Source organism: Bos javanicus, chromosome 19, assembly GCF_032452875.1.
Source record: "Bos javanicus breed banteng chromosome 19, ARS-OSU_banteng_1.0, whole genome shotgun sequence".
In the NCBI taxonomy this organism is placed as follows: domain Eukaryota; kingdom Metazoa; phylum Chordata; class Mammalia; order Artiodactyla; family Bovidae; genus Bos; species Bos javanicus.
In genome coordinates this window covers 42602379-42658496 of record NC_083886.1, presented here as the reverse complement: position 1 = coordinate 42658496, position 56118 = coordinate 42602379, and the positions used below count along the sequence as shown (strand labels likewise).

The window sequence follows — 56118 nt, the reverse complement described above, 5'->3', positions numbered from 1 at the left end:
TATTTCAATTTAGAACCTTGAGGCTGAATGTTTCCTTCTTTTTTTCTGTTTCACAACATCAATCTTTTTTCAGATTTATTTATTTTTAATTGGAGGATAATTTCTTTGCAATATTGTGTTGGTTTCTGCCATACATCAACATGAATCAGCCATAGGCCCATGTATGTCCTCTCCCTCTTTAACCTCCTTCTCACTTCCCACCCCATCCCTCCTCTCTAGACAGTCCCAGAGCACCAAGTTTGAGCTCCCTGTGACATACAGCATATTCCCACTGGCTATCTGTTTTACATATGGTAATATATATGTTTCAATGCTACTCTCTCTATTTGTCCAAACCTCTCCTTTGCCCACTGGGTCCACAAGTCTGTTCTCTGGTCTGCATCTCCATAGGAACATCCTGTTCCTATGTTCAACTCTGGCTTATTGGTACTATGCCAATTTGTGCACTAGAATAAGATATGAGGCAGCAGATTGGGTCTTCCCTTCTACATAATCCTTCAGTGCCCCAGGCATAATAGTATTCAATAAACATGTGCTATTTATAAAAAGAATGATGTCAGTTTCCAAACCTATAAAATTAAATGGTTGGACAAAATGATATATTAAGTTTTTGATCTCTAACATTCAGTGATTCCCCTAACCATCCTTTAACATCACACCTGCAGTCATGGTTACCATGATGAGGACATCTTTATTGACGCTGCCATGAATCACTCTTTACTGTAATTCTATCGCTGTACAAACCAAACCTCCACCTCATAAAAGCTAACTATGTGCTTCTACTCAGGGTTGGAAGGCAAGAACAAACCTACCACAAGTAGCAATAACGTATGCTTTTGACCACCACTTTTTTCATTTTCTCCTGTATAACTCCAAAATTCTAATGGAAAATCACGTACTTTTGGAAACCACCAAGAATTGTTTTGACCTTTGTTTTGCTGAAATTTATCTTGATCTCTTTGCACTTGTATCTACTGAATGACACTTGATCATCCATTCCCTTCGTTGTAGTTGTTCAGTCATTAAGTAGTGTCCAACTCTAATCTGCCTTATAAGACTGTGATCCAAAAAAAGTGTTCCCTAGCTTCTGTTTCTTATTTTATTGGTTCTCTTTCCTAAATTCAATTCTCATGCTCTTTGGTCTAATATCATCCTTTCATAGGAAACAAGTTGTAGTTACATAAAAAATGACATAAATTGAAAATGAATCCCACTTTTGAGAAATAAATACTGCTCAGATAATCCATAGAGAAGTGATTCTTATCCTTCAGAGAGAAATGTCAGTTACACATAAAATTTTTGTGACTTTTTTTCCTAATTAGTGGGTATGAATTTTAGTCCTTCTTTTAAATTTGTGTTATTAATATTAACAACAAAATACAGTAAATTGGGATGGAGATTTCATAATCTCCTCAGTGATAAGTGTTTCATCAAGTCTGAATGTGTGAAGTTCAAGAGAGATCATAGAAATTGGAGAGATCCAGTTTCTGGAAAGATCTATGAATTCCTATGAATGTGGAGTTTATCAGTTTCTATCTGAGTGCTTGTAGAAACTATAATTTCAATTACCTAAAAAAAGTAGGAAGACTTAGACACAGGACAATCAATGGTTAAGAATTTTATTCTGGAGACTGAAGGTTTGGAAAATATGATCCCATAGTCACATTGTCTTATGAGTGACAGTGATGTAATCATAAGCATAAAACAAAGGCTGAGACTTGAAGAGAAATTACAGCATTATTTGAAAACAAAACATCAGTATTTTTACCAAAGACAAACACGTTTGGTGAGTATTAGCTGAGCAATAAGGAAAATCCATTTTGGAGATATATTTAAAATAACTCATTATTTCAACAATCAGAGGGCCCTGGAAAAGATTGTTTGAAAGAGTAATAAGATAAAAATGCTGTCCATCACAAAAACAGGAAGTGGCAAAACTCTATAAAAGGCCTGAGTGGAACAAGCAGACCAAACTCAGAAACTTCTCCAAGCATCCCAGCTCTCAGCCTAACCCCTGACACCATGGCCTGCTGTTCTACTAGCTTCTGTGGCTTTCCCATCTGTTCCACTGCTGGGACCTGTGGCTCCAGCTGCTGCCAATCAACCTGCAGTCAGACCAGCTGCTGCCAGCCAGCCTGCCTCCAGACCAGTGGCTGTGAGACCGGCTGTGGCATTGGTGGCAGCATTGGCTACGGCCAGGTGGGTAGCAGTGGAGCTGTGAGCAGCCGCACCAGGTGGTGCCGCCCTGACTGCCGTGTGGAGGGCACCAGCCTGCCTCCCTGCTGTGTGGTGAGCTGCACACCCCCCTCCTGCTGCCAGCTGTACTATGCCCAGGCCTCCTGCTGCCGCCCATCCTACTGTGGACAGTCCTGCTGCCGCCCAGCCTGCTGCTGCCAGCCCACCTGCATTGAGCCCATCTGTGAGCCCACCTGCTGCCAACCCACCTGTTAAAAACCTTCTGATGGAAATCCTAAGACAATGGCACTTCAAAGTTAGCCAGTGTAGAGTCCCAACAAACTTCTAACCACTAGCACCCATAACCCAGTCTACCACCTCATGTCAAAGGCTACATAATTTCCCTAACATGGAAATTGATTTATAATAAAAAACCAAAAATATTTCATAGATCTGGATATGAACAGAAGTCCTACAGTGTGAAAAGAAATGTGTAATACTTTACTATAAATATCTTCTGAAATGTTTCAACAACTCATCGGCCTTTGGATTTAATAAAATTTTTCATTCTTCAGTGATGAAGTCATTGTTGCAGCTTTCTTTTCTTTGGTGTCTGTTATTGATATTGGGGTACTGGGATTTCTCAAAATGTCAATAAATGTAGTGTAGCGCTGTGGTTTTTCTTTATTATTGTGCTTTTAGCAGTGGCCTTTAAAAGGTGGTTTTCCTTGTCTATCTACAGTCAAAATATATGATTAAAAGAATACATCAGTATTTAGACACTATTCCCTTAAGTCCTCAAGTATGCCAATTAATGGGTTAGGTATCCCAGAATACCAATTTTATGTCATTTGGCTTCTTGAGGTGTCACCAAAAATATTCAGTTCATTCGTATATGATTCTGTGGACAATTCTTTAAATCATCAAGGATATAAAAGCAATACATAATTGGAAAGACAGTTATTAGCATAAGGTGTGGGCTTCCCTGGTAGCTCAGCTGGTATAGAATCTGCTTGCAATGCAGAAGACCCCTGGGTCTGATTCCTGGGTCAGGAGGATCCCCTGGAGAAGGGACAGGTTATCCTCTCCAGTATTATTAAGCTTTTGTGGTGGCTCTGACAATAAAAAATCTGCCTGCATTGTGAAAGACCTGGGTTTGATCCCTGGGTTGGGAAGATCCCCTGGAGGAGGGCATGGCAACCACTCCAGTATTCTTGCCTGGAGAATCCCCATGGACACAGGAGCCTGGTGGGCTAGAGTCCACGGGGTTGCAAAGAGTTGGACATGACAGAGCAACTAAGCACAGCACAGCACAGCACAGCATAAGGTGTAAGGCATCCTGAACTCTAGTCCCCACTTTGTAACCCACAATCCATGAGCTCTTGAACAAGTCCAAGGCCCTGTTTCTAACCTGGAGAATGATATAATTGAATTTTATTTCTTGCAATGTCCCTTACTGGCATAGGATATTAGATCATTTCCTAAATATGTGACACATTGATAATTAGTCCCTTCAGATGCCCAAAGGGGAAAAAACATTCAATGGTCAAATAGTGTTGCATGTGTTATCAACATATGGAAGGTATATACAGCACCTTAGAAAATTAAAAGGACTGAGATGTCCTATAATAAAGGAATCTCTATAACCATCACTCTGTGGTTCCCGGAGAATCCTTGAGTCATTTATTACCAACTGTTGAAGCTGAAGTTCCAATACTTTGGCCACCTGATGCGAAGAACTGACTCACTGGAAAAGACCCTGATGCAGGGAAAGATTGAAGGCAGGAGAAGAAGGGGATAACAGAGGATGAGATGGTTGGATGGAATCACCGACTTGATAGACATGAGTTTAGGCAAGCTCCAGGAGTTGATTATGGACAGGAAAGCCTGGTGTGCTGCCATCCATGGGGTCGAAAAGAGTTGGACACAACTGGGCGACTGAACTGACTGACTCTGAACATCCTGTTATCAGTTAATTCTAGTACTCCTCAAAATATTCTTTGGAAAGTGAGGAAAGGGAATTACAACTGATGTGTTTTATAATACCTACACAATTCCCTCCTGTATTGTGAAGCAGAAAATAAATGTCCATTGCAGGGCTGGGTTTATATGAACACGAAGTTGGTATCCACCATCCTCATGCTAACCTCCAAGGAGCGTTCCAGAATGAAGCAAAGATGAAATAAAAGACACTTAATGGAACTTCTGTGCTAAAGGATGAAATCTTTGGTCATAAAATCAAAGTGGTGAGTCAATAGCTGGAGGCAGAGGAGAATGGGAATGATTTGTTGCTGTTGTTGTTCAGTCACTAAGTCGTGTCTGACTCTTTGTGACCCATAAACTGAAGCAGGCCAGGCTTCTCTGTCCTTCACTATCTTCCTGAGTTTGTTCAAATTCACGTCCATTGAGTCAGTGATGCCATCCAACATTTCATCCTCTGTTGCCCCCTTCTCCTCTTGCCCTCAATCTTTCCCAGCATCAGGGTCTTTTCTAACGAGTCAGTTCTTTGCATCAGGTGGCCAAAGTACTGGGGCTTCAGCTTCAGCATCTGTCCTTCCAATGAATATTCAGGGTTGATTTCCTTTAGGATTGACTGGTTTGATATCCTTGTAGTCCATGGAACTCTCAAGAGTCTTCCCCAGCACCAAACTTTAGGAATGTTTACCTAAGGGTTATTAGATGTTCTTCTGGGGGATGAAGAAGTTTTGAAACTGGAGAGAGATGTGGTGGTTACACAACATTATGAATGCACTAAATACCACTCATTTGTACACTTTAAAACACTTCATTGTATATTATGTGAATTTCACCTCAATTAATCAAAGAGATGGGGTCTCCATTAGTGCATATTTCAAGAATTAGAAAAAGGCACCACCTTGAGGTAGACACAATGAGGAATACACATGTTGTTGAGACACAGTTCTGTGTAAAGTATCTACTTCCTCTGAGTAGGCAAAGTCCTTCATCTGGACACAACCTACACACTCAGACACAGTGGCTTCAAAATGTGGTCATCACTCTACCCACTCAAATACCACTCTCTTGTCTCCCATCAGGTTGGTAAGATTTAGGTTGGATTCACCTTTCATTTAGAAGGACCTCAGCTTCCCTGGTGGCTCAGATGGTAAAGCATCTGCCTGTGATGCAGGAGACCCGGGCTAGATTTCTGGGTCGGGAAGATCCCCTGGAGAAGGAAATGGCAATCCATTCCAGCACTCTTGCCTGGAAAATCCCATGGACGGAGGAGCATGATAGGCTACAATCCATGGGATCGCAAAGAGTTGGATACGACTGAGCGACTTCACTTTCACTTTCAGCTTCAAAGCACAAAAAAGAGCTCGTTGGCACTGAGGAGAGAAGAGAAGGGTCTTGTTTGTGTGTGTTAGTCACTTGGTCTTGTCCTACTCTTTGTGACATCATGGACTATAGTCCATCATGCTCCTCTGTCCATGGAATTCTCCAGGGAAGAATACTGGCTTGGGTAGCCATTCTGTTCTCCAGGGGATTTTCTTAACACAGGGGTCAAACCCAGGTCTACCACATTGCAAGCAGATTCTTTACTGGCTGAGCCACAAGTTGGGGATGAGACAAGGTCCTTGAAGTTTATGTGTTATCTAGTCTTGGTCACTGGAATGGGAGGCTAGAAACCCAGAATCCCAGGCAGGACTGACTGTTCATTTGGCTGGTACTTCAACCATGTCTTATGTCTGAGGAGTCTAAGAAAGGTAGATGCAACTGAATTTAAAAACTGAGTTTAAGAAATTGGAAAGAACCCCTTAAACTTTAACTAGAAAACTGGAACCCTAACATCTTAAAGAATAACAACTCAAAACTTTAATATCTGTGAACAAAGGCCAACATTGAAGCATAACAGACAAACACATTTTATGCGTAATGATCACACATTTATGATTCTGGTATTGTCTGGGCCCCATAGCTTCAGTGAAGTAATCAGAACCAAAGAGAATAAGCACAGCAATAAAAAAAGTGTTAATGATAAAGGACCTGGGATTTTTTTTCCCAAAGAAGACTACAGATAGGGGTACCTAGGATAGAAAATTTACATAGGGAAGCATCACAAATGATTACAACTTCTTAGTCTATTTCTATGAAATCTAATCAGGAAGAAATGGGTTTAAGTGGTAGGAAGAAAGATTCTGATTAAACTTTATTTTCTTGATTTATTTAGAGGGGGTGAAGAAATGGTCAGATTAGTTTTCATTCTGTAGCAGAACAGTAGAATTCTCAAATTTAAGTGCCATATCTTGCAATGGTTAATCTTATGTAGCAACTTTGACAGCTAAGGAATCCCTAAATAGCTGATAAAACATTTCTGGGTATGTCTATATGGTGGGTATTTCTGAAGAGATTGGCATTTGAATTGATGGATTGAGTAAAGATTGCCTATCACCAATATCAGTAGGCACTGTCCCATTTGTTGAAGGCCTGAATAGACCAAGAAGGGTACTCTCTCTTGCCTGCACACACCCATCTTCTCCAGCCCTTGGGCATGGGGCCCTGACTCTGCAGGCTTTGGACTTGAACTGGAACTTATACCATTGGCTCCCCTGGTTCTCAGGCCTTCAAGTTTGAACTGAAATTATAATACTGACTTTCCTGGGTCTTCAGCTTGTAGACAGCAGATCATAAGACTTCTCAGCTCCCAAAATTGCCTAATAAATCCCTTTCTACATATTTATATCTATCTAACCACTTTTGTTTCTCTAGTAAACACTGACTAATACATCTTACTCTTAATTCTATAAAGGTAACTAAAGACAGAAACATGAAAATTGAGCTAAATTTTGCACTGAGAGAGATGTTGCAAATAGTGCCACAGTAGAAAAGTACAGAAATGGAAAGCTGATATGCAATGCTACTGTCTCTAGCGCCCTGCATTTCAGCTCTTCAAACATCTAAACTTTTTGCAAGGGGAGAGAAATACTTTTAGTATCAAAGATTCTGCTGAGTTAAATAGCTGGTGAGATCATAATAATGACAATTATTACAATTAGCATATTACAAACATCCAAGGTAAAAAAAACAGCTAATCAAAGAGTCTATGTTATATAGATTTGCTTAAGGAGAAAACTCCAGTACTCTTTTGCCTGGAAAATCCCATGGACGGAGGAGCCTGGCAGGCTTCAGTCCATGGGGTCTCGAAGAGTCCAACACAACTGAGCGACTTCACTTTCACTTTTCACTTTCGTGCTTTGGAGAAGGAAATGGCAACCCACTCCAGTGTTCTTGCTTAGAGAATCCCAGGGACGGGGGTGCCTGGTGGGCTGCCGTCTCTGGGGTCACACAGAGTCGGACACAACTGAAGCGACTTAGCAGCAGCAGTTAGCAGCAGCAAGGAAAAAAGGCAAAATAGTCACAAAGAAATATATCAAATTCAATGTGGGATTTGAAAATACTTAATTCAGACTAAGGAAGAGTTAAGGCATAAACTCAAAGCCGTCATTCCTGGAGAGGCACAACAAACATTTATTGTTCTGGTTTAAGCCTCATAAGTCCAGATTACCTTTCACTGTCCCTAAACAAAACCTTTATCTTTACCTTATCAATTGCCTCATTCAAATTGTACAGTTATACAAACTTTATAGCTAACTGGATTACTCTCTAACATCTGAAATAAACTACACACTGAAGCTCTAATGCATTATAGTATGCTACATACTCCAGGATTAATGTATTGAGTGTGGTTTTTCTTATGGTTACCAAAGGGGAAAGGTGGGGGAGATGTATAAATTAGGAGTTTGGGATTAACATATATACACATTACAAAATAATCAACAAGGACCTGCTGTATAGCACAGAGAACTGCTCGATGTTTTGTAGAAGCCTGGATGGGAAGGAGTTTGTGGGAGAATGGATACATGTATATGTATGGTTGAGTCCCTTTACTGTCCGTCTGAAACTATCACACCATTGTTAAATGGCTATACTCCAATACAAAATAAAAGGTTTACTTAAAAAAAACAAGGACCTGCTGTATAGCACAGGGAACTCTGCTCAATACTCAATAATAACCTAAATGGGAAAAGAATCTTTATATATATATATATATATATATATATATATATAGTAAGTCAACTATACTCTGATACAAAATTTAAATTAAAAAAAATTTTTAAGAGTGTGATTTTATGCAGTTAAGAACATTGAAATCTATAGAAAATCCTAAAATCAAAGATTAAAGTCACAAATCAAGTAAGTTAACTTTTTAGCAGTTGTTATTTCCTTGAAGTGTGCTTTTGTATAGTTAAAAAATAAAATCTCCAGAAAAGTCTCTACTGAAGAGCATTACTACTTACCCTACGGTTTCTCTTTCTTCCCTTCACCCTAAAAAATGCCTAAGAAAGTGGTCAAACTGTCACATCTTGTCACTCACTCTTTGATGTTCCCTAGGACAATGGCTTAGCTAGGAAAGAACAAATTGACTATAGTGGTAAAAAGAGTTTAGTGTGGGGACTTCCCTGGCAGTCCACTGGTTAAGACTGTGCTTCCATTACAGAAAGAATGGGTTTTATCCCTGGTTGGGGAACTAAGATCCCACTTGCTGCATGGTATGGCCAAAATATTTTTAAAAATTAGTTTAGTCTGGAAGCCCATGGTGTGGATTCAAATTTCAGATTAAGCACTTCTTAGTGTGAACTTGGACAAATTACTTACTCTGTGACTTGGTTTTATCACATGGATGATGGAAATAGCAACGGTACCTCCATTATAGAATTGCTATTAAGAATGAATGAACTGATACATGCACAGTTTCAGAACCACTTGGGCATATAATAAATGCTCCAAAAATATTATCAGTGGTAAATCATCCACATTTCCTAGTCTTAAAAACAGAATCTTTTTCTTTCTGATCAACTTCACTGCCAAGATGAAGATTGGAGGCCACTTGGCTGGGAATTAAACTGTCATATGAGACCCAAGAGCTCAATTATAAGGATCAACACTGAGTAATATTGACACTTCCTTTAAAGGTGAAGCATCACTCAATTATTCTTTGAGCAATGAGCATATTTTAACAAATATGTGGAATTATGGGTTATGTACTCAGTGAATGCTAATGACTACTTGACCATGGTGAAAAATTCTAATTGAAGACCAAATAAAACTAACTTTCAAAGCTTTCAGAGAAGAACAAATAACTCAGGGACAGGCCAATTACCATTCAGAGACAAGTTGTTTTAAAACAAACAAGGAAGGGACATTAAGAATTATGCAAATAGCAGCTGGCCGAGGCTTATAAAAGGCCCACTGTGGGAGTGTCCATCAAAACTCAAAACTTCTCTTAACAACCCTCCTCTCAACCTAACCTCTGACACCATGGCTTGCTGTTCCACCAGTTTCTGTGGATTTCCCATCTGTTCCACTGCTGGGACCTGTGGCTCCAGCTGCAGCCAGCCAACCTGCTGCCAGACCAGCTGCTGCCAGCCAACTTCCATCCAAACCAGCTGCTGCCAACCAATCTCCATCCAGACCAGCTGCTGCCAGCCAACCTGCCTCCAGACCAGCGGCTGTGAGACCGGCTGTGGCATTGGTGGCAGCATTGGCGGCAGCATTGGCTACGGCCAGGTGGGTAGCAGCGGAGCTGTGAGCAGCCGCACCAGGTGGTGCCGCCCTGACTGCCGTGTGGAGGGCACCAGCCTGCCTCCCTGCTGTGTGGTGAGCTGCACACCCCCCTCCTGCTGCCAGCTGTACTATGCCCAGGCCTCCTGCTGCCGCCCATCCTACTGTGGACAGTCCTGCTGCCGCCCAGCCTGCTGCTGCCAGCCCACCTGCATTGAGCCCATCTGTGAGCCCATCTGCTGTGAGCCCACCTGCTAAAAGCCAGGTTGCTGATTTTCAACTTGAAAGTTCAACTTCCAACTCAGTCCATGAAGTAATTATCTCTTCCACCATTCTTGAATCATTAACAAGTTCTTGAACTTTAATCAAAATTTTATGAGGGGTTACCAAATATTTGGGCTTCATAGACTTATCTGATTCCATTCAATACTAGAAAGATGTTGATTTCTCCTCTAAGCTGACCAAAATACAAATATGACCCAATAAATGGGAAAACCAGTTTGAGTCAGGATAGACCTTCAGCAAGCCTCCTCTTCACAGCTCATTGCTGCCAAGGCTGAGGAAGAACCATCTCTCCTTCTCAGATACATTCACCTCCTAAACTCCACCATTTTGCAAATTGCACTTCTTATGAAAAGGGAATAATATACCAAGATCTAATAAAATATATACATTTGATACAGCAAACTTATCTCTTTTTCTTCATTGAGTGTTGCACAAAAGATTCTAATCTGACTGTGATATTCCATGCTATTCTTCTTATACCATGTTAGGAAATATGATCAAATCCAGGAGAGGTTAATCCCCATAAAAAGCACAAACTAAAAAAAATTGAGGGTTTAGCAATAGGGGGGTGATTGAATAAAGTGTTGTATGATCGTACTCTGGAATATTACATGCTACTTAAATGAATAATATGTACAATCAAGATGAAATGGATAAATTTCTAGAAGCACACAACCCACTGAAACTTAATCATGAATAAATAGAAAATCTGAACAGATGTATAATTAATAAGGAGATGGAATCAATAATAAAATTTTTCAACAAAGAAAATTCTGGTACCAGAAGTTTTCACTGGTGAATTTTATAAAACATTTAAGGAAAAATTAAGCACTTGTCCTCCTAAGATTCTTCCAAAAACTTGAAGATAAAGGAACTCTTCTGAATTCATTCTGCAAGACCAGCATTATTCTAATACCAAAGCCAGACAAAGAAAATACAAGAAAGGAAAGTTACAGACCAATATCCCTGATGAATACTGACACAAAACATCTCAATGAAATACTATCAAACAGGATTCAACAGCACATTTAAAAAGACTATACACAATGGTGAATGGAATTGTTTCCTTAATTTCTCTTTCTGTTTTCTCATTATTAGTGTATAGGAATGCAAGGGATTTCTGTGTGTTGATTTTATATCCTGCAACTTTACTATAGTCATTGATTATTTCTAGTAATTTTCTGGTGGACTCTTTAGGGTTTTCTATGTAGAGGATCATGTCATCTGCAAATAGTGAGAGTTTTACTTCTTCTTTTCCAATTTGGATTCCTTTTATTTCTTTTTCTGCTCTGATTGCTGTGGCCAAAACTTCCAAAACTATGTTGAATAGTAATGGTGAAAGTGGGCACCCTTGTCTTGTTCCTGACTTTAGAGGAAATGCTTTCAATTTTTCACCATTGAGGATAATGTTTGCTGTGGGTTTGTCATATATAGCTTTTATTATGTTGAGGTATGTTCCTTCTATTCCTGCTTTCTGGAGAGTTTTTATCATAAACGGATGTTGAATTTTGTCAAAGGCTTTCTCTGCATCTATTGAGATAATCATATGGTTTTTATTTTTCAATTTGTTAATGTGGTGTATTACATTGATTGATTTGCGGATATTGAAGAATCCTTGCATCCCTGGGATAAAGCCCACTTGATCATGGTGTATGATCTTTTTAATGTGTTGTTGGATTCTGATTGCTAGAATTTTGTTAAGGATTTTTGCATCTATGTTCATCAGTGATATTGGCCTGTAGTTTTCTTTTTTTGTGGGATCTTTGTCAGGTTTTGGTATTAGGGTGATGGTGGCCTCATAGAATGAGTTTGGAAGTTTACCTTCCTCTGCAATTTTCTGGAAGAGTTTGAGCAGGATAGGTGTTAGCTCTTCTCTAAATTTTTGGTAGAATTCAGCTGTGAAGCCGTCTGGACCGGGGCTTTTGTTTGCTGGAAGATTTTTGATTACAGTTTCAATTTCCATGCTTGTGATGGGTCTGTTAAGATTTTCTATTTCTTCCTGGTCCAGTTTTGGAAAGTTGTACTTAAGACAATCTCTTTAACAAGTGGTGCTGGGAAATCTGGTCAACCACTTGTAAAAGAATGAAACTGGACCACTTTCTAACACCATACACAAAAATAAACTCAAAATGGATTAAAGATCTAAACGTAAGACCAGAAACTATAAAACTCCTAGAGGAGAACATAGGCAAAACACTCTCCGACATACATCACAGCAGGATCCTCTATGACCCACCTCCCAGAATATTGGAAATAAAAGCAAAAATAAACAAATGGGACCTAATTAACCTTAAAAGCTTCTGCACATCAAAGGAAACTATTAGCAAGGTGAAAAGACAGCCTTCAGATTGGGAGAAAATAATAGCAAATGAAGCAACCGACAAACAACTAATCTCAAAAACATACAAGCAACTCCTACAGCTCAACTCCAGAAAAATAAACGACCCAATCAAAAAATGGGCCAAAGAACTAAATAGACATTTCTCCAAAGAAGACATACAGATGGCTAACAAACACATGAAAAGATGCTCAACATCACTCATTATCAGAGAAATGCAAATCAAAACCACTATGAGGTACCATTTCACGCCAGTCAGAATGGCTGCGATCCAAAAGTCTACAAGCAATAAATGCTGGAGAGGGTGTGGAGAAAAGGGAACCCTCTCACACTGTTGGTGGGAATGCAAACTAGTACAGCCACTATGGAGAACAGTGTGGAGATTCCTTAAAAAACTGGAAATAGAACTGCCTTATGATCCAGCAATCCCACTGCTGGGCATACACACTGAGGAAACCAGAAGGGAAAGAGACACGTGTACCCCAATGTTCATCGCAGCACTGTTTATAATAGCCAGGACATGGAAGCAACCTAGATGTCCATCAGCAGATGAATGGATAAAGAAAGCTGTGGTACATATACACAATGGAGTATTACTCAGCCATTAAAAAGAATACATTTGAATCAGTTCTAATGAGGTGGATGAAACTGGAGCCTATTATACAGAGTGAAGTAAGCCAGAAGGAAAAACATAAATACAGTATACTAACACATATATATGGAATTTAGAAAGATGGTAACAATAACCCTGTGTACGAGACAGCAAAAGAGACACTGATGTATAAAACAGTCTTATGGACTCTGTGGGAGAGGGAGAGGATGGGAAGATTTGGGAGAATGGCAATGAAACATGTAAAATATCATGTAGGAAACGAGTTGCCAGTCCAGGTTCGATGCATGATGCTGGATGCTTGGGGCTGGTGCACTGGGACGGCCCAGAGGGATGGTATGGGGAGGGAGGAGGGAGGAGGGTTCGGGATGGGGAACACATGTATACCTGTGGCGGATTCATTTTGATATTTGGCAAAACTAATACAATTATGTAAAGTTTAAAAATAAAATAAAATTAGAAAAAAAAAAAAAGACTATACACAATGACCAAATGAGATTTTGTCCTAGGATACAAATATGGTTTAATATATGAAAATCAATCAATGTAATACATCACATAACAGAATTAAGTGAGGGAACATTTGGTTATCTCAATAGATGCAGAAAAAGTATTTGAGGTAATTCAATACCCTTTTGTAATAATAATAAAAAAACACTCAACAAACTAGAACTAGAAGGAAACTGCCTCAGCACAACAAAAGCCATGCATGAGAATCCTACACGAATATCATACTTAACAGTGAAAAACTGAAACCTTTCTTCTAGATCAGGGGCAAGAGAAGGATGTCCACTTTCACTTATTCTATTTAATCATAGTACTAGAAGGCATAACCAGAGCAACTAGGCAAGAAAAAGAAATAAAAGTCATAAGATTTACAATTGTCTCTATTTGCAAATGATGTGATATTATAAACAGAAAATCTTAGATTCTACCAAAAAAAATATGTTACAAATTTAGTTAAGTTTTTGGATATGAAATCAATACATAAAGTTTCTTGCACTTCTATACACTAACAACATTCTGTCAGAAAGAAAAATTCAAGAAACAATCCCATTTACAATACCATCAAAGAGAATAAAATACTTATGAATAAACTTATCCAGGAGGTGAAAGGTTTGTACACTGAAAAGTGTAAGACGTGAATGAAAGGAACTAAAGAAGATACAAATAAATTAAAGGTAGTCCATGCTCATGGCTGGAAGAATTCATATTGCTTAAATGTCCATACTACCCAAAGCAATCTATAGATCAATGCAATCCTTATTAGAACGTCAATGGCATTTTCCTCAGAGATAGAACAAACTATCCTAAAATCCGTGTGGAACCACAAAAGGCCCTGAATATCCAAAGCAATCTTGAGAAAGAAGAACAAAGCTGGAGGCATCTTACTCCCTGATTTCAAACTACACTACAAAGCTAGAGTAGTCAAAACAGCATGGTACTGACACAAAAGCAGGCATAGAGACAAACATGAAACAGAACAGAGAGCCCAGAAATAACCCTCATCTATATTGTCAAAAGATTTGCAAGAGAGGTGCCAAGAACATTCAGTAGGAAAGGACAATCTTTTCCACAAATGGTGTTGGGAAAACTGGATGTCAACATGCAAAAGAATGAAGTTGGACCTTTATCTTAGAACTTCTACAAAAATTAACTCAAAATGGATCAAAGACTTAAATAAGAGTTAAAACTATAAAATTATCTAAAGAAAACACAGAGGAAAAACTTCATGATACTGCATTTGATGATTTCTTGCATATGACATCAAAAGAATAGGCAACAAAAGTTAAAAATAAACTGAACTACATCAAAATTAAAAACTTCTCTGCATCAAAGGACATGCAAAGAGTCAGACACAACTTAAGTGACTGAACAACAATAGCAATTAACAAAATGAAAGGGCAATCTACAGAATGGGAGAAGATATTTGCAAATCATAGATTGCAGAATATAGAAAGAATCCCTACAACTCAACAAAAGGAACATCAACTCTAAAACAACAACAACAAAATTTGGGCAAAGGACATGAATCCACGTAACTCCAAAGAAGATATACAAATAGCAAAAAAAAAAAAAAAAAACACATGAAAAGATGCCCAGTATTATTGATAATCAGGAAAATGCAAACCAAAACCACAATGACATACCACCTCACATCTATTTGAATGGCTATTCTTAAAACACTCAAAAAGTATTGGTAAGACATGGAAAAATTGGAACCCTTGTACACTGCTGGTGGGAATGTAAATGATATACCCACTATGGGAAGCAAATGGCAGTTACTGGAAAAATCAAAAATAGAATTACCATATGATCTAGCAATTGTACTCCTAAGTATACACCCAAAAAAACTGAGAGCATGGTCTTGAAGAGATATTTGTACACTCATGTTCCTGCATGATTAATTATAATAATTAAAAGATGGAAGCAGCCCAAGTGTCATTGATGGATGAATGGATAAACAAATTGTGGAATATGCATATAATGGAATCTTATTCAGCCTTAAAAAAGAAGGAAATTCTGTCACACTTTAAGGTGGCTCAATCTTGAGGACATTATGCTTAGTGAAATAAGCCAGCCACAAAAGGACAAATACTGTATGATTCAACGTAAATGAGGTACAAAGAGTGGTTAAATTCATCAAGACACAGAGTAGGATAATGACTGCCAAGAGTTTGGGGAGGGGAGAATGGGGAAGGGGTATTTAATGGATACAGAGTTTCCGTTTTGTAAGACAAAAAGAGTTCTGGAGATGGACTGCACAACAATGTGAACATGCTGAACACTAACAGAATGAACTACTAAAATTTGTTAAGATGGTAAATTTTATGTTATGTATATTTTATTTAAAAATTTTAATAATAAATAGGTATAGTGTGTTAGTTGTTCAGCCGTATCAACTCTTTGCAACCCCATGGACTGTAGCCTGCCAGGCTCCTCTGTCCTTGGAGTTCTCCAGGCAAGATTACTGGAGTTGGTATCTTCCCAGCCCAGGGATCAAAAGCAGGTCTCTTGCATTGCACAAATAGATATAAGAGACTCCAACCCTACTAAGTTAAATGATATATATGTGCATACTCTGGTTTATGTTTGCAGAAGCAGGGAGAAATGTGACAGAGTGTGCCCTAAAACTGTTAATATTGATTATCTCTGAAGTACTAGTTTTGGGAGGGATGTGTTATGTTTTGGGAAAAGGGAGAATAACATTAACTTTTCTTTATATGTCTGCATACTGTTTGACTTATTAAAATGTGTATTCATTACTATCTTATTATTTTTAAATTAGCAGAGTCAGAAAACAATCTACAGGAAAAGTCACGAAGGGTTTCAGTTGAGAATATGTACATTAATAACAAAAATACTAGAGAGCTGAGGATCCTGTAGCTTACACAAATGGAGCATAGATCCTGTATTCTAATTCACTAATATGGAGGAAAGAATTGAAGCTGTATTTATGTCCAATTTTTAATTTTTATATCTAAAAAAAAAAAACAAATGGAGCATAGAAAGGCATACTTCTTTCAATGTTGATGACTCAGGTGATAGTTTGTGTTTTGATGACACTAAAGGTAGCCATTCCAAGTCTAGACAAATTGTTTACAAAATCACGATCCTTAATTGAATGACCACTTAGGAAGGAGATGTTCAGTTTAGACAAACTCTGCCTAAAGGTTATCGAAGGACATTTATGACAAAGCAAGCCAGGGCAACGGTTAGCCAAAGTCTAATCTATCACACAACTTCCATAATGAGCCTTGGCTTGACCCAAAGGGCAAAGAAGAAACATAATGAGATTTAATTGAACAATGACAAAAGCAGGCTATTCAAAATGCTATTTATAACCTTCTTAACAACTCAAATGTTAGCCAATCAGAGACTGACTCTGCAATGGTATCCAGGAAAAATGCTAAATGTTAGGAAAATGACATGGCTCTACAGGATATATAAAAGGACAGATGTAGAAGGTGCAGCCAAAACTCAAAAACTTCTTTTAACAACCCTCCTCTCTCAACTCCTGACACCATGGCCTGCTGTTCCACTAGCTTCTGTGGATTTCCCATCTGTTCCACTGGTGGAAACTGTGGCTCCAGCTGCAGCCAGCCAACCTGCTGCCAGACCAGTTGCTGCCAGCCAATCTCCATCCAGACCAGCTGCTGCCAGCCAACCTGCCTCCAGACCAGCGGCTGTGAGACTGGCTGTGGCATTGGTGGCAGCATTGGCGGCAGCATTGGCTACGGCCAGGTGGGTAGCAGCGGAGCTGTGAGCAGCCGCACCAGGTGGTGCCGCCCTGACTGCCGTGTGGAAGGCACCAGCCTGCCTCCCTGCTGTGTGGTGAGCTGCACACCCCCATCCTGCTGCCAGCTGTACTATGCCCAGGCCTCCTGCTGCCGCCCATCCTACTGTGGACAGTCCTGCTGCCGCCCAGCCTGCTGCTGCCAGCCCACCTGCATTGAGCCCATCTGTGAGCCCATCTGCTGTGAGCGCACCTGCTAAAAGCAAGGCTGCTGATTACTTAAGAATGAAAGGGGAAGCAGAACAAACCTGTGCTGATCTCTGAGGAACCGTTCAATTTTTCTTGGATTATAAGTATCGCGAAGTTTCTAAGCTGCTCAGAAATGAAAGTCTTAGGACACTTTTAAATGTTCTGCAATAGCGCACTGAAAACGCCTCAATCACGGTGTCTGGATTTCCTGCCTTGCTTGGGCAGAGTACCAGACTCGAGTAGCTCTTCATTTCAGTGACATCTCTGATCTCTTTCCTCTCTCTTGATTCCCACATATTTTCAGACCTGCCTTCTCCTTCAATATCCCGTGTTAATTTCAAATAAAATATTTAAACTTGCAAAGCAAACTGAGTTATTTTCTTCCTTCTACCTTCAAGTTTATCCACCTTTAGCTGGAGTTCAAGAAGAGTGAATTTGACAGTAATGCTAAGGCATGAACATAAAGTCTAAGGCAGAGAGTTTAAATACAAATTACATTATACTTAAATCTATTGCTTAGCAAAATGCTCTATGCATTAAATAATCTTTGTAGTTGTTCAAATACTTACCTGATGTAATCTGTTGTGAAAAGAAAGAAAGTGAAGTCACTCAGTCGTGTCTGACTCTTTGCAACCCTATGGACTATAGCCCACCAGAGTCCTCTATCCATGGGGATTCTCCAGGCAAGAATACTGGAGTGGGTTGCCATTTCCTTCTCCAGGGGATCTTGCCAATCCAGAGATCAAACCTGGGTCTCCCACATTGCAGGCAGACTCTTTACCCTCTGAGCCACCAAGCCCTTTTTACCTAACATTTTCAGATTGATCAAAGCTATAGACGTAATCCTATCATATTTTAATCTCCTTCTACTTAATATACTAGATGTTCTCCTTCATGCAGGCCCCATATCTAAAGAAATTGTATTACCTATTAACTAGATTTCAAAATATCAACCAGATACTATCAGATACCATCTATTTTCCAAGATCATTTATGTTCAGTTCCTATACCTTAGCCTATTCTATTCACTGATTCCCAAATTGTTCTCTAAGTTTCAAACCCAACACTAACCGCCATTAACTATATTTTTATGGTGTATCTATGGTCTCGATGAGAATAGAACAAATAGCTGCCGAGATAGCCAGTGAGTTCTGCCATCACCATTCTAATGGATGTGTCAGACACTTTCATTAGAAATCTTAAACAACTATGTATTGTATACTTTGCAACCCAATCTGAAAAATGTTCTCAATAAATGCACACACATCTGGAACAAAAAATACCTCTTACCATTTAATTTTTAAGTTCTTAAGTATGTGAGCACAACATAAAAAACACAATAGGACAAAACATAGAAGACATTGAGAACAATATTTTTGAGACAATTAAAAGCTCCCAGCACTCACCTCTATCCTTCAGTTGGTGGCAGTGATAGGTCACACACAAGATTACTTATTTCAGAGAAGAATAAAGCAGATACAGTGCACCCTTCAAAGTGTCAGAGCTTATCGATGCTTTTTCTTAAGACTTAGTTCAACTATTAAATACAAAAAGATGTCAGCTTTTCCTGTTCTCTTTTGACAATAATAAGGACTGCTTCATGAGAGGCACTACAACTTAAAAGTTCTATTTAATCATTTATAAGTGGTATAGACACCCATGAATCATGCCTTTTACTCCACCCATTGAAAAGCAGATTCAGTAAACATTTATTAAGGTTCTACCAGAAGCAAAGCACTGTGTTGGTTATCTTTCTATATACTATATCATTTGGTTCACAAGGAAATATTTCTGGCCTGGAATACAAGTAATATTTCCACATTTCAAATTGGTTGAAATCAAAGGGAAAATGATGGTTATTTATTTGAGGTCAGAATAAATGAGCTGGAAGCTTTTAATTATGTCTGACCAAAGGTACCTTTCAATTCAGTGGATGTCTTGATGTTCTAAATTCAAGAGAATTCAGTCTATATATTCAAGAGGAAAAAAAAAATAGCTAAAAACAGCACAATTACTCTTATCCTTAGAGACCTGGACAGAGAAGCACACGGAATAACTACCTCTACAAAATGAGGGTGTTGACGTGCACGAAAATGGGAGGGCTCTTTGAACATGGAAAACCACAAACTTATTCCAAAGAGCAAAGGACCAATATGAGGAGTCCAAATGAAACCATAAAACGAAGTAATTTCTAAACTGCTGCCCATAATGTATCATAGGTATTTCAATGTAAGCCAATCAGAGGACCACTGAAAAACAAATTTATACAAAAACAAGGAAGATATGCTAAGAATTTTATAAATAGCTGCTGGTCCACATATATAAAAGGCCTGACACAGAAGTCACCACCCAAAATCCTCCAAGCATTGCAATTCTCAGCCCAAGTCCTGACACCATGGCCTGTTGCTCCACCAGCTTCTGTGGATTTCCCACTTGCTCCACTGGTGGGACCTGTGGTGCCAACTTTTGCCAGCCAACCTGCTGCCAGACCAGTTGCTGCCAGCCAATCTCCATCCAGACCAGCTGCTGCCAGCCAACCTGCCTCCAGACCAGCGGCTGTGAGACCGGCTGTGGCATTGGTGGCAGCATTGGCGGCAGCATTGGCTACGGCCAGGTGGGTAGCAGTGGAGCTGTGAGCAGCCGCACCAGGTGGTGCCGCCCTGACTGCCGTGTGGAGGGCACCAGCCTGCCTCCCTGCTGTGTGGTGAGCTGCACACCCCCCTCCTGCTGCCAGCTGTACTATGCCCAAGCCTCCTGCTGCCGCCCATCCTACTGTGGACAGTCCTGCTGCCGCCCAGCCTGCTGCTGCCAGCCCACCTGCATTGAGCCCATCTGTGAGCCCATCTGCTGTGAGCCCACCTGCTAAAAGCCACATTGCTCATTTAAAATTTCCCAGGACACAGTATCTCTGAACAATTTATCGCCTCAACCATCCATGGACAACTAACAAGTTCTTAGTCTCCCATTTGGGTTTTTGTTATGGGCACTACCAAGTATATGAATTCTATCTGGTTTCATTCTACAATGAATATCTTGACTTTCCACGGCAGACGCGGCATACCACCTGCTCATCATCAAATTGCTTTGGTTATACTATTTCTCATTTTCATGCAAGGTTGAATATTGCTGACATATTGTGGAATTCATCCTTTTGAACTGTCCACAAGCCTATTTCTCCTGCTTTATGATCTATTTCTAGCTTCTGTTTGTCCCCAAATTTTTGCAACATCAAAGGCACCAGAGTATAGCTAAGTGACATCTTCAGATGTCACTGATGAGAATAGAAGCTCTTCACCCAATGTTCAGCTTCTAAGAAGGAGATGAGACTTTTCCATATTTCAGCATCTGATTCCATCCTCCCCTTTGCCTGTTGGCTATTTCAATTATATCTGTGATTCAGTATCTTCTGTAATTTCTTAATAAATGTTACATACTGGGCAAAGAAATCATGGTCTTTGTGTCCACTTACACATAAAATGGGTTAATTTCTTCTGATTCAAAGATGCCTATTTTAAAGAAATACATTTGTTTCCTTCTGAAAGGGACTGAAGTCATATACAGTGTAATCATTTAGTCATTTCTTCAGTAAAAATTTATTGACCACCACTTCTAAAGCAGGAACTAAGAAGATCAGAAAGATGGAAAATTAGTTCTTATTCTTGAGGACTTTACTATCCAACAAGAAAAAAGCATATGTGTGAAAGTAGTTACATACAATATGACAAGATAAACTGCATTCTCTTAGCAGTTGATAGAAGAAACTCCCTGTGTCTCAGGGGCAGACACTTTTGTGGCCAGTATCCCTTGACAGTGAACTTTTTTTTTTTCAAACCTGGCTGTATTTTTTTATTTTATTTATGTATTTATTTTATTTTGGGGGCAGGCTAATTACTTTACAATATTGTAGTGGTTTTTGCCATATATTGACACAAATCAGCCATGGGTTTACATGTGTTCCCCATCCTGAACCCCCCTCCCACCTCCCTCCCCATCCCATCCCTCTGGGTCATCCCAGTGCACCAGCCCCGAGCACCCTGTATCATGCATCGAACCTGGACAGTGAACTTTCAACAGGTACATCCACATGGGAAGAAGTGTGTTGGCAACCCCAAAAGCCCAGAGAAGGATGTAAAATAAATTACACATGAAACAAAGAGAGGAACATTTTTTACTCCATAAAGGGAGTGATAAAAAAAAAGAGAGAGGAGAGATCTAGTCAAGAAGTTATGAACATTACTCTATTTTTTGTCCTTTCCCATTAAATTACCAAACTCACAAAATTCTCATGTATAGATCATCTTTCCTATGAAAACCAGTGAAGGAAGTCAGATTTCTGTCTGGATTGATTCAAGGGAAGATGGAGTTCAGCCCAGGAGCCAGACAGAAAAGTGGGACCACAAGAAAGTAATGCCTCAGGAACTCTCAGAAATTGTAGAGGTGATTTTGATAGGCATTACTGTGGAAAGTAACATCTTGGTTATGTAGACTTCAGAGAAAACAGAAGAACCAGCAACAGGATTTCAAAAAGGAAGTGATCACTTTGGAACGAGAAGGGAGTATCCTGGGCGAAAGCATCAGAGAAGGCTTCACAAGGAGGTGATCTTTGAAGTGGGCCTTGAAAGTCATTCTAAATGTAAGGAAAAGAGTTAAACACCTTGTCAGTTGTATCACTAGCAAATACTTTTTTTCCATTTGGTAGGTTGTCTTTTCATTTTGTCAATGTTTTCCTTTGTTGTGCAAAATCTTTTAAATTTAAGTTATTTATTGGTTTGTATTTGATTTTATTTCTTTTGCCTTAGGACACAGATCCAAAAAAAATATTACACTGGCTTATGCCAAAGAGTGTTCTGCCAATATTCTCTTCTAGAAATTTTAAAGTTTCTGATCTTACATTTAGGTGATTTTGAGTTTATTTTTGTATATAGTGTGAGCAAATGTTCTCATATCATTCTTTTATGTGATATGTAAAAAATACATGATATTTTACATGATATGATATAATATGTCCACCCAACCTGTTCAGTTTTACCAACACCACTTATTAAAAAGACAGTATTTCTTCCCTGCATATTTTTGCCTCCTTTGTGATAGATTAATTGATCATAGGTTCATAGGCTTATTTCTGGGCTCTCTATTTTGTTTCTTTGATCTATGTATCTGTTTTTTTTGTGCCATAGCCATGCTATTTTGATTCCTATAGCTTTGTAGTATTGTCTGAAGTCAGGAAGAGTGACACTTTCAGCTTTGTTCTTTTTTCTCAAGATTGCCTTGGCAATTCTGGGTCTTTTGTGGTTCCATATAAACTTTAGGATTATTTGTTCTAGTTCTATGAAAAGTGTCATGGGTATTTCGATAAGGGTCACATTAAACCTGTATGATTTTAAATTGTTTTTTTTAACTTTCTCTTTCTGATAGATTATTATTAGCATATAGAAAAACAACAGATTTCTGTGTATTAATCTTGTATTCTGCAACTTGATTGAATTCATTCATTAGTTTTATTACTTTATCAGTGGAGACTTTTGGGTCTTCTGTATCAGGTATCATGTCATCTGCAAATAGTGACAGCTTTACTTCTTCTCTTCCAGTTTGGATGCCTTTTGTTTCTTTTTCTCATCTGATTGCTGTGGCTAGGACTTAGAGTACTGTGTTAAATAGAAAATGGTGAGAGCAGGCATCCTTGTCTTGTTCCTGAATTTAGAGGAAATATATTCAACATTTCACTGTTGAGTATGATGTTAGGTGTGGGTTTGTCATAAACGGCCTTTACTATATTGAGATATGTTCCCTCTGTGGAAACTTTTTTTGATGAGAGTTTTTACCAAGAGTGACTATCAGATCAGATCAGATCAGATCAGTTGCTCAGTCGTGTCCAACTCTTTGCGACCCCATGAATCGCAGCACGCCAGGCCTCCCTGTCCATCACCAACTCCCGGAGGTCACTCAGACTCACGTCCATCGAGTCAGTGATGCCATCCAGCCATCTCATCCTCTGTCGTCTTCTTCTCCTCCTGCCCCCAATCCCTCCCAGCATCAGAGTCTTTTCCAATGAGTCAACTCTTCGCATGAGGTGGCCAAAGTACTGGAGTTTCAGCTTCAGCATCATTCCTTCCAAAGAAATCCCAGGGCTGATCTCCTTCAGAATGGACTGGTTGGATCTTCTTGCAGTCCAAGGGACTCTCAAGAGTCTTCTCCAACACCACAGTTCAAAAGCATCAATTCTTCAGCACTCAGCCTTCTTCACAGTCCATCTCTCACAGCAAAGTGGATGGACCCAGAGAATATTAAGCTTTAGAAATGAATCAAAGAGAAAAAGATAAATACTGTATCCTTGACATACCATCAAGTAATTTATCTCCTGAATATTTACTCAATAAGCTAAAAACTTAAGCACATGATGGAGCTAGCACATAAACGTTTATACCAGGTTTATTTGTAATTTCCAAAAATTATAAGCAGTCAAAATGTTCTTCAAGACACAAATGGATAAACAAATTGTCTTATATGAATACAATAAAATACTACTTCTTTATTTTAAAAAATGACTTATCAAGCCACAAAACGACATGGAAGAATCCTAAATTCAAATTGCTAAATGAGAGTAGCCAATTTGAAAAGGTTACATACTATGTGATTCCAGCTAAATGACATTCTGAAAAAGACAAAACTATAGAGATGATAAAAAGCTGTCAAAGTGTCCTTGCCTACTATGCCCTGCAGATGCCTGTAGTCCAACACTGAAATACAAGTTTGCATGCCAGCTCAGTCACTAAGTCGTATCTGACTCTTTGTGACCCCACAGGCTACAGCCCACCAGGCTCTTGTGTCCATAGGATTCTCCAAGCAAGAAAACTCGGTGTGGCTTGCCATTTCCTGCTCCAGGAGATCTTGCTGACCCATGGATCAAACTCAAGTCTCCTGCATCTCCTGCATTGTCAGGCAGATTCTTTACCACTGAGCCACCTGGAAGCCCAAAATACGAGCTTGTGGATTTAAAAAAATAAAATTGCAGAAATAAAAAGATGCAGGAATGGTCTATGAAATCCAAACATAAGCCAGATGTGAGCTTCTGAGAAAGCTTCTCTTTGTTGATAAGAGACACATATTGCTGGTGCTCCCACTTCCTCGTCACCCTGACTCTTTGTACTTTAAATGATTCCTAGAGCTACAAAATCCCAAGAGAATGGAAGAAGCACTGATCCTGACAGCTGAACCTCTGAGCCAATGCCTCCCTGTGAGAATAGGTCCTTTGATTAAGCCAGTATTTGTTGGCTTTTCTAAAACTGGAAACCTAGAACATTCCTTACTCTTACACTAAGCAATAGACTGCAGTAAGCTTTCAAAATGGTAGCTTCCTATATATGACACCTAAGCATACTTGAGATTCATAAGTTGAGTGATGTCCAAAGGACATCAATCATAGATGCTAAAGCAATAGTGGGGAATGTTTTTATTGATGTTCATTGACCATAATATGAGTAGGTAGATAACAAATGCAGGGACAACGGGCAAGAAAAAGATGAGGAAGAATGACGGTAAAGACACATATGCAGGAGAAAGATGAGAACCAACGTGACCTTATTTATTACCACATGCGGTGCCACATGCTAACTATACTTCATGGGAACTTTATTTCATTTAATACTTACTATAATCCTGTGAAGCAGATTTTGTTATTCTGTCTTGTAGCTGAGAAAAGTACATATAAAGAAAGCTAAATAGCTTGTTTAAGTCACGTATTCTTATAAGTAAAAACAAAACAGAAAACGAGAAAACTGAAATTGGAACTCAATTCTGCCTGACTCCAAAATTCACAGAGACTAAAATTAGGAATTAGACGTAAATAAAAGCATGCTGAGGCTCAGTAGATTTTTAAGATAGCTATTTTGGAAGCTCTGGACTTCAGAATATGTTCCTTCTTTGAGCCCGTTGTTAGGTTATTGTCTCTCAGCCCATCTGGATAATCCAGAGCACTGTCCACATTTTAAAGTCAACTGATTAGTCACCTTAACTACATCTGCAAAGTCCCTTTTGTACTATAAAGTAACAAATTCATGGGCCTAAAACAATGGTTCAGAGGTCGTGGAGATCAAAATTCTGCCCACCACAAGGATTACTAGACACTGACATGACACTAAATTCTAGAGACCCAAAATGTCATTCTGATCCACCAGTGAAACCAAATTCACCTCTCCCAAATGGGCATACCAAAATTACAACTATTTATAGAATAACTTTCAGGTGAGAAAGACCTGAAGACTAGAAAAGATTTGCTACAACTAAATATACTAAGAAGGAACCACAATGAGATGGGTAGGAGGGCAGAGATGTAGTAGAGTCAAGATCCAAACCCCCAGGTGAGTGACCCACAAATGGGAGGACAATCACAATTCAGAAATTCTCCCCAAGGAGCAAAGGGTCTGAGTCCCCAATTGGGCTCCCCAGCCAGGGAGTCCTCTACTAGGAAGATGAATCTCTAGAATGTCTGGCTTTGAAGGCCAACAAAGCTCAAGAACAGGAGAGCCAGAGGACAGTCAGAAACAGAGGCTCTGCTCTGAAAGGGTGAACACAAAACTTCACATGGTCCAAGTCCCAGCACAGAGGCAGTTAAGTTGAAAGAAGCACAGTTCAGATCTACCTGCTAATCTCAGAGAGCCTCCTAGGGAGGCAGGAGGCAACTGGGACTCTCCCTGGAAACACAGACTATGACAGCAGCATTGTGGAGAACTGCTCCGAATGCTACCAAGTGCGGTTTTGAAATCCTCACTACCAAGATCACTACCAAGAGCAATTTTGAAATCCTCCCTCTAGCCAACTAGCTACAGGGGCTTACCTGACTACCAGGGGGCTGACACCAGTCCTGAGAGCTCCTTGGCCATACAGCCAGCCATGGGGGGACCTGGACCAACCCTTAGCTAAGTCTTCTGATGTCTGGTTGATAGTTGGAGTCTGAAAGCTGTTTTATCTTATTATATATACAACTTTTGTATGAAGAGGGGTGAAGGAAATAACTTTCATTTCTGATTTTATTTATTGGAGTCCTCTTTTTTCTGAGTCTAGCTAAATATTTATCCATTTGGTTTATCTTTACAAAGAATCAGCTCTTAGTTTCATTGATCTTCTCTATTCTTCTCTTAGTGTCTATTTCATTTCTTTCCACTCTAGTTACTTTTCCTTTCCTTCTACTAACTTTGGGTTTTGTTTGTTCTTTTTCTAGTTCTTTTAAGTATATGGAGAGGTTGTTTATTTTAATTTTTTCCTATTTCCTGAGGTCAGTTTATATCACTATAAACTTCACTTTTAGTACTGCTTTTGCTGTGTGACTTAGATTTTGGATCACTGTCTTTCCATTTTCATTTTTCTCCAGGTGAATTTTACTTTCTCTGTGATGTCTTCAGAGACCTACTGGTTATTTTATCAAGATGTGGTTTAGTATCTCAGAGATTTATACCCCCACTTTCCTTGTAGCATTATTCACAGTATCCATGACAGGGACATAACGTAAATGTCCATCAACAGATGGAGAAAGAAGATGTGGTGTTTATATACAGTGGAATATTATCCAGCCTTTAAAAAGAAGGAAATCATGTGACTTACAACCTGTAGGACATTATGATAAATGTCCTACAACTATGCAGGACATGTGAATGAACCTGTAGGACATTACGATAAATAAGCCAGACATAGAAGAGCAAATACCAGATGATTGCACATATACGATGAATCAAAACCCATAGAAGTAAAGAGTAGAATGCTTGTTACCAGAGGTTGGTGGTGGGTGAATTGGGGAGATGATGGTGAAGCGGCAAAAGTTTCACTTATGCAAAATGAATGAACTTCTTTATTTGAAGTTTCATTTATTCTTAGAGACCCGCTGTGCACTACAGGGTCTATAGTTAACAATACTGTACTCTATACTTATAGATTCAGTGAAAGGAAAGATATTAAGTTTTGTTATCACAAAAAAAGTACAGAAGGAAATTTTTGGAATGGATATATTTATAGGTTTGCTATGTGTATTAGATATATATAGCTTTTATATGTCAATTGTATCTCAATAAAGTGCTTTTTATCAAATAAATAAATGAGGTTTAAATAGCTTACTTATAGTCACACAGCTCATACATAAAATCTGAACTATGAACCAAACTCTGACTCTACAGCTCATGAAGAGACAATGAAATTAAGAAGCCGGTGTAGGGAGATTCAACTGATTTAAAGATGGCTGTTGTGGGAGCTGTGGGGTTCTCTGTGCCAGCTGTGAAGTTGTTATCTCTCAGCTTCACACCCTCCCTTCAATACTCAGCTTTGCCATGCTGTGATAGGGCTCTGCCAGTTTCATTATGACTTCACCAGCTGCTCTGTGTCAGGCTTTGCCACTAGAGGGTGACAGAGGAAAACTGCAAAGCTGGAGGAAGAGGGGATGATTCCTTTCTTTCTGCTTTCTTCTACTTAATTGGGGCTTCCTCTATGCTAGTGGTTCTGAGGATTATGACCCCAGTAACTTCTCTTCACTCCAGTATCAACAGATGTTTTCCATTGCAGCACCTAAATTTGGTTTGCAGTTTAGAATCATCAGCACCAGTCAGGTCCCTAAAATGCCTTGTTTCAGCTCTACAGGATGACCTCCTCTCTAAATTTCTAAGTTTTAATTCCTTCCCTTTTCCTTTCAAAGAAAATATTCCTACGGATTTCTGAATTTCCTACATTTATACTATCTCAATGTCTCTGTTTTATTCTTTTAGCTACCTAACAACTTAGTTTAAGAAAATTTAGGGTTATCAGAGGGTAAGAAGAGAAGGGATAAATTGGAAGATTAGGACTAACATATACACACTACTATATATAAAACAGATAACTAATAAGGACCTATATGGGAAAAAATCTTAAAAAGAGTGGAGATATATATATATAACTGATTCACTTTGCTGCACACCTTAAGCTAACACATCATAAATCAACTAAACTCCAATAAAAATTTTAAAAATAAAATGAAAATTTTCATACAAAATCCACTCAATTCAAATAATAAATCTTGTTCTTGTCTCCAGACTGGACCCTGTTATATTCATAATGCCTTTAAATTTTCAGATTATTTAGTGAACCATTTGTTTAGACTTTTCACCTACTCCCTTTGTTTAATCATAGTAGACACTTATGGAAAAAATTAGTCTCTGAACTTTGGAGGTGACAGCCAGAGAACTACAACATTTCAAGCCTGAGAGAATCTGGTGGAGGAACTAGAAAGATTACTTAGTGCCAGTTAGTTCTGTAGATAAGTAAGTTTCACCTAAACCCTTCATGTAAAATAAACTTTGCCCTTTTTTAATTACAGACTTATCTCCAAAACCTATGAAACTGACCTATGAAATCTGCTTTCCATCATGATTATCCTATTAAGTGACAATAAGCAAAATCGGTTTTAAAAGCCCAAGGACAGAAAGGGATTTTGAGAAGCTGCAAGGGAGAAAATACTGAATCATCACATCAACTGAAGCATATGAGATTTGGATAAGACTGGGGATTTGAGTGTTAAGTAAATTGTTTTTGTGAGGTTGAGAGAGACTCATTCAAAGCCCCAAGTATTAGTCCATATTGAATCTTCTCATTTCTAGCACATTCCTTTTTTTCCTTCTTTGTTTCTGCACTATAAATATGAGACTGAGAAACAGGATTGATATACTACCTGATCCCCAAAATCAAAATTTCTGGCTTTTAAATGGCTAATATTTAATACATAACATTTCAAGACCTTTGGTCTCTTGGTTTTTTAATATCGTATTTATTTTAGGTAAAGGAGACAAATCAGATCTTTTATCAGAAGGATCAGAGGTTTCTTGGTCTGGATATGGCCAGAGCAAAGTAATGCAATTATGTCATCTGTAAGATAGTACTCGGGCTCCCAAGTGGCTCAGTGGTTAAGAACCTGCCTGCCAACGCAGGAGACGTAGGAGACATAGGTTTGATCCCTGGGTTGGGAAGATCCCCTGGAGGAGGAAATCGCAACCCACTCCAATGTTATTGGCTGGGAAATCCCATGGACAGAGGATACCGGTGGGCTACAGTCTTGGAGTTGCAAACAGTCAGACACAACTGAGTGACTGAGGATGCATGCAAGATAGTACTCATTTCTTCAAAAGATGAGGCCTCTAAATCTAGAAGGAAAAAAATAAGGATCCTATGTTTATGACACTGTGGGAAGAAAAAGTGAAAGAACTCAGGATTTTCAGAGAAACTGAGATCGGGAAACTTGAGGAACTGTGAGAAGAGTCAAAGATGACAGAAATTTAGTCACAAAAGAGCTAAAAGTAAGAGGAATTCATGGTTCTCCAGGGTGGTGAGTGGGGAGAGGAGAGAGGCAATGTAAGACACCTAAGGAGAGAGCTGAGGAAACTCTGAGGTTAGTATTTTGAAACTGCACCCCATCACTTACTGTTTTATTGAATAGGAAAGACAAAAAGGAGAGTCACACAAAGTCAGGAACAAAAGTTGGTGTGAATCAGCTGCTGAGACTAGGAGTAATATTAACCAATATGTTGTTTTGTGTGTTAACATGAACTAAGCCAAAAAAAACACTTGTGCTATTCAAGTGTATTTTCTACATATTGATTACTCTAAAGATACTTTTGGAGAAGGCAATGGCAACCCACTCCAGTACTCTTGCCTGGAAAATCCCATGTTCAGAGGAGCCTGGTAGGCTGCAGTACAAGAGGTCAAGAAGAGTCGGACACGAGTGAGTGACTTCACTTTCACTTTTCACTTGCATGCATTGGAGAAGGAAATGGCAACCCACTCTAGTGTTCTTGCCTGGAGAATCCCAGGGACGGGGGAGCCTGGTGGGCTGCCAGACGTCTATGGGGTTGCACAGAGTCGGACACGACTGAAGTGACTTAGCATAGCATAAAGATACTTTTAATTGTAGGGAAGGACAGACAGCAAGATGAGAAAAGGAATCAGAAGACTGGAATTGAAAATCCCAAATCTACCCACTTACTGACTGTGACCTTAGACATATCTTGTAGCTTCTCAGAAGTACTGTTTTATCTTGTCTTCCAGATGAGCATTCTAATATCTCATAGTGTCCCTATGAGTGTCAAATAAGTTTATCAATAGTAATATGCCTGGCACATGGCAAGTGCTCAAGAAATGAGGTTTTTTTTCCCTCTTCCTCTTCTTGATTTCAGTGTACGTCCTTAGAAACAAAAAAATCCTACTGACTATTGGAAGGATCAATTCAGTTCAGTGCAGTCACGTTGGACTCTTTGCAACCCCATCGACTGTAGCATCAATATCCAAATACTCATGTGTGGGGAAAAGGCTGAGAAAACTCAATGATTTTACAGGATGATATTTTACTCCACTTGGTTGGTTGGTCCTTCTTTATCCAACTCATCTGCATTGTCAGTTCAGTTCAGTCCAGTTCAGTCACTCAGTCATGTCCAACTCTTTGCGACCCCATGAATTGCAGCACGCCAGGCCTCCCTGTCCATCACCAACTCCCAGAGTTCACTCAAACTCAGATCCATCAAGTCGGTGACGCCATCCAGCCATCTCATCCTCTGTCGTCCCCTTCTCCTCCTGCCCCCAATCCCTCCCAGCATCAGAGTCTTTTCCAATGAGTCAACTCTTCGCATAAGGTGGCCAAAGTACTGGAGTTTCAGCTTTAGCATCATTCCTTCCAAAGAACACCCAGGACTGATCTCCTTTAGAACGGACTGGTTGGGTCTCCTTGCAGTCCAAGGGACTCTCAGGAGTCTTCTCCAACACCACAGTTCAAAAGCATCAATTCTTCTGCACTCAGCTTCCTTCACAGTCCAACTCTCACATCCATATATGACCACTGGAAAAACCATAGCCTTGACTAGATGGACCTTTGTTGGCAAAGTAATGTCTCTGCTTTGGAATATGCTATTTAGGTTGATCATAACTTTCCTTCCAAGGAGTAAGCGTCTTTTAATTTCATGGCTGCAATCTGCATTGTAATAAGAATTAAATGACATAATATATAAAAAACACTTAGAACTGTATCTGTTCCAAAGTAAAAACTGTACTTTTCTTTTTTCAAACACTTCTTCCCAACTGATCAAAAAGCCAAATTTCTACTGAAGAACACTGACCAACTATGATTACAAGCTATCCCAACACATCTTATTCCCTGGCTAAAGTGTTTAACAAGATTTAAATATGAATATCATCCCTTCACAAAAATCACAGATATTAATGAGAAATAGAGAATGGGACAAATTCGATACTCAAGCTAACAGAGATTTTGCACTGGTCACTCTAAGTAGTAAATCTTACCAGGGATTTGGGATGATTGAATCCACAGAAGGGCAACATGGCAAAAGGTACTTGAGAAGCAGACACGGCCTCCCAAGAGTTTCTCACGGTCCCTTAACAACAAGCCACTAGTCCTTCCTTTGTGGTGGTAGAGTTGCTACTCGTTACAAAATCATAGTGAAGACTATGAACAGGCAGAAGACTTTTCAGACATAAGAGACTAGAAAGCTCTATTTCCAGATTTACCTCCAGATCACTTCACCAGTGGATGGAGAGAATATCTAAAATGAGAAAAGAGCTCCAGCTTCCCTCAGCTTACTTAATAAGTACCACACCTATAAGAACCATTGGAGCACTATGTTCCAGACACTGTTAAATATTTTAATGTGATGGCCATATTTTACGTATGAGGGGATTAATAAAACTACTTACCTGCTTTAGAAAAACAATTACCAGTGTCTTTCAATAATCTACCTAATTAAGTTCAAACTCCTCATCCCAGGAGTCAAGATTCTCTGTGTTTAGCTTTTATCTCACATAAGTATTTTCTAGAAGCACTGTACTACTCATTGCCTCTTGTTTTCAGTTTTTTCTCTTCCATTTCTGTGCATTTACTGCTGGTGTTCACTACAGATGGAATGACCGCACTGCCTTGTGTTCAAGTCCTATGTGTCCAACTGTTGCTGCTGCTGCATCACTTCAGTTGTATCCGACTCTGTGCGACCCCATAGATGGCAGCCCACCAGGCTCCCCCGTCCCTGGGATTCTCCAGGCAAGAACACAGGAGTGGGGTGCCATTTCCTTCTCCAATGCATGAAAGTGAAAAGTTAAAGTGAAGTCGCTCAGTCGTGTCGGACTCTTAGCGACCCCATGGACTGCAGCCCACCAGGCTCCTCCGTCCATGGGATTCTCCAGGCAAAAGTACTGGAGTGGGGTGCCATTGCCTTCTCCAATGAACCCCTATATAATCTAAATTACCTGAGAGTACACTTATCTCCTGCTCAACCTTGAATGCCCCAAATCTCCTAGCACAGTGCAAGGCAAATAGCAGACGCTTAACAATGATTGGCTGAAATAAATAAAATTATTAATTTAATCTTGAAATTATAACAATCAATAATGGAGAGACTGTATATTAGTGTATGGCAATTAAGAATACAGACTTTGAAGCCAGACAGCCTTGGTTCAGATCCCAACTCCACTATTTACCACTTATTGCTGCTGCTGCTAAGTCACTTCAGTGGTGTCCAACTCTGTGTGACCCCACAGACAGCAGCCCATCGGGCTCTGCTGTCCCTGGGATTCTCCAGGCAAGAACACTGGAGTGGGTTGCCATTTCCTTCTCCAATGCATGAAAGGGAAAAGTGAAAGTGAAGTCGCTCAGTTATGTCCGACTCTTAGCGACCCCATGGACTGCAGCCTACCAGGCTCCTCCGTACATGGGATTTTCCAGGCAAGAGTACTGGAGTGGGGTGCCATTGCCTTCTCCGACCACTTATTAACCTTAGGCAATTTAACTTCTCTTTGTCTCAGTTTTACTTACCTATAAAACAGAGGATAGCTTTAATATCAACCTCATAGGGTTGTCGTAAGAATTAAGTGACATAATGTATGTAAAGCACTTAGAACTGTATCTGTTATATAGTAAAGCTACCTAAGTGTTTGCTGATATTATAAAAACCAGTTGTATATTTAGCAAACTCAGATAATGGTTCAAAATATATTTTAAAGTCATAATGTCTACTAATATTTAAATACATAATTAATTCTCTTAATTAAAATTTTTTTCAAGTACTGTAGGAGCTCTTTGGAAAACGAGTGGTTATTTCATTCAATTCCGTATTAAAATTTGTCTAACCAATGAACAAAAACATCTCTGATTCAAAATAAAATCATAAGATACAACTGTTATTAACAAATAATTCCAAGGACAAAAAAAGTCTAAGGTTTATTATAGAGTGATTATAAGTTTAAATATTTCAATAGTTGACATAGTAATTTTTGTTAGAGTAGTTTTGTTATGTTTGTTATAGTAAGTTTTGTTCACAGTAGCATGGAATTTTTATTTTCCCAATGCCTGGCATATATTAGGCATTCAAGTTTCATTGAACATTCTTTTTCTGAGTCAGGTTAATGTTCAGTTCAGTTCAGCCTCTCAGTCATGTCTGACTCTTTGTGACCCCATTAACTGCGAGGTTAATGTTAGTTAGCAAATATATTTAGGCTTTACTTAACTAAATACAATTCTTTGTTACTACCTGCATACTATCAGATCAGATCAGATCAGATCAGTCGCTCAGTCGTGTCTGACTCTTTGAAACCCCATGAATCGCAGCACGCCAGGCCTTCCTGTCCATCACCAACTCCCTGAGTTCACTCAGACTCACGTCCATCGAGTCAGTGATGCCATCCAGCCATCTCATCCTTTGTCGTCCCCTTCTCCTCCTGCCCCCAATCCCTCCCAGCATCAGAGTCTTTTCCAATGAGTCAACTCTTCACATGAGGTGGCCAAAGTACTGGAGTTTCAGCTTTAGCATCATTCCTTCCAAAGAAATCCCAGGGCTGATCGCCTTTAGAATGGACTGGTTGGATCTCCTTGCAGTCCAAGGGACCTGCAAGAGTCTTCTCCAACACCACATCTTACAGTAATACATGAGAATTAAACTGAAAACCTAAGATCCCCAAGAAAAATAGGCAACACTTCCAACAGAAGCTGGCCCATGCTGGGTGAGTGCTGTGAGAGCCACTCTGGCATGTTGCAATGGGAACATATGTGTCCACATGAGACAGGGCAGAAGATCCACCTCCTTTAGGTCATACGCATGTGAGGTAAGTCACTTTGGTCATGTCCAACTCTGTGCAACCCTATAGACTGTAACCTGCCAGGCTGCTCTGTCCATGGGGTTCTCCAGACAAGAATACTGGAATGGGTTGCCATGCTCTCCTCCAGGTTAGGCCATATATACATACACAAATATAGCCAATATCATCTGTCTGCAAGTGGCAAAACCACATTGTTTCCATTTGAATGAAATCAATTTGAGAATAATTTTCAGTGCAGGTTAAAAATCTAGAAAGAATTATACCAGTCTTTTTCTTTTCTTTTTTCCAAAGCTCTCCATAGAAGATGCATTTTATAATGTGTCCCAGATTCCCCAGAAAGTAAATGTGAAAATCTTTGACAATCCTTTTCATAGTAAAGCTATTTGACAACATTACTTGTCTTTAATTTTATACAAAATCAGTGTATCATTACATAATACAAAATAATTTATGGGATTGACGGTTGCATAATGTGTGACTTGTTTATATACTTTCTTCCTTTTCTATAACAAAATTACTTATCAGATTGCCTCTTCCACAGGGAGAGTTAGAAATTAGCATAATGCATGGCCTTTAAAAGAAAAATGATGTTTTTCCTTTGTATTTCTGAATATATCTAATGCTGAGGAAACAAAAATAGCAGAATACGAGAAGCTATCATTTCCAACCATTTGCTGGATATATGTCAGATGTAATGAGATAATTCTCAGTACAGTTATCAAGTCTTGACTATAGAGAATAAGGAAGTCGCTCAGTCATGTCCGACTCTTTGCGACCCCAGGAACTGTAGTCTAACAAGCTTCTCCATCCATGGGATTTTCCAGGCAAGAGTACTGGAGTGGGTCGCCATTTCCTTCTCCAAGGGATCTTCCCAACCCAGGGATCGAACCCAGGTCCCCCGCATTGCAGGCAGACACTTAACTGTCTGAGTCACCTCAGATTGACTATAGTCACACGCTAAAAAATATCTTCTTATTCAACTGAAAAAGGCCCCTTATAGCCCACCATTTAACCCAAACCCAGAATTCTTTGCCTACATGCTCATCAAAGAGCAAAGTGGACTGTCTTGCTGATCCTGCTCATAGGGCCAACTGTCTTACTGTTTACACTGTCCACACTGTTCACTGAACTCAGGGTACGCAAGGCGCCAGCTAAGAGACTGGAAGGAGACTTGAGGAGCCATAGGAACTGCAGACACGTTAATTCTCTCTTGGCTGACATGGGAGCCATAACACAGCTCTCTCCTGGCTGATGCAGCAGCCACAACATAACCAAAACATAGCCATAACAGAGCCGTAGCATAATCTCATCATATAACATAATCATGGGGCTGCCCCAATGTAGCAGCAGCCGGGGTTCATGGTGAAGCTCATACAGGCGCATCGCACAAAGTAACCCATGTCCAAGCGAGCATCTTGTGATGCACATGTGTAGTCTTACAAGTGATCTCAGCTGCCACACAATAATTATTTACAGAGCATGGGGCAGGAGCGAGAGGCCAGGGGGCCAGAGAGCCTGACCATGCCATCTTGGTTAATTTGCTCTTTTCCCTACACTCCACCTCTTCAGGCTCTCTAGAAGAGCCACCCAGTGCATTGGAGGGCCTTTATCTTCCATGGCAAGTTCAGTCCACCATTTGTCCTTGTGAAACCGCAGGAAAGCCTCCACAGGGGCAACTCTATTCCTGCAGGTTTCCACGAAGGACCCCCAAAACAGCCCCATAGGTTCTGGGCCCACCCCCCAAAAAAGGGGGATTCCTGTGGCATTCAGAGCCTACCCACAAGACTCCAAATGCCTTCACACTGCTCCAAATCTGCAAGAGAACCAGAAGTCGGCAGCACACCACAGGACACAGCCCTCACAGCACCCTGCTCCAAACCTGTATCACATGACACAGCCTTTATCTTAACCATTTGGCCATCACAGCCATCAGTGCATGCCCTAGGATCAGGAAACTGCTCTGGCCTGCCACAAACAAGGCTGCATTCAGCACCGGTGTAAACCAGGCCACCACTCTCCACACACTACCCAGCAACCAGTGAACTGAAAGCTCCACATGGGGCCTCTGGTCCCTGCTCGGGCCCCCGAGAAGGGCACCCTGGTCCAAGCTCCACTCAAAGCAGAAAAGGGTGTCATCCAGAGGAACACCCTCGGGCGCCATTCAATCCTCCAGCCGAACCACCCGCATCTCCCATGGTGGGTGCCTCTCAAACTTAGCAAACTGCTGCTCTGGTCTCAGTTGCCCCCACAGCTCCAGAAGCAGAGCATTGGGCTATCTACCCATTTTACTTCTGTCAACTTCTGCTGCCAGCAAATCAGCCCCTGTTTGCATTCTCATTACCCAGTTGGGGCCCCCACCAGTCCAGGCCCCCTTTGGGGTCTTCACACATCTAATCCCCTTTGCCCACTGCCTTCCCTCTATTTCTCCCAGGATAGCCACCATCGAGGTCACTTTATAGATAGGGTGCCCCACAAAGGGCACAAGAATAGCAGTCAGGGATCTGAAAATGGTAGACAGGGCATTGTTCAAATTAGTGCCTCAAATGCCACCAGTAAAACATTTGTCATATGGGCCTCGGGTATTTGGGTTAAATATTTACTACTTCATGCCCAGTTCTCTCACCACTTGGGTCAACTTGGCATAGGTATGCCACGTACTCACAGTATATCCAGGAGCTCTCTTGTGTTCGACCACACGATATGGATGGCAGCGTTAATCCATTCCATCTGCTGTTCTCGGTCTCTCAGTCACGTCTGACTCTTTGCAACACTATGGACTGTAGCCTGTCAGGATCCTCTGTCAATAGGGATTCTCCAGGCAAGAATACTGGAATGGGTTGCCTTGCCCTCCTCCAGGATATTTTCCCACCCCAGCGATCAAACCCAAGCCTCCCACATTTCAGGCAGATTCTTTACCATTTGAGCCACCAGGGGATCCATTCCATGAGGATGTGCATTTGGTTTAGGCACACCCTGCATGAGCCACCTAGCATTCTGAAACTTTTGTCTCAATGAGGAGTGAGTGGTTATAGATGCCAACTGTTCTATTTACCCCCAACACATATGATACTGTCCACCTCTGTGTCCCAAAGTTTCAAGAGCCATGCTGCCAAGGGTTCCCCTTGCTTTTGCCAAAATTGCATACCCAAGTCTACCAACTCTGCCAGACTATGTGGTTGATATGTCATGCTCGGTCACACTGGGGGTTTCTTGAGGATGTCTCCCCTAGGCCATAGACTGCTCATCCTTCACTCTCTGCTGCACAACAGGCCTCACTGCCAAGCAGGGACCCACAGTCTCATAATGTCCATTGTCACCTTCAGTTACTGCCTCACTGTCAGAGATGCTGGGTTCTTCAGGGCCACGGGGTTCTGCTCTGATGCAAATATATGTTGCTCTAGTTCTTCCAAGCATCTCTGCACATTGAGCACCGGCATGGCATCATGGAGAGCACTATCCATATTCACCTTCAGGGCAGCCAGGGAAATCCATCCCATGGTTCCAGCAGCAGTCCATGTCACCTTGTTCGGCAAATGGGAACTCACCGCCTCTAATGATTTTTCACTGCTCTCTGGTGACTTGTCTACCACCTCCCAGTCTTACACTGGAGCCCACATGGAGAGGATCGCAGCCACATGGGACCACATGCTATCTCATAGCCACTGGCTTCCTCCATCCGGTGGAGCCTCAGGCTCCCTTACCTGCTGGGTATGCTGCCAACTATGCCAATTGTCTTGCTGTTCACACTGTCTGCACTGTTCGCTGAACCCAGGGTAGGCAAGGCGCCAGCTCAGAGGCTGGAAGGAGACTCAAGGAGCCGTAGGAACTGCAGACAGTTTAATCTCCCCTGGCTGACACAGCAGCCATAACACAGTCTCTCTCCTGGCTGATGCAGCAGCCATAGCAGTAGCTACAATATAACCAAAACATAGCCATAACGGCTGAGGGGCTTTCCCTGTAGCTCAATCAGTAAAGAATATGCCTGCGATACAGGAGACCTGGGTTCGATTCCTGGGTTGGGAAGATCTCCTGGCGAAGGAAATGGCAACCCACTCCAGTATTCTTGCCTAGAGAATCCCATGGACAGAGGAACCTGGCAGGCTACAGTCTATGGGGTCGCAAGAGTTGGACACGACAGAACAACTAAGCACAGCCATAGCGGAGCTCTAACACAACCTCATCTAACATAATCGTGGTGTCACTCCAATGTGGCCCCGGTGTAGCAGCAGCCAGGGCTCCAGGTGTCCCACACGAAGTAACCCAAGTCGAAACGAGTACCTGGTGTACATGCGCAGTCCTATAAGTGAGCTCAGCTGTTACACAAGCCTCATGACGCGCATGCGCAGCGCTGCAAGTGAGCTCAGCTCCTACACAATCATTATTTACCAAATGTAGGGCAAGAGCGAGAGGCCATGAGGCATGAGAGCCTGACCGTGCCATCTTGGCTAATCTGCTTTTTTCCTACAGTGCACTTTCTGCAATGTTTTAAAAGATTGACATCAACGGCAGTCCTGATGCCAGTCATTCTTTCTTCCAACCCATGTCATAAAGGAGTTTCCAGAAATTTTCAAGATCTTGCAATTCAGGAAGTAAAGACCAAGTGTTTTTACTTGCAAGCATTTTTATTAGGATGACAAATTGGAAAGATATCTATATCTTGCTTTTGCGAAGGGATGAAGCACTTCATTGGGCGTCAAGAAAATCGGGTTGCCATGAAGTGTGAACCCTCCCACCACTGACATCCCTGCCTACAGGAGGTACTGTCTTGGGAGGGGTTTCCCGACAGCAACCCAGAAATGCACCGAGTTGTTGGGAGGTAGATGCTAGTAAGGTACACACAGACTCACAACAAACTGTGACTAACACACATAATACTGATCTTTTAACACAGTCCAGGAAGTTGGTGGCAAGCACGTATTTCATCTCTGTACTGGAGCTTCCAAACTTCAGCCCTGCTCCCTCTCTGCAGTTCCCACTCTGAGTTCATCACAGATCCTCCCCTCTATCACTCCAGACAGCCCCTTTCTAGTTCAGGTGCCCTCTCACCTAGGAGAAAAACCTGAGACTGAAACATGATCCTTGATCAGTTTGACCTACCATCTCTACTTTCAAAATTGCCTCCAGACTCTACCACCTCTCACTAGTTCATCAAGCACTGGCATCCCCGTTCATCCTCTCACCTGGACCACATACTTACTCCTCCCCTTCCCACTGTGGCCCTGCTGCAGTTCCTTTTCTACAGAACACAACTCTCATCTGATCTCTCCCTGCTGAAAATTATCCAGTAGATTCTCAATGCCCTTAGGATAAGATCTAAACTCTGCAGTGTTAAGTGTTAGTCACTCAGTCGTGCCCAACTCTTTGCGACCCCATGGACTGCAGCCCACCAGGCTCCTCTGTCCATGAGATTTTCCAGGCAAGGATACTGGAGTCCTTCCCGGCCTGTACCTACCTACCTCATTATTGTGGATCTCAACCTTTCCCTTTCTCTATACTCCAGCCACCTGGCAAAGACCATCCCTGACCACCTAATCACAGCAGGTACACTCCCTGAACTATCTCCCAATCACTCTCTGTCACATTACTCTGGTTTACTTCCTTCAGGCATTTGTCACTGTCTGCAGTTCTTATTTATTCATCTGTTTACATTTGTGTTTATCTGTATCCTCCACTAGAATGAGCACCATGACGAGAAGAACCTTAGCTGACCTGTTTATATCAATGTGCTTAGCACCTAACACGGTGCTAGATGTTTTGCTGAATGAATTATTAAATGAAAAAAAAAAGAATGACTATAATTTATAATTATATAAAAGTTAATTCCACGGAATACTAATTTTATTAATAAGTGTGAAGTACTGCTGTTAGATGAGCCATCATTTGCTAGCTCTACACTTTAAATTATTATTTAATATCCCCACTCTCAGTTTTAACATCTGAAAAATGGGTGTAGTAATTGTTTTGACCTCATCAGGGTATAAGAAATAAGGAAGAAGGTGTGCATAAAATACTTAGCACTTGGCACATGGTATATATTTAATAAATGCTAACCATTAGTGGAGGGTAAGATTAGAATGTTCTAGTTAATTTAAAAAAAAAAGAATATTTGCTTTATCGTGGAAACTGATATGCCACCCCCCAAATAGTGGACCTTAGAAAACTGATGTGAGGAGAAATTCCAGATATATCCCCTTTTCTCTGTTCCCACCAATTATGATACTAAGACAGAAATCATGCCCTCCTCATCACTCCTTCAGGGTATTCAAGTAGCTCCCAACCATTGTTCCTGTCTTCAAATTGTCTCCTTTCTACAGCATAGTATGTTGGTTAAGAAAATAGGTTCTAAAATCTTACGGTCTCAAGAACTTAAATAACCTGGTCCCATCCTCCCACCGTTCTTACACGCAACTAACCTTGAGGGCATTCTTCACTCTCGTTAGAACAACACGCCCACAGTGAGAGGGAATATGGCATAGTGATTAAGAGCACGGCAATTAGAGCCAGACTGCTTGGCTTCAAATGCCAGCTCCTTCACTTACTCACTTACTAGTTACTTAGCCTCTCCATGCCCTGGATTCCTCATCTGCAAATGGCAAGGAGAGTAACACTGCATGTGTCATAAGCTTTGGTGAGAATCATAGAGTATGTGTAAACCACAAAGCTCGACACTTAGCAATGATGATGATGATGATATTAAGCCTACACCAGAAACTACTCATCCTTCTAAAACACAAATCCAATCATGCCATATACATGTTCAAAAACTTTTAATGTCCGTTGTCAACAAGATGAAATTAAGAATCCTAAGTTTAGGACACTTAAGCACAGTGCAAATTCTTCCTACTGTGGTGATAAGCCACCTTTGCAACTTTATATCTCATTATTCCCCTCCAGTGCCTCCCTACAGGAGATTCAAAATCTGTGCTTTAACCAACTGACACTTTTTGCCATCCCAAGAAAACACCACGGCATTTTGTTTCTCTACTTTACTTGCTGAAATTCTCTTCCTATTCCTTTTTACTTGTAAAGTTCCTGTTCATTCTTCAAGACCCACATAAATGCTCCATTTTCACCAAAGGCTCCCCAGATCTTCCAGGGAAAGGCAGGGGCTCCAACCTCTAAACTCCCACATCTTATCTAGAAAACCCGGATGCACAACTTGCGTTGTCTGTCCTTTGTCAGTTTACTTCTCTGTGACCTCTTCTATGGCCTCCTCAATGGCAGGAAAATATTTGCATCTTTTTTGCATAATCCCTGACTTACAGCAGAGGTGCTCAAGCAATGAGTGTTTGACTGGTACCTACTGAAGTCATGTGGACAGCAAACAATTCTAGCAGAGTGATCCAAAATCATAAAATCATTCTACTAAGAAGATGGCTAAAATAAAAGTAGTTTTCGTGTTGAGTAGCTTTTGGATCCTTCATTGTATTAATCTGCATCTCTTTAAGCTTCTGACTCCTCTATGTTGTACAATTTTCTACTTCATTTTAGAGGCTGAGTCATTTTGCTTGAAGATGAGTCAAGAAAATATATTTTTAAAAAGATTTCAAAGGAAAACATTTCTAAAGATTTACCACTTTAATATTTTTCCTCCTTTAAAGGAATGCTAAAATATCATTCTAAGTTTCATGCCTTTACTTATTTAAATAATTTTATTTTTAAGATTCTAGTGATTTAAATGTAACTGGGGGATCTCCCCATGTGTACTCCATAGAACACTAATCTATGAAAACTAACAAATAAAAATGATTCTATGACCAAATAAGTTTGGAGAAAACTACATGCTATATCTCTTTATTGAAAAGCCATGGGACTTCCCTGGTGGCCCAGTGGTAAAGACTCTGCCCTCCAATGCAGGGGGCCTTGGCTCCAACTCTAGTCAGGAAGCTAGATCCCACATGCCACAACTAAAACCTGGCACAGCCAAATAAATTTAAATAAAAGCAGGAAAGAAAAGTCACAAAGCACTTTAGCATATTAAAGGCTCTGAAAGGTCAATACAGCAAAGAATTCAGTATTTCCCAAACTTATTTACCAGAGAACCCTTTAGTGTTCTTTGAAACAAGTGTTCATGAAACTCATTTTAGGAACTACTGCACCATTTAGCCTCTAAATGGCCTAATATGATTAGTTTGGGGGCCATCAGATCAGATCAGTCGCTCAGTCATGTCCGACTCTTTGCGACCCCATGAATCGCAGCAGGCCAGGCCTCCCTGTCCATCACCAACCCCCGGAGTTCACTGAGACTCCCGTCCATCGAGTCAGTGATGCCATCCAGCCATCTTATCCTCTGTCGTCCCCTTCTCCTCCTGCCCCCAATCCCTCCCAGCATCAGAGTCTTTTCCAATGAGTCAACTCTTCGCATGAGGTGGCCAAAGTACTGGAGTTTCAGCTTTAGCATCATTCCTTCCAGAGAAATCCCCATAAATAATATTAATTCATAACATGTTTGGATAGAATTTTAAAGGGCCTCCATCACTGTCGCCTGTGGAGATCTGAACTCTCACCTACACGCCCCTGACAAGTTTTCATTCAAAGCACAAATGAAGGGAATGGAGAGCAAATAATTTGTTACAGCTCTGTTAAAAAAAAAAAAGTGCTCATTAACACAGAACCAGAATCTCTTTCCCTGTTGATTCCATCTGTTCACGCAGTCTCTTGGAGCCATGTGAAATCTTAAAATAGTATCACTTTTTCAGCCAGAGGGCTTAATCATCATAAAGAATCTTTGGTTTCTGGTAGAACAGCAATTGAAAAGCTTAGCTCTCTCTCCATCTGAAAAGTAGACAAGAAAATGTGAAAACAATCTGCAGATACCTAGCATGGCAAGTCATTATTAGTGATGTATAATGATTAGAAGATAATAACTCAGTACCTTTGAAGACTGAAATGAAATGTCCATGCAGTGACAAACAGCCAATGTTAAGAGTCCTGATTTGACAACAAAACAATCTAAACCCCTTTTATGAGATGAGGAGTATGCCTTAAGTAATAAACACTTAAGTAATTAGATGCTTTTATGGAGGTAACTATAAACTGAAACATGGAGGAAAAATCTCTGTAATAGGCTGACGCCCTGGGAGGTGGGTATATAAGAGCCAGCGGAGAAGACAGAAGCATCGAGACACCAAGAGACTTCTCTCATCAACCCAACAAAAACCCAGCTCCTGACACCATGGCTTGCTGTGTTCCCTACTGCTGCAGCGTCCCCACTGGTCCTGCCACCACCATCTGCTCCTCTGACAAATTCTGTCGGTGTGGAGTCTGCCTGCCCAGCACCTGCCCACACGAGATCAGCCTCCTCCAGCCCACTTGCTGTGACAACTGCCCCCCACCCTGCTGTGTGCCTGACACCTATGTGCCAACTTGCTGGCTGCTCAACTCTTCCCACCCCACTCCTGGACTGAGTGGGATCAACCTGACAACCTTCGTTCAGCCTGGCTGTGACAATGTCTGCGAGCCCTGCTGTTAAGCAGCCACATCTTTGCACAGGTTCAGTGATGTACTGCTCAAGTCCAAATGCATCATCTGGCCTTCAACACCCACTACTACCTACATCAAATTAAATCAACCCCAATAGCCTGGGCAGTGTTTTCATGCATTTGCCCAACTTCTTGATTCTTTCTTCTTTTGGATAGAATTGGAGACCTTCTTTCTGTCTTTTAGATTATATCACTATTCTTTGGAAATGAACCATTTTGACTATTCAACAATAAACTTCATTCTTACCTAGCAAATATGGCTTTGTGAATTTTTGTTCGTGTGTTTCTTCTTAGAGAAAGTGAAATGCCTACCTAAACTTGAACAGCAGCTCATCATGCTGCCCAAGATTTACCGCAGCAGAATGAGAGCTCTCATGGTGGAATCATTGAAAAATTAGATACTGCTTCTTTGTGATGAGCTGAAAAGTGAAAACTTCAGCAGGTTATTTTTTGGATTCCCACTCTTTTTTAAAACTGAGATATACTTGCTTTGCAATATTATATGAGTTTCAAGTGTGCAACACAGTGACTCAATTTTTGTAAGTTATTCTTCACTTGCTGCTGCTGCTGCTGCTGCTAAGTCGCATCAGTCGTGTCCGACTCTGTGCAACCCCATAGACGGCAGCCCACCAGGCCCTGCCGTCCCTGGGATTCTCCAGGCAAGAACACTGGAGTGGGTTGTCATTTCCTTCTCTAGGGCATGAAAGTGAAAAGTGAAAGTGAAGTCACTCAGTCGTGTCTGACTCTTAGCGACCCCATGGACTGCAGCCTACCAGGCTCCTCCGTCCATGGGATTCTCCAATCGAGAGTGCTGGAGTGGGTTGCCATTGCCTTCTCTTATACTTCACTTATAGTTATGATAAAATATTGGCTATATTTCCTGTGCTGTACAATATAGTCTTGTAGCTTATTTGTTTTATACATAGTACTTGGTACACAGAACTATACAAAAAAGGTCTTAATGACCCAGATAAACACAAAGGTGTGGTCACTCAGCTAGAGCCAGACATCCTGGAGTGTGAAGTCAAATGGGCCTTAGGAAGCATTACTACAAACAAAGCTAGTAGAGGTAATGAAATTGCAGCTGAGCTATTTCAAATCCTAAAAGACGATGCTGTTTAAATGATGCACTCAGTATGTCAGCAAATTTGGAAAACTCAGCAGTGGTCACAGGACTGGAAAAAATCAGTTTTCATTCCAATCCCAAAAAACGGCAAAGCCAATGAATATTCAAACTATCATACAATTAGGCTCATTTCGCATGCTAGCAAGGTTATGCTCAAAATTCTTCAAGCTAAGCTTCAATAGTATTTGAACCAAGAACTTCCAGATGTACAAGTTTGGCTCAGAAAAGGCAGAGGAACCAGAGATCAAATTGCCAACATGTTTTGGATCACAGAGAAAGCAAGAGAATTCCAGAAAAACATCTACTTTTGCTTCATTGACTACATAAAAGCCTTTGACTATGTGGATCACAACAAACTGTGGAACATTCTTAAAGAGATGGGAATACCAGACCACCTTACCTATCTCCTGAAAAACCTATACATGGGCCAAGAAGTAAAGTTAGAAACTTACATGAAACAACTGACTAGTTTAAAATTGGGAAAGGAGTACGACAAGGCTGTATTTAGTTGCCCTGTTTATTTAACTTCTATGCATAGTACATCATGTGAAATGCCAGATTGGATGAATTACAAGCTGGAATCAATTGCCTGGAGAAATTTCAACAACCTCAGATATGCAGATGATACCACTCTAATGACAGAAAGTGAAGAGGAACTAAAGAGCCTCTTGTTGAGGATAGAGAGGAGTGAAAAAAACTGGCTTAAAACTCAACACTCAAGAAACTAAGATCATGGCATCCAGTCCCATCACTTTAGGTCAAATAGAAGGGGAAAAAGTGTCAGCAGTGACAGATTTTATTTTCTTGGGCTCCAAAACCACTTCTGACAGTAACTATAGTCATGAAATTCAAAGACACTTGCTTTTTGGAAAGAAAGCTATGATAAAACCAGACAGCATATTAAAAAGCAAAGACATCGCTTTGCTGACAAAGATTTGCATTGTCAAAGCTATGGTTTTTCCAATAGTCATGTACAGATTTAAGAGTTGAACATAAAGAAGGCTGAGTGTTGAAGAATTGATGCTTTCAAATGATGGTGCTGGAGAAGACTCTTGAGAGTCCCTTGGACTGCAAGGAGATCAAACCAGTCAATCCTAAAGAAAATCAACACTGAATAGTCATTGGAAAGATGGGCAATGAATCTCCAAAACTTTGGCCACCTGATATGAAGAGCAGACTCATTGGAAAAGACCCTGATGCTGGGAAAGATGGAGAGCTAAAGGAGAAAGAGGTGGCAGAGGATGAGATGGTTAGATATCATTACTGACCTAATGGACATGAATCTGAGCAAACTCTGGGAGATAGTGAAGGACAGGCAAGCCTGGTGTGCTGTAGTCCATGAGGTCCCAAAGAGTCAAACTCAACTTAGCAAAATGAACAACAGTAAGCTTATTTATTTTATACAGAGTAGTTTGTCCTCAGTCCCCTGCCCTATCTTTTTCCTTTCCACTTCCCTCTCATTGGTGACCACTAGCTTGTTCTCCTTATCTGTGAATCTGTTTCTTTTTTTGTTATATCCACCAGTTTATTTTTTATATTCCACATGTAAGTGATATCAAACAGTATATCCATTGGCAAACAGTATGGCCATTCTCTGAGTTATTTCATTAAGTATATTACACTCCAAGTCCATCTGTGCTGTTGCAAATGGCAGATTTTTCATTCTTTTTTTACAGTTGAGTAGTATTTCATTATTTCCATATATACCATATCTTCTTTATCCATTCATCTGTTGATGGACACTAAGTTTCTTCCATATCTTGGCTATTGTAAATAATGCCCCTATGAATACTGTGGTGCATTTTTTTTTTCAAATTAATGTTTTCATTTTCTTTGGCTATATATCCAGGAGTAGAATTGGTGGGTTATATGGCAGTTCTATTTTTAGTTTTTTGGGGAACCTTCATATTGTTTTCCTGAGTGGCTGCATCAATTTATATTCCCACCAACATTGAACAAGTGTTCCCTTTTCTGCAGATCTTTGCCAGAATTTTTATGTTTTCTGGTCTTTCATTTAGGTCTCTAATCCACTTTGAGTTTATTTTTTTAAATATAGTGTTGGAGAATGTTCTATTAATAATACCACCTGTCCAGCTTTCTTTGCACCATTTATTGGAGAGACTGTCCTTTCTCCACTGTGTATTCTTGCCTCCTTTGTTGTAGATTAATTGACCATAAATGTGTGGATTTATTTCTGGGCTCTCTATTCTATTCCACTGACCTATGTGCCTGTTTTCCTACCAGTACCATACTGTTTTGATTACTGTTGCTTTGTAATATGTTCTGGATTTTAGGCTTTACTACAAGATAACTAGTGTGATTAGATTGACTAGTTTTCTGTGATTATGGTTTCAGTGTGTCTGCCCTCTGATGCGGGAGAAGGCGATGGCACCCCACTCCAGTACTCTTGCCTGGAAAATCCCGTGGACTGAGGAGCCTGGTAGGCTGCAGTCCATGGGTTCCCTGAGAGTTGGACACGACTGAGCGACTTACCTTTCACTTTTCACTTTCGTCCATTGGAGAAGGAAATGGCAACCCACTCCAGTTTTCTTACCTGGAGAATCCCAGGGATAGGGAAGCCTGGTGGGCTGCCATCTATGGGGTCACACAGAGTTGGACACGACTGAAGTGACTTAGCAGCAGTAGCAGCAGCAGCCCTCTGATGCCCTCTTGCAACACCTACCGTCTTACTTGGGATCTCTTACCTTGGATGTGATCAAATTGCCAACATCTGCAGGATCATGGAAAAAGCAAGAGAGTTCCAGAAAAACATCTATTTCTGCTTTATTGACTATGCCAAAGCCTTTGACTTTGTGGATCACAATAAACTGTGGAAAATTCTGAAAAAGATGGGAATACCAGAGCACCTGACCTGCCTCTTGAGAAACCTTGGACTGCAAGGAGACCCAACCAATCCATTCTGAAGGAGATCAGCCCTGAGATTTCTTTGGAGGGAATGATGCTGAAGCTGAAACTCCAGTACTTTGGCCACCTCATGTGAAGAGTTGACTCATTGGAAAAGACTCATGCTGGGAGGGATTGGGGGCAAGAGGAGAAGGGGACGACAGAGGATGAGATGGCTGGATGGCATCACTGACTCGATGGACGTGAGTCTGAGTGAACTCTGGGAGCTGGTGATGGACAGGGAGGCCTGGCATGCTGCGATTCATGGGGTTTCAAAGAATCAGACACGACTGAGCGACTGAACTGACTGAACTGAACAAGATAACTATGCCAACCCACCTCTTTTTCAGCCAAAAACAAAGGAGTTTGATGTTTTCATACATGCTTACAAGGGATAAATATTTAGGTTTTATTTTTAATATTAAAAATAACTCTCAGAGTCCTTTTATTACCACTGTGGGCCTTTAAGCATTCAAGGGCCCTTGGCTAGCTAAAAAGCCCCAAAATCAGGTGATATGTGTTCCAGTTCTGGCTCTGCCTCAGGCTGCTTCTGTAACCCTGATCAAGTCACTTGAACTCTTTGGGTCTCAGGTCCTACATCAGTAAAATGGGTTGGTTGACCAAGTGCTCTCTAAAATTACTTTCAGCTTGAACATTCTGTGATTCTAGATTATCTAGAAACATTTTAAGTAACAAATACTCCATGCTGCTAATCAACCCTATCTTACTGTGTTACTTTTACCTCTTTCAGTCATAATAGCTAATGTTCAGTGAGTATATCCTGCACACTCTAATATGTGCTGTATGTGCCTTATCTCATTTATCCCTAACAAAAAAAACTAACAGGTAGCTACCATTATTCTCCCCACTATATAGGTGAGAAAACTGAGATGGAGAAATTACTTGCAAAAGTTCAATAAATAGTGACAGAGGAGCTATCTGAATTCAGAGTCCTTCCTCTTTCCGCTATACCAAAGCATCTGCCTCCTCTGCAGACAGCAACATGCCCAAGAGAAACACAATCACACACAGCTCTCTTTATCCAGGAGAAAGTACATGCTACTTGACAACACATGCTTCTAGATTGTCTAGTTGGTTGTGTATGGCAACAGTTTTCTCTGTGGTTGTTATAGCTTAAGACAAAATGAGTATACACAATGAGTCTAGAAAAAACTGTTTATGTTTCTAAGGCGAAAACAAATCATGTTTTTTTAAGTCAGACTTTAAATACTGATGAGCAACATCAGCACAGGAAAAATAGTGACTGGTTCATTAACCTTGCATTAAAATGTAGAATGTTTGACAACTCAGATTTTCAATTTTCTGGTGAGTTTCAGTGACTTAGCTTAAGATAAAACAAACTGCCCTTAAAGATAGTTTACCCAAGAGAATAGAATAGAAAATCAAATCATTTCATTTTCTTTCAAAGATCTGGCCTCCGGGTCTTCCTTCCTATCTTTATGGATGGACTCTAGCCTAATTTAGACTCTGATCACCACACTTATGATCACAGCCAGTCTCCTCGTTGACCTTGAGTCAAGTATCCCATGCCTCTTCCTCCACACAAACTATACTTCTGTCAGAATAGATTTCTATTTCTCTATAAATATTGGCTAAATTGAGTTACTCATAACTCTTCAATGACTCAAGATTTTTGTTTTTTAACGAATCAAGTCTAAATTCTTCAGTGTGACTCTAAGACCCTCAATAATCTGGTACAACCATCTTCATCAAACACTACTTGTTACTTGTCTTGGGCAACGTGAATCCCGTACTCTAGTCAGAGCAATTCTCCCTATTCAGTGGTCAAGAGAGAGGTCTCTGAAACCAGACTGTCTTGCTCTAAATGGTGTCTCTTGGGCTTCCCTGGTGGCTCAGATGGTAAAGAATCTGACTGCAGTGCAGGAAACCTGGGTTCGATCCCTGGGTTGGGAAGATCCCCTGGAGGAGGGCATGGCAACCCACTCTAGTATTCTTGCCTGGAGAATCCCCATGGACAGAGGAGACTGGTGGGAAGCCCATGGGGTCACAAAGAGTCGGACACAACTGAGCACAGCACAGACTCGATCACTTACTAGTTTTGTGTCCTTGGCCATGCCATTTAATTTCCCTATGCCTCTGGTTTCTCAAATGTTAAGATTAAAACCAGTAGGTGCCCTGAAAACTATCAGACCAGTACACCACAAAACTACCCAGATCATGAAAAACCAGAAAAGACTGAGAAATTATCACAGACCAGAAGAAACCAGGGAGACACGATGACTAAATGTAATGTGGTATCTCAGACTCGATTCAGGAACAAAGGACATTAGTGGGAAAACTAGTAACATGTGAATAATGTCTGAAGTTTAATTAATAGTGATGTACCTTAATTTTGACAAACACACAATGGTATCATAAGATGTTATCATTAAAGGGAACTTGAGTGAGAAATAGAACACATGTATACCTGTGGTGGATTCATTTCGATATTTGGCAAAACCAATACAATATTGTAAAGTTTAAAAATAAAATAAAATTTAAAAGCAGGAATAGAAGGAACATACCTCAACATAATAAAAGCTATATATGACAAACCCACTGCAAACATTATCCTCAATGGTGAAAAATTAAAAGCATTTCCTCTAAAGTCAGGAACAAGACAAGGGTGCCCACTTTCACCATTACTATTCAACATAGTTTTGGAAGTTTTGGCCACAGCAATCAGAGCAGAAAAAGAAATAAAAGGAATCCAAATTGGAAAAGAAGAAGTAAAACTCTCACTATTTGCAGATGACATGATCCTCTACATAGAAAACCCTAAAGAGTCCACCAGAAAATTACTAGAAATAATCAATAACTACAGTAAAGTTGCAGGATATAAAATCAACACACAGAAATCCCTTGCATTCCTATACACTAATAATGAGAAAACAGAAAGAGAAATTAAGGAAACAATTCCATTCACCATTGCAACGGAAAGAATAAAATACTTAGGAATATATCTACCTAAAGAAACTAAAGACCTATATATAGAAAACTATAAAACACTGGTGAAAGAAATCAAAGAGGACACTAATAGATGGAGAAATATACCATGTTCATGGATTGGAAGAATCAATATAGTGAAAATGAGTATACTACCCAAAGCAATTTATAGATTCAACGCAATCCCTATCAAGCTACCAACAGTATTCTTCACAGAGCTAGAACAAATAATTTCACAATTTGTATGGAAATACAAAAAACCTCGAATAGCCAAAGCGATCTTGAGAAAGAAGAATGGAACTGGAGGAATCAACTTACCTGACTTCAGGCTCTACTACAAAGCCACAGTTATCAAGAAAGTATGGTACTGGCACAAAGACAGAAATATTGATCAATGGAATAAAATAGAAAGCCCAGAGATAAATCCACGCACATATGGACACCTTATCTTCGACAAAGGAGGCAAGAATATACAATGGATTAAAGACAATCTCTTTAACAAGTGGTGCTGGGAAATCTGGTCAACCACTTGTAAAAGAATGAAACTGGACCACTTTCTAACACCATACACAAAAATAAACTCAAAATGGATTAAAGATCTAAACGTAAGACCAGAAACTATAAAACTCCTAGAGGAGAACATAGGCAAAACACTCTCCGACATACATCACAGCAGGATCCTCTATGACCCACCTCCCAGAATATTGGAAATAAAAGCAAAAATAAACAAATGGGACCTAATTAACCTTAAAAGCTTCTGCACATCAAAGGAAACTATTAGCAAGGTGAAAAGACAGCCTTCAGAATGGGAGAAAATAATAGCAAATGAAGCAACCGACAAACAACTAATCTCAAAAATATACAAGCAACTCCTACAGCTCAACTCCAGAAAAATAAATGACCCAATCAAAAAATGGGCCAAAGAACTAAATAGACATTTCTCCAAAAAAGACATACAGATGGCTAACAAACACATGAAAAGATGCTCAACATCACTCATTATCAGAGAAATGCAAATCAAAACCACTATGAGGTACCATTTCACACCAGTCAGAATGGCTGCAATCCAAAAGTCTACAAATAATAAATGCTGGAGAGGGTGTGGAGAAAAGGGAACCCTCTTACACTGTTGGTGGGAATGCAAACTAGTACAGCCACTATGGAGAACAGTGTGGAGATTCCTTAAAAAACTGGAAATAGAACTGCCTTATGATCCAGCAATCCCACTGCTGGGCATACACACTGAGGAAACCAGAAGGGAAAGAGACACGTGTACCCCAATGTTCATCGCAGCACTGTTTATAATAGCCAAGACGTGGAAGCAACCTAGATGTCCATCAGCAGATGAATGGATAAGAAAGCTGTGGTACATATACACAATGGAGTATTACTCAGCCATTAAAAAGAATACATTTGAATCAGTTCTAATGAGGTGGATGAAACTGGAGCCTATTATACAGAGTGAAGTAAGCCAGAAGGAAAAACATAAATACAGTATACTAACGCATATATATGGAATTTAGAAAGATGGTAACAATAACCCGGTGTACGAGACAGCAAAAGAGACACTGATGTATAGAACAGTCTTATGGACTCTGTGGGAGAGGGAGAGGGTGGGAAGATGTGGGAGAATGGCAATGAAACATGTAAAATATCATGTAGGAAACGAGTTGCCAGTCCAGGTTCGATGCATGATGCTGGAAGCTTGGGGCTGGTGCACTGGGACGGCCCAGAGGGATGGTATGGGGAGGGAGGAGGGAGGAGGGTTCGGGATGGGGAACACATGTATACCTGTGGCGGATTCATTTTGATATTTGGCAAAACTAATACAATTATGTAAAGTTTAAAAATAAAATAAAATTGGAAGAATAAAAAAATAAAAAAAAAATAAAATAAAAAAATAAAAAAAAATAAAATAAAATTTAAAAAAACAAAAAAAATAGATAGGAATGCAGTACTATCTTTGCAACCTTTCTGCAAATCTAAAATTATTCAAAAATAAAAAGCTAATTTTAAAAAAGTATATAAATCCTAAAACTGTAGTGAAAATTAAGTTTATTAAAACACATCCAGCCCTTAGAAAACTGTGTGCTCGCTGTCAACCTCAAAGTATACCTTTTACTAATAATACTCTCTGATGCTGGAATGAGAAAGGTTTCTCCTTTGGCTAGTTTCTGTTGCATGCTGTGTGCTTAGTCGTTCAGTCGTGTCCAACTCTTGCGACCCCAAAGACTGTAGCCTGCTAGGCTCCTCTGTCCATGGGAATACTTGCCTGGAGAATGGAGTGGGTTGCCATTTCCTTCTCCAGGGGATCTTCCTGACCCAGAAATCGAACCCGAGTCTCCTGCATTGCAGGCAGACTCTTTACCGACTCAGGTTTTGTACTAGACTCCACCAACAGAGGGTGCTAGAAGGAGACTGCAAGATGAGAGGAGGAAAAGAAAGGTCTTGCTGCCCCAGCAATAGTCCTACATTTGGCGGCAGCAGCGGGTTCTCCTTTCTAGCTTCTTTACTCTTCAAAAAATATATATGTATATCATTTAACTTCTTCAGAAAAACCAGAATCAGTAAGGGAGTGACCTCCCCCCACCATCTCCTTTCCACAGAGGTCCAAGCCCTGGCCCCACGGGACCTCTCCTCTGAGCTTCTGAGTTAAGAGCACCAGCGGGGCAACACCTGGGGCCTGAGCCCAGCCCCGCAGGACCACTCTTCCAAGCTCCTCGGTCCACTCATCCTCAGCGTCTTCTCTTCATTCCCAGCTCTCTAGCTGATAGCTGCTTCTTGTGTTCATTACCTGTGTGTTTTTTTTTCTTTCTCAGTCCTCCCATACCTATGTAAACCAGTTCCCTATCTTCAAGCTCTCTCTGTTGAAATACCTACTGCATGAGGATGTTCCTGTTTGCTTATTTTCCTGACCACACTTAATACAGAAGCCTTCGTAAATGCTGGTTATGATTATTTTCCAAACTTCCTTAAATATTTATTCCATGTGTTCCAGGCACCAGAGTCCATCTGGTGATTCAGGTTCTATGCTAGGTAACAGAGAAACCAGGAAAAATGAGACATAGTTCCTGCTTCTTAGACTGTAGCCTACCAGGCTCCTCTGTCCATGGGATTTTCCAGGCAATAGTACTGGAGTGAATTGCCATTTCCTTCTCCATTAAAGGAGAGTACATCATAGTAAAGAGAACCAACATGTGTACACAAAAATGTAACAAAGTTTTTTGGGTGGATATAGGATACACTAGAGGTAAAAAGGATGGCATGACCAGTTCTGCTGGGACTGTGCACAGAGTAGGGGCAGAACAGCATCACAGAACTCCCTGTTTTCCTTGCCCCAGAAGCACTTACCTCTTTTCTAAGTGTTTCTCATCAAAACTACTTATTCCAAATCCTCCATGAAGACTTCTGGTCATTTCCACCCTTTTTCATCACATTTTGTCTTGTGGGAGTTCTCACAGTCCCTGGAGGAGAAACTGCTATATATTAGACTTATCTAATAAGCACAGTGATGAATGATTTGCCTGATTAATTCTCACTTGGTCTTTAATACTAATAATAAGACTATAACAGGTGATTATATTTTCCCCAAATTTGTAGTTGAGAAAACTAAAGCCCAAAAAGTCTGATAACTTGATCTAGGTCTCACAGCATGTAAGTGCTAGTCAGGATTCAAAAGTACCTCTGAATCTCTTTCATTTCACTGTCATGTACTAAATTATGTTGTTTGAACCATTTGAAAAGGAATTTCTAGCCTTTTCCATCAGACCCACATACTCCTTGTGGGCAGGCACCATGTCTTCTATTTTTTTTTAATTTCTACCAGACTCTTCAGAATATGTTAGAGAATCAATAACTACTTGACTTGTAACAAATGGCTTTGCTGATCTGTCTCCTTTACTCTAGTTATACGCTAGTTGTAGCTATGACTTGTTAACATCGTAACTGAAGTAAAATGGAAGGGAATTTTTAAAGTTTCCTGTCTGATAGATGGTGATTATCAGCTTAGGCAGTGGTTTTGGAAAATGGAATGAACAGGTTCGCAGTTTGGTTTTCCTTTAAAAAAAAAAAAAGTTAAAAAAAGAACTTTTCATGCTACTTTGCAAAGAAAGCCAAATTTATTTTTCAGGCCATATATAATCTCATGAAGCTATATTTTAATATGTTCTGACTTCCAGCTAAAAAAATGACATCCTTTCTAAAACTGAGAGTTTATTTATTTTTATGCATAATTGCATATATAGATAATGCAGTGAAACAACAGAAAATCATCTAGCAGGCTCTGAACTGCATATATTTGATATTTTCTCAAATCCATGAAAAGATAGCAAGGTGAATCTGCTGGGGAAAAAATAAACCCACAGATTTTGACTTCCCAAATATATCCCTGCTGTGTGCTGCTTCCTAAGTCACTCAGTCATGTCCAATCTTTTCAACCCCATGGACTGTAGCCTGCCAGGCTCCTCTGGCCATGGGATTCTACAGTCAAGAGTATTGGAGTGGGTTGCTGTGCCCTCCGCCAGGGGATCTTCCCAACCTAGAGATTGAACCTGCATCTCTTTATGTTGCCTGCATTGGCAGGCGGGTTCTTTACCACTAGCACCACCTGGGAAGCCCAGGGCATATCTTCTGAGAGGGATCATTTCTTACTTCTAAGGGAAATCACTTCTAACTCTCCACACCCAGTAGTGTTCATTTGTAAGAACACATTCTGGTTGGTAAAAAAGAGGAAAGTCAGAGTAAATACTGATGTATTTACCATGGTTAAGTATGTAGAGAACCTGTATCAACACCATTTTGAAACTACAATAGGAAGCAAGTTCAAATGTAGCAACAACCAAATAAAACTGAAGGAGTGCTTGTCCTGTGGCAGATAAATAAGTTAGTGAGTTATTTGTAGGGGATTATACAAACAACAACAGGAAGCATTCTGATGGAAGGGAGCCACGTTCCCTGAGCTGGATAGCTATAAAAGACTCACCGAGGACAACTATGTAGAACAGCTTCCTTTGCAACAAACATCTGCCTGATCCTTTGTCTCTATGTCTTGCTGTGAATCTC

The 56118-nt window shown here is 40.4% G+C and overlaps 5 protein-coding genes across 5 annotated transcripts; all 5 read left to right on the top strand.

The window, feature by feature from the left end:
- Positions 1–1962: 1962 nt before the first annotated feature.
- LOC133232394 (keratin, high-sulfur matrix protein, B2C) lies at positions 1963–2749 on the top strand. Its single transcript, XM_061391753.1, has one exon. The coding sequence runs from the start codon at positions 2023–2025 to the stop codon at positions 2449–2451; it is 429 nt and encodes a 142-aa protein (XP_061247737.1). The 5' UTR covers positions 1963–2022; the 3' UTR covers positions 2452–2749.
- A 6702-nt stretch (positions 2750–9451) lies between these two features.
- LOC133231480 (keratin, high-sulfur matrix protein, B2B) lies at positions 9452–10014 on the top strand. The gene has a single exon (XM_061389872.1). The coding sequence runs from the start codon at positions 9514–9516 to the stop codon at positions 10012–10014; it is 501 nt and encodes a 166-aa protein (XP_061245856.1). The 5' UTR covers positions 9452–9513.
- Positions 10015–16955: 6941 nt separating this feature from the next.
- LOC133231607 (keratin, high-sulfur matrix protein, B2C-like) lies at positions 16956–17843 on the top strand. Its single transcript, XM_061389968.1, has one exon. The coding sequence runs from the start codon at positions 17016–17018 to the stop codon at positions 17484–17486; it is 471 nt and encodes a 156-aa protein (XP_061245952.1). The 5' UTR covers positions 16956–17015; the 3' UTR covers positions 17487–17843.
- Positions 17844–19822: 1979 nt separating this feature from the next.
- On the top strand, positions 19823–20528 carry LOC133231606 (keratin, high-sulfur matrix protein, B2D). Its single transcript, XM_061389967.1, has one exon. It carries the CDS (start codon positions 19871–19873, stop codon positions 20339–20341), a length of 471 nt encoding a protein of 156 aa, XP_061245951.1. The 5' UTR covers positions 19823–19870; the 3' UTR covers positions 20342–20528.
- A 23160-nt stretch (positions 20529–43688) lies between these two features.
- On the top strand, positions 43689–44315 carry LOC133231604 (keratin-associated protein 3-1). Its single transcript, XM_061389966.1, has one exon. The coding sequence runs from the start codon at positions 43754–43756 to the stop codon at positions 44048–44050; it is 297 nt and encodes a 98-aa protein (XP_061245950.1). The 5' UTR covers positions 43689–43753; the 3' UTR covers positions 44051–44315.
- The last annotated feature ends 11803 nt before the right edge of the window (positions 44316–56118 follow it).

Bases quoted from the DNA above. Each gene is read 5' to 3' on its own strand.
- LOC133231480 (XM_061389872.1), top strand. From the start codon at position 9,514: ATGGCTTGCTGTTCCACCAGTTTCTGTGGATTTCCCATCTGTTCCACT.
- LOC133231606 (XM_061389967.1), top strand. From the start codon at position 19,871: ATGGCCTGTTGCTCCACCAGCTTCTGTGGATTTCCCACTTGCTCCACT.
- LOC133231604 (XM_061389966.1), top strand. From the start codon at position 43,754: ATGGCTTGCTGTGTTCCCTACTGCTGCAGCGTCCCCACTGGTCCTGCC.
- LOC133232394 (XM_061391753.1), top strand. From the start codon at position 2,023: ATGGCCTGCTGTTCTACTAGCTTCTGTGGCTTTCCCATCTGTTCCACT.
- LOC133231607 (XM_061389968.1), top strand. From the start codon at position 17,016: ATGGCCTGCTGTTCCACTAGCTTCTGTGGATTTCCCATCTGTTCCACT.